The following is a 72,089-nucleotide window of genomic DNA, read 5'->3' as shown; positions in this document are numbered from 1 at the left end:
CCTGACTCCTTCCCAGACTCTCCACCGCTCTACAAAACTTCAAACGTTCTCTCAAGATCCATTTCTTCATCAAAGCTTTCCAGCTCTCATCCTATCCCGCTGCTCCATGCGCGCTGTCTCTGACCCTCTTTTTTCACCAGTGTCTGTTTGCTCCTCCCCTTAGACCGTAAGCTCTCACAAGCAGGGCCCTCTCCCCTTGTGTGCCTTTACATCCCATCATCTCCTCCCCACTGCTTACCTTACGACATTGCCAAACCTTTGGGTCCTGCTGGAGCAGCAATGTTTTGAAACGTAATCCATGCACTGCAGTACTCTGTACTGTCCCTTTTCTCTTGTTTTGTTCATACTGCTGCTGTTTATGTACTTTCTAAGGTGCTGACGTCCCATTGTATCGGATGCAGGGACAGAGCCTGGGAGAAAGGTCTGTCCCTGAGAATTTTCTCCCACGCTTCTCCTCATTTTTGGTGAGATACCCTAAGTTACCCTGTGTCTGTGCATGCAGGGCAGCCGAGAGGGGGGGGGGGAGCAGGTACTAATTACCCGGGCCCAGGCTTGCTGGAGGGGCCCCACAAGGGCTCTAGTCTGACCCCTCCCTTCCCTCTCCATCCCTCCCGGGTAGCAACAGCAGCACACACTTCTACAGCATGTGCTGTGCTGACAGCAGGCTCAGCATGAGTGTCTCACTGACAGCGTGAGAGGTCATGCTGAGCATGCTGTGTGGTGCTGCTGAGATTACAGGTTTTAGATTTTTCTTTCACCCGCTAAACATTTTGGGGGCGTGACAAAAGTGTGGGAGGTGCCCACACCTCCCACACTTAGGCCACGCCCCCAAAATTTTACCGGGGCCCGGCATTCCTCTCGGCTGCCCTGTGTGCATGCACTGTGGCTAAAGGAAAGTGCAGCAGTTTCTCGCACATAGCAGTGGCAGCCATATGTAGCCAATGTAATTGAATTCATCCTTTGCATTCATTAGGAAGTAGTGACATCACAGCAAGACGAGTATTTCAGTGATGTCACTGGCTCAGCTCACAGAATGGCTGCCTTCTCTGGGTGAGGTGATGTGTACTGTACATGATTTATATGTATTATATCTATGTACCGCTGCAGCTAATGATCTGTCTCTGTAGGCTCTCCCGGGAATGGCGATGAGCCAGGAGGAAGCTGAGGCTCAGATCTCTGAGCTAGATCTCCTGTCCAGCATGTTCCCCACTGAGGAGGAGTTTGCAGTGAGCAATGAGCTGGCACTGTCAGAACTGAGGGATTACGCAGAACAGCGCACCTCGCTTACACCAACATTTAACATCCAATATACGCTGAGCGTGACAGTGCATGACCCTGATGCTGCCAACATCCAGGTAAGTGGTCTTCTGTTTGTATCACCAAATTCGTGGTGGGTGCTGACATCATGTGATGGTGAAAGAGTACGCCATTCCTTACATGAACACAGTACCTGCTACAGATCATCAGCCAGATACAGTGACCTCGGGAGAAGCCATGTTCTGCAGGCCTGGGAAGCATGGTATCGTGTGTGTGGAAGGAGCTGGGTCTCTCCGGGTTCTGCATGCCTGGGAAGCCTGGTATTGTGTGCGTGGAAGAAGCTGGGTCTCTACGGGTTCTGCATGCCTGGGAAGCCTGGTATTGTGTGCGTGGAAGGAGCTGGGTCTCTCCGGGTACTGCATGCCTGGGAAGCATGGTATCGTGTGCGTGGAAGGAGCTGGGTCTCTACGGGTTCTGCATGCCTGGGAAGCCTGGTATTTTGTGCGTAGGAGGAGCTGAGTCTCTCCGGGTTCTGCATGCCTGGGAAGCCTGGTATTGTGTGCGTGGAAGGAGCTGGGTCTCTACGGGTTCTGCATGCCTGGGAAGCCTGGTATTGTGTGCGTGGAAGGAGCTGGGTCTCTCCGGGTTCTGCATGCCTGGGAAGCCTGGTATTGTGTGCGTGGAAGGAGCTGGGTCTCTCCGGGTTCTGCATGCCTGGGAAGCCTGGTATTGTGTGCGTGGAAGGAGCTGGGTCTCTCCGGGTTCTAGTAGATAATGGGGGCAAGGGAGGGGGGTTGAGGGTCCGCACACACGTTTTTCTATAATATCCTTTGAGTTTTGTTTAAGGAAATATTATTCTGGTGCCGTTATTTTGTTTATATCGGCGATGGGTGCTATCCGGGCAACAAAATCGTAATGGTAATTTCAAGAAGGAAAGGAGTTGCACTGAGGATGCACACCAGAAAAAGGAGGATCTTTTGCAAGGGAGAAAAAGGAATCCTTATGTTTTAAAACTTATACTTTTATTAGTTTTTGTTAAAAAGAAGAAAGAGCAAGCCTGTGTAGATTTGTTTAGCATATAGAATCACACTAGGTGGTCTTCTTCAGTGCCTTGTGAAAAATTTAAGAGGTTAAGACTTTTACATACATACATATAACATATAGTGTGTTTGTGCCGAATGCACAGGAAAAGATAGGAGTGTGTTTAGGGATTAAAATCGATATCCCTTTGACTGGCTACTTAAATGATGCTGTGATATTTAATTTTTATTTTCAGTCCTCATGGGAAGGAAAGTTTTTGTCATTCAATCACCAACTGATTTGAGTATTTTTAGGTGATTTTATGGTGGGTTATTTCCCACGTGTAAATATATCAATTTTTTATCAATTTTTATCTGGCAGATATTTATTACAGGGCTACGTATATTGTTTTTATTTGGGATACGTATTAAATGTATCCACTTCTCTGGCTTTCTCGTGATTCGAGTACTGGGGTAATTCTTCCAGATAGTTTTTTCTTCAAAACAATTTTCTGGTTCCCTTAGTATTTATTGCCAGTTAGTGGCTAATTTCAAGTAATACACGTAAATAAACCTGTTTCAGATTTACCCTAGGTCTCCGCTGTGTCTCTCTCCCAATTAGTCAGCTCTCTCTCACTGAGCTGCTTGGATTGGGGGGGGGAGGGGGGGCGGGGGAGCTGATAAATTTATTTCACAACTTTATGTTGATACACTGGTACATTTGTGCTCAAAATGTGGTTCAAATTCCACTTTTTCAATTCAATATGTTAGCGCTGTTCAATATATTCAGTTATTATTAATACAGTCAGGAGAGTATTTGGAGCGGTGAGATGTTTTATTTCTGGTTTCAGCAGTTTCTAGGTGGGAGCATCGAATATTAGGGATAATTCCTCCAGGTAGTTATTCACAAACTAATTTTCTGGTTCCCTCTGAAAGCTTTCTTTCAGTAAATATTGCCCTCTGGTGATTATTTTTCGATAGTATATGTGGATATATTGGTTCCCAATTTTCCTAGACTTCTGCTGTATCTCTCTCTCACTGAGCTCTTTTTCTGAGGGAGCAGATAGATTAATTTCACAGTTTTGTATTCTTTTGTACTGGTTTACTGGTATTTTCTAAGGACCGGATTGTGGTTTTAATTCCACTTTCTCTTCCCAGTGTGGGTATTGCTTTCTCACTATCTCCAATATACTCGTTTTTATTCCTTAGATCTGTTTGTAAATATGTTTCACAATTATTCCTGATTCTTGAGCAGTATCAGCTTTATATTTTAATTCAGTGTGTTAAAGCTGTTCAATATATTCAGTTTTTATTAATGCAAACAGGAGAGTATTTAAAGCAATGAGATATTTTAGATCTGGTTTCAGCAGTTTCTAGGTGGCTACTTATGTTGCAAAATATCAATGAAAATGTATAAATAATGATGTAATGATGCTGTGATAGAATTAGTAACAGATACAAGCCTATGAAAGGAAATTTAACGTTTATCTGAGCAAATTCAGTACCTAGAAATAGCTGAAATGAGATAAAAATATATTACTATTTATAAGATTTTCCAAGACTGCGCAGATATAAGCAGAACATTTTGGAAAAGATTGATACACTGGACAGAATAAGTGGAATTTAAACCACAACATAAATATAAAGTTAGGACTGCTCAAAAATCAGAAAATACTTATAACTTGAAACAGTCTAGTGAGAAAGGGCTGAGTCATTAAAATAACAGACCTAAGAAACAACTGAAAACGAGTATATTAAAGACGCTGAGAAAGTAATATTACACTGGGAAGATAAAGTGGAATTAAAACCACAATCTGGTCTCTTTAAAACACCAGTAAACCAGTACAAAAGAACATAAAGGTGTGAAATTAATCTATCTGCTCCCCCAGAAAATTAGCTCAGTGAGAGAGAGCTAATACCTGAGAGAGACATAGCAGAAGCCTAGGGGAACTGGAAACAAATATACCCATATGTACTATCAAAAATAGCCACTAGATGGCAATAGCTACTAAGAGAAAGCTTTAAGAGGGAACCAGACAATCAGTTTATGAATAAACTATCTGGAGGAATTATCCCTAATTTTTGATACTCCCACCTAGAAACTGCTGAAACCAGATATAAAATATCTCATTGCTTTAAATACTCTCCTGTTTGCATTAATAAAAACTGAATATATTGAACAGCTTTAACACACTGAATTAAAATATAAAGCTGATACTGCTCAAGAATCAGGAATAATTGTGAAACATATTTACAAACAGATCTAAGGAATAAAAACGAGTATATTGGAGATAGTGAGAAAGCAATACCCACACTGGGAAGAGAAAGTGGAATTAAAACCACAATCCGGTCCTTAGAAAATACCAGTAAACCAGTACAAAAGAATACAAAACTGTGAAATTAATCTATCTGCTCCCTCAGAAAAAGAGCTCAGTGAGAGAGAGCTAAAAACTGAGAGAGAGATACAGCAGAAGTCTAGGAAAAATTGGGAACCAATATATCCACATATACTATCGAAAAATAATCACCAGAGGGCAATATTTACTGAAAGAAAGCTTTCAGAGGGAACCAGAAAATTAGTTTGTGAATAACTACCTGGAGGAATTATCCCTAATATTCGATGCTCCCACCTAGAAACTGCTGAAACCAGAAATAAAACATCTCACCGCTCCAAATACTCTCCTGACTGTATTAATAATAACTGAATATATTGAACAGCGCTAACATATTGAATTGAAAAAGTGGAATTTGAACCACATTTTGAGCACAAATGTACCAGTGTATCAACATAAAGTTGTGAAATAAATTTATCAGCTCCCCCGCCCCCCCTCCCCCCCCCAATCCAAGCAGCTCAGTGAGAGAGAGCTGACTAATTGGGAGAGAGACACAGCGGAGACCTAGGGTAAATCTGAAACAGGTTTATTTACGTGTATTACTTGAAATTAGCCACTAACTGGCAATAAATACTAAGGGAACCAGAAAATTGTTTTGAAGAAAAAACTATCTGGAAGAATTACCCCAGTACTCGAATCACGAGAAAGCCAGAGAAGTGGATACATTTAATACGTATCCCAAATAAAAACAATATACGTAGCCCTGTAATAAATATCTGCCAGATAAAAATTGATAAAAAATTGATATATTTACACGTGGGAAATAACCCACCATAAAATCACCTAAAAATACTCAAATCAGTTGGTGATTGAATGACAAAAACTTTCCTTCCCATGAGGACTGAAAATAAAAATTAAATATCACAGCATCATTTAAGTAGCCAGTCAAAGGGATATCGATTTTAATCCCTAAACACACTCCTATCTTTTCCTGTGCATTCGGCACAAACACACTATATGTTATATGTATGTATGTAAAAGTCTTAACCTCTTAAATTTTTCACAAGGCACTGAAGAAGACCACCTAGTGTGATTCTATATGCTAAACAAATCTACACAGGCTTGCTCTTTCTTCTTTTTAACAAAAACTAATAAAAGTATAAGTTTTAAAACATAAGGATTCCTTTTTCTCCCTTGCAAAAGATCCTCCTTTTTCTGGTGTGCATCCTCAGTGCAACTCCTTTCCTTCTTGAAATTACCATCTCTCCGGGTTCTGCAGGCCTGGGAAGCCTGGTATTGTGTGCGTGGAAGGAGTTGGGTCTCTCCGGGTTCTGCATGCCTGGGAAGCCTGGTATTGTGTGCGTGGAAGGAGCTGGGTCTCTCCGGGTTCTGCAGGCCTGGGAAGCCTGGTATTGTGTGCGTGGAAGGAGTTGGGTCTCTCCGGGTTCTGCAGGCCTGGGAAGCCTGGTATTGTGTGCGTGGAAGGTGCTGGGTCTCTCCGGGTTCTGCATGCCTGGGAAGCCTAGTATTGTGTGTGTGTGTGGAAGGAGCACAGGAGGCGTGTGAGTAGTTTTGGTCCAGGTGAGCGGTTAGAAGTCCACCCATCTTCTACGTGGAGCAGAGGCAGCCATTCTGTAGGATCACATGACTGCACCCCAGTGATGTCACTGCTTCCTAATAAACGGATAGGCTGCATGCTCCCAATTTTGATTCTGCCCACAGATCAGTCCAGGACCTTTAGTTCCCTCACATGTTAGAAGTCACATTAAGTAGTAATATAAGTTGTTTCTTGACAGCAGAGAACATGCGGGGAAATTATTCAAAAATTGGAGAGTGCTAAAGTCGAGAGAGATAAAGTACCCACCAATCAGTTCACAATTGTCATTATTTAGGCCGCTGGTGACATCAGCGGCCCACCCTCCCAATGGTCGTGCCCGCATGCGACCATAGTCCATCACTGGCTATGGCCGCACGGGAAGCTTCCACACGGTGCTCCAATGATCGCCATGGCTGCAAATTCACAGCCCTGCAATCCGGGCTGAATCAGCCCCTAAATGACATGACTCACTGACACTGACCGTAACCTCCACTTCCCTCTGACTGACTGAGAGACAGGCTGCCCCAACACACCATACGCTGAGTCACTCGAATCATTTAAACTTCTAAATTGTTTGAGTGACTGTGTTGAGACATCCACTCAGTAGCCATCTCTTGCTGTCAGTCCGGTTGTGTACCCAATGACCTAAACGGATTCTTCTTCTAGGTCACTCCAACCCTCAACTATATCCATCAGGTAATGTTTTCTGGATTTCTGTCTGCAGAAACAGGGGGGCTCAATACTGGCTAAGTTGAACTTCCCTGTGCATGATTAAAGAGATCCACAAGACATCACCTGTTGGGGTTACTTGACGTTTAGGGATGAGAACCACTGATCTAAGTGGATGACTAGTTTTCATATCTAGGGAGAAGGAAAGAATGGGGGAGGAATTCCAACTAGGTGCTCACTGATCTTCAAATCGGGCTGGTTGGAACAAAAACCTGGTAATGCATGAGAGCAAATGACAGTTGACCATTTGCTTTGAAATGCTGGAAAATTGTCACTCATCCATTACCAGGTTTTTGTTCCAACCAGTCCAATCTGACAATCGATCTGTAGATGTATGGCCACCTGTAGAAGGGAAATTGCATAAAATGTAATAAATTTATTAGATACAGAATTAATATATCTATAAATTTCATGCCATGTACTAATTTTGACTGATACCATACATGATAGACAAAATAAGTATACAGGAAGACATATATATAATACTAATAAGCCCGCTCGGAGCAAATGCTTTGAAAGCTAGTCTGTTACCTTGTGATTGCCTCTGTGTTTGTGTGATAGAGAAAGATGTAGTTTCACTCGCTGCCAACAGATGGCAGTGTTTCGGAGACACACAAACGGACACTAGACATAAATAGAGAGATGATGGGATAGAGAGTTCTTACAGTGTACTATGTAAAGAACATTAATATTCATACAGAAAGTTGATGTAGGCTTATGGGAGAGTGATGGGTTGCAGAGATCCATTGGACGCACTATAAAGGTACCTATCTTATAGATGATGGGCAGTCTGAAAAAAATACATAAGTAGAGGCCGCTCTGGCACATTATCACAACTCAGCTATGCGTGAGCTTGCATCGCCTGGGCGATATCGCTCATTATATTGCTCAGTGTGTATGCAGGGCTTTAGTCCTGTCATCTCTCGATCACTATTGGCTGACAAAGCTGTAGTCTTGTGATTACATAAATGCTTATAGGGTTATTTTATGTGATTGTGACCATTGGGGAATACTGGGGGGTGGGGGTCACAGCATTTGGAATGTTATATTTACTTCATGTTTCTCTAAAGCCTTAGAGTAAGAAAACTGACTTGGAAGCGCATTTTAATTAGACATAAAGAAGATATCCAGATGTCCTGTCCTGCAGCTGACACGCACACAGCCATAGGGAAGCTGAGGAAGTTTCCTGCGCTGGAGGAGAAGGCGTTTGATGCCCACGGCACCCGGGGAAATCACATGGACCTGGGGCAGCTCTATCAGTTCCTCCAGGAAAAGGGATGTGCGGAGGTTTTCCCTATGTACTTTGGGATTGAAGGACGTTAAGGAGAACGGGGGCTCTGGATGTGGAGAACATTTCCATAGCTAATTCACATTCAGTGGCGTAGCTACGTTTTGGGCGCCCCCCCACCCATACCCACCCCCCGCCGCCCCGTCAAGCACCCCCCCCCCCCCGTCGCCTATGCTAACCCCCTCCCCCGCAGTCTTACCTATCCCGCTGCGCTGGTCCCGGCGGCTCCGTTCTTCTGCTGAGGACCACCACAAAATGGCCGGCCCCATACAGCAGACTGTTTCCGAGAACAGTGTGCTATATGGGGGCGGCCATTTTGTGGTGGTCCTCATCAGAAGAACGGAGCCGCCGGGACCAGCGAGATACGTAAGTCTGCGGGGGATTGGGGGGGGGGTAACTATAGCACCGCAGCCCCCGGCACCCCCACAAGCACAGCGCCCCCCCGCGGTGGCGGGGGCTGCGGTGCTATAGTTACGCCCCTGTTCACATTGTGGACACTTGTACCTCATATATACACACATGGCCGTGTATGGATACATACATACAAATGTATATTATTATTTATATGGTGCCACAAGGGTTCCGCAGCATCTGACAATACATAGAGAGCAACAAAACCCAAGAAAATAGTGAATTACAGTATAAATGCAAGTTAGGACAAGCACATGGTAAATAAAGGACAGTTGCAGCAGCGGACACTGACGCAATTCTAAAACCGTGGCAGAGATGTATTCTTAGAAAAGCACGAGGAGAGGGGGCCCTGCTCGTTAGAGCTTACATTCTAATGCAAAGGGGCAGACAAACTGGGGTGACACAGCAGGGATAGAAGTGAGCAGAAACAGAGGGTTAGGATGAGAAATGGTTGAAAAACCCATGAAAAAGTGGGTCTTGAGAGCCTGTTTAAAGTTTTTAGGGAGGTGGCAAGTCTGATGGGGAGCAACAGAAAATTCAAGATATACGGAGAATGACGGACAAATCTTGGAAGTGGGAATGGGAGGAAGTAACCAGTTGACAGGAAAGGTGACGCGCACTTGTGGAGCGGAGAGGGCGGGTGGGAGTGTGAAGGTCAGATATGTAGGTGGGAGAGGAATGGGTGGTGGCTTTGTAAGTGAGTGTGAGGAGCTTGAAATGTATTCTGAAGGGAAGGGGAGCCATTGTAGAGCTTGTAAGATTGTAAGAGAGGGGAGGTGGACATAGTACGTTTGGAGAAGATGATTAGCCGGGCAGCAGCACGGAGAATAGATTGGAGTGGAGAGAGGTGTTTAACCCCTTCCCGACGCAGCATGTTTTTGCCTTCCTGACAGAGGCCTTTTTTCAAATCTGACAGGTATCACTTAAGTGGGGATAACTTTTTTTTGCTTTTACTTATCCCAGTGATTTTGAGATTGTTTTCCCGTGACACATTGTACTTTAAATTAGTGGTGAATTTTGGTCGATACAATTTTTTATTTTTTTGTGAAAAATACCAAAATGTCGTAAAAAAATGGAACATTTTGCTATTTGCAAAATGTTACATTTTCTGCTTGTGAGACAAATAATCATACCACTCAAAATAGTTAATAACTAACATATACCATATCTATACTTTATTTTTAAATCATAATTACAACCGCCTTTAATTTTTTTGGACACTAGGGGGCAGCAGAGTCTAAATTTTACACAACACGCAGTTTAACGCTGGTTTTGGCTGTTCACTTTTGAACAGCCAATCGCAGCGATCGCCCAAGTCGGGGGGCAACCCTGCCCCCCCTGGGCAATGAGGGAGGATGTCTGCTGTCAGGGACAGCAGACATCGTCCCTCTGTCACCGCGTCTGTAGACGCGGTGGCACTTTTAAGTCATGACGTATATATACGTCATGTGTCGGGAAGTACATCCCGGCCATGACGTATATATACGTCAAATGTCGGGAAGGGGTTAAAAGGGAGGCCAGAAAGTAGGCGATTACAGTAGTCCATACACACATATCTATCTATCTATATCCCACACCTGTCCATGAAATAGCTTTTGAGTCAATTATCCCATTACTTTTGGTGTCTTAAAAAGTGGGACTCACATATAGAAACCGTTGTAATTCCTGCACTGTTCACCTGATTTGGATGTAAATACCCTCAAATTAAAGCTGAAAGTCTGCAGTTAAAGCCCATCTTGTTAGGTTCATTTCAAACCCATTGTGGTGGTGTATAGAGCCCAAAATATGAGAATTGTGTTTATGTCCCAATATTTATGGAGCTGACTGTATATTACATACATACATACATACATACATACATACACTGAACAGTGTGACGTTACTAAGTGGTGGGGCAGTCCGGACAACTCCGCCCCTGTAAGTCCTCATATGTTGTGTATATATGACACATGTTACATGCACCCAATCATTGGGTTTTGTTTAGCAATAAAGCTGACATAATGGAGGGACTGCAGCAGATGCTATCTCTGCATGGTACAGTCAGAATAAGAAATTTTTGCATTTATCCACCAAAAACTACTGTTTACAGGGAACATCCTGCAGTATTATTGGATGAAACAGGCCCCATATTCTGGGAAGCAGCCAGCAATGTGATAAATGTGGTGCATAGTTATCTCACCACCTATGTAAGCACCTCTTTGTCCCCTCCACTGTCTTAGGGACGGATCTATCACCATCAGCATGTGAGGATGGGGATTTCCTGTGATAACATCGGCCCAACTCGCAATGTGATCATGGGGTAAATTGTATCAATTTATCACACGCAGGAACAGAGCTTGCGATAAAGCTCTTTCCCTGTGATGGGTCTCCACGGTACTGAAAAAATAAAAAAAAAGTCACTGATGCCGCACATGCACCGCCAACACCGCCTTGCCCACAACACCCCCCTCCCCATCACATTGACCTGACCACCACTGCTGACTATATTCCCCACAAGGAGATCGGTTATTGCAGCAGTGCCGGTCCTCAGGGCTTCCTTCTTTTGACTCTCAATGCTGTACCGGTGAGTTGCCGTTTTGCAGCGTCATTTTTCAGTAGAAGGCTTCAGGAGACATTGGGGCAGATGTATTAAGCCATGGGTCCTCAAACTGCGGCCCTCCAGATGTGGTGAAACTACAAATCCCAGCATGCTTTGCCACAGTTTTCCTATAAGGGAGTGTTAAAACTGTGGCAATGCATGCTGGGAATTGTAGTTTCACAACATCTGGAGGGCCGCAGTTTGAGGACCCATGTATTAAGCCTTAACAAGAGATAAATGCAAGGGAGATGAGGAGAGATAAACATCCAGGCATCCAGCTCCTTACTGATTTTTTTCAAACACAGCCTGTAACATGGCAGTTAGGTGATTGGCTGGACGTTTTCTCTCCTTATCACCCTTGCATTTATCTCTTGTTAAAGCTTAATACATCTGCCCCATAAAGAGAACCTCAGTTGTTGTCTAGTTGTGAAGGCCACAGAGCAATAGAACAAGGCAGACTACGGGGAGAGGGGAAGACCGCCTGCTGTTACAGGATCCAGTGCCTTTAATATATCTATCCAACTATACCATGTGGCAGTGAAGGCTTCGTCTACAATAGAGAGGTAGGTATTGTCCATTGCCATATAATACTCTAATCTACTGTAGTAACCCATTCCATAAATGGAAGTTAGAGCACCAATGCACTGTAATAAGGTTCTGCTGGCAGTGGTGCTGGGGGAGCCGATCAGAAGAGCTGTACACGCTGGGCATAATGGCTCTCCTTATCGGCTTGGGGGGGTTAATACATCTGCCCATAACGGACGCCCGCTTCTCCACGTTATGCTGGAGAAGCCGGACCCGTTATTTAAAAAACGTTACATGGAGGTTTGATACATCTGCCTCAATAAGAGGACATTCCCACCACAGGTGGTAGAAGGATCCTTCAGTTCCATCTGTCATCCGGTGTAAGGTGATCTTATCATGGTGCAGGACCACATACATACACTGGCCCCATATACAGACTAGTGTAATATGACCACATTTAGTCCAGGAGGACAGCACATACACTGCACAGATGCAACAAAAACACAAAATCAAAACATTTCATATAAAATAGTTGTAGAGTTTATTCCAGCTCACACAAACAACCATCATACATTCTTGTAGCTTTACATCTGGTTTCATATAAAAGTTGGAAGATGAAACGGGGTATTGGTGTTCCAGCACTGGCGGCAGGCACCCAATAAGGCGCTGTACATCCCAGAAAGAGGGCACACGCTTAACTCACATATACAGTATACACCGGTATTAGACCCAGAGGCAGTAAACCATCATGCCAGGTTAGCAGGGCTACAAAGAAAACGAAAACGTCCCTCTTGAATTCTCCAATAGAACCATAATTCAGATGGTTAGATTGTGTCACAATGTCTGAACTCAGTCTGGGAAGCCTAATTGGACCATCCACGTATGCGTAATACATCTGAAGTTAATTGAGCGACTGATAAAACAGAAAGCCGATAATTGCTGTTTTACAAACGCCGTTTTGCAGATGATAAAGGGAAGGCTTTAGTGAGATCACACGGTCACTGTGCAGAACAATTTCTGTCCGCTCTCCGAGCCATACCTGACCCCTTGCGAAGAATGGTTTGGGTACAATCGGGACAAGTAGATTGTCCATGAAGAACGGCATGGATCTGCTAAGAGAAATTAACTCTTTGGCAGAGTGACAGAAAGGTCTCTACAGAGGGACACAATGGCCTCTTGCTCTTCTCTCCTCTTTTTTCGCTTTGGGGTCTTGTCCTCTGACCAGGACGTGTCCACATCTGCGGCTTCGCTGACCATCTTCACGTAAGTTTTAAACATAACTGGCGATTGTGCTCCGAGCCAGATATCTCCGACATAGAGGGACACTAGGAAATTGGCAGCAGCTGGAAAACAATATGGCAAATATTAGTGTACATGACTACAGGTTATCCACCAATCATAGGACTGATCGCTGAGCATTGGGTGTAAAAATGAGCGGCGTGTATTAAAACGAGCGGCGGTGTATTAAGGTTTGCGTGAAAATCCAACATAGGTAAGTCTAGGATTACACAGGCTGTAATCCTGAAACGTACGGCTGTGCTGCGCCTGTCCCTGTACATCTCCCTCCCTTCTCCGTCTAGATGAGTTCCCATTATCTTATGACAGATTAGAATGGACTATTGCTTCTAGACTTGGGGCACACTTATAAAAGAGGGGGAACAGCCCTACTGCCAATCGATGTTTCACCCGATACTCATTAGGCTCTGCCATACACATATGTCTTCATACATCGTTGCTGCAGTCACACCAAACTGGCTCTCACAGCACGCCAGGTCCCGACAGCCTCATCTAGTGGCGGAGTCTCTAAATGTAACAGCAGCAGCTGTTCTGCTCCATATAGAGAGACTCAGTAACACATAATATACAAGTGTCCATCACATTAGTTAGCACAGCCTCCCGATGCTTCTTAGTCGCCTTGTGTTACGACCAAAACATTCTTGGCAGAATCAATGTGCCGGTGGTGGCAGAGTTGCCCAGCACCTTGTGCAAGTGAGCTCGGGACAGGCATCTGGCGCATTAAGCCAAGTAGTCTAGGGTCCAGTAGAAGCATAGTAATAGTGTTCCTCATCCGAGTCCCACTCATGGCATCTCCTGCTTTTACTTACAGAGACTCAATTAAGAGATCAATTCATAAGTTCCACCTACCTTTCTGTGTGTCACTGGCGCAGTCACCCGGCGGCAGGCAGAGCTTCATCACCGCGTTGTGGAAGGCTCCCGTGTTCAGATTCTGAGTCTCTTTCAGTTTCATCATCACCTGGTTAGACAAGTGTAAAAGTTCCAGGCTGGAATCTGGGCTGTCATAGACCCTGTAGTAGAGCTTATAGAGGGTACTCCTCAGCTTATGGTCTCTGGTAAGTTCCTGGACCACAGCTGCGTGCGGTAAGATGCAGGTTTCCAGCCAGTGCAGAGAGCTGTATAGATCACAGGTGCTCAGCGGGAGATCACCCTCTACATTTATTATCCACTTGGCAACCAGACAGGCGGTGGCCCAGGCTAGATTATCTATGGCGCGGTCACTCTTGGCTTCTTTATCCTCTGACGCGGTCTCCTTACTCTGATCCGTGCTTTCATTCCTTTCTTTTGCAGAGGTGATGGGGGACTTCAAGAAAGTGGGTCTCCAATGGATCAATATGGATTTCACATGGGTTTTGGAGGCTTCTAGATTGGAGGCTGGTTGGGGTTCCAGATTGGCCTCCACTTCAGCCTCAAATTTCTTCCTAAGCCTCCATGGACCTGGTTGTCTGAACTTCTCCTTAATGGTGCCTGCAAAGTCAGGATGGAATCAAGAGATGAATGTCATTTATTCTGCAGAGATGCCGCATACGGCTTATGCGTCAGTCAGTGTCTCGCCTACTGCATTTCCTAGTGATTTAAAAGACTGATACACCAAACATTACTCAGGTAAAGCCGCTAATGGACATACATCATAGTCGCTGTGTTATTGAGAGGAATAATTAAAATGCGACTATAGCATTAAGTTATGTTAGGAGGGAGGAGCTTCTCTATATAATAAGCAGATGGTGTATGGCCGTACCAGGAGCCAGAGATATTACAGTATCCAGTGATAGTTAGCAGTGACATGGACTGCTCCCTCCCTGGCTATGCAGAACGGATATCCTCCGTTACAGTCAGGGCTGGGTGGATGAAGCCGTCAATGTTGCACGGGAGAAAGTGACCTAGCCAGGTACTGTAATGCCTACACACGAAGAGATCTGTGCCAGAGATTCATAATGGGAGATTGAGCATGAGATCTCCTATTATGACTCCCCCCCCCCCCCCCCCCCACAAAAACAACACAACAACATATAAGCGTTGGTGATATAGACTCCTCCCCAAACGCAAATGAATTGTGAGCGGCATGTCCTCACACTCCAACCACAGCTTGTGCAGTGAAGGGGGCGCTAGAGAGGCAAGGCGGCTTCAACAACCGCTGATCCGCAATCGCCATACATGCATGACATGTGCAGGGCCTTCTGAGCGAGTGCTCTGAATTTATCCAGCAGGGCCATTCTTCATCGCAGCCAGATTCAGACCCAGGAGGCCATGCATTTGAAACGCTGTGTGGTCTACACACATACAGCAATATTCAACCAACTTTCTGAGCGATTAATTGAAATGATGTAAAATCGCTCATAAAGTGGCTGAATATCGCTCCGTGTGTAGGGCCTATTAGTGGTTACACAGCGTTGCAGCAGCTTTATTGTTTTTGCATAAGTGGGTGTGCTTGGGAAACTTTCATCCAATCAGGTCTGTTATCATTACTATGCAAATTACACCACCGTTTTACAAAAAAATAAAGTAGGGAGAGCAAAGTGACAAACAAAGGAGCTGCAGGAACTGTGTAGATGTCACCTGCAGCGCCAGGAAAACACACATGACCGATCCACGGAGAACAGAACTGGGCCTTTTTATTAGCTCATATTTCATATTCTCCGAGAAAAAAAAAAGAAACAGGAAATTGTGTAAAATCCCTTCTCCTGTTTCCCAGGTTCCTCATCCTGCTTTATATGCAGCTGCTCCTTAAATAGTAGATGCTGTTTGCACCAATGAGCCGTCTCCTCTAACAAGACCAGAGGAGAGCAGAACAATACAGAATCCCGTGCACTTACTTAGAAGTTCTCTCACTTTGTGCTCCTTGGCCACAGCAGTCAGATTGTCCTGCAGGCCCAGGTCCTTCTCAATAACGCTCCACTTCTGCAGCAGTAACAGTGCATGCGTGCTGGAGAACACCTGCTCATTAATAGCAAACCGGCCCATTTCTTTAAATGCGTCCAAAACCCTTGTGCGGTATCTCAGAACCGAGCTGAAGGTGCTGAAATACTGGTTGCAGAGGACACCATCTAAGTTTGCCCTGTAATAAAGCAAGTAATAAAGTACAAAAGTGATTAAGCTAGTAATGGCCTACAAGCATATCACCTGCATGTGATCACAAGTAACTGGAAGAATACAGAAATCATCACATACACAGGTTCTAGGTCGCTGTTGTGTATATAGCGCAGTTGAGTTCTAATCAGAAATGCCACCAGAGCATAGAAAACATTTGTTTCTCTTGACATCTCTATTATTCTCAACGAGCAATCGACCGACCTTCATTCAAGCCTTGTGAGATTGCCCAACGCACATGAGCCCCTGGAATTTGGGGTGTAGTTCTCATTTAACCCCTTGAGTGGTGAGTTTTCATGGGGAAGGCAAACCTACCAAGGCAGCCGCTGCCTTCTGCTCCCCTGGGGCTGTTGATGCTGGCCTCGGCTGTGTGCAGCTGCTCGATGAAGTTTGCGGCCACTGGGGGGGTCCTCAGGAGAGCGCTTGTGTTCGTGTGCTCTGGTACTCAATCATTCATGTATTCGGGCGCCTGAACACACAAACAGCCAAGCACTCCTGAGTGGCCCCGAACGGAAAATAGGAGGATCGTGGTGGGGACCGTCGGCAGAAACCAGTGGTGCCGGGGTAACTGATGGGTGTGTGTGGAGTTTGTTTGTAGCAACGAAGGGGGGAATGATGGAGCTGCCAAAAGGTGGTGTGCCAGTGGTGCACTGCTGGAGACACCACTGGCACACACCTACTTATCAGTGGCATGCCCGGAAATTTTCCTGTAGAGCCCGCTCCTGCAGCGCAATCCAGCCTGGAAAATTTCCGAGCATACCACCAAAGCGGTTCATAGAACAGATTTTGACTTTCATATAAAGTTCGCAGACCTCCATAATGAACCAGACAGAAGCATGGTTAGAACCAGGGAAATGTGGGCAGGGGTCAAGTAAAGCCATTCTAGCCTGACGGGCCACAATCTCTGCGCTGAGCATGTGCTGATCCAAAACATTCTCTGCCAAGTGGAGGCATCCAGGGAAAGCGGGGCCTCGGTTGGCTGATCCACCTGATGTTCCACCACTGCAAATACTAACACTTAGCAAGCTGTACGTAGTCTCTTAGAATCTTTGTGACTACAAGTAAAAGTAGACCCCATCTCACCTGATGTGTCTGAGCAGAGCCATCAATACTCCCAGATACTCATTCACCAAGTGAAGGGGAAGGAACTTTTCTTGGTCTGCGACTCCATCTTGGCTAGGCCCGCCTCTGGATTTGGCCTTCTCTTTCTTTCCAAGGTTAGTAAACCACAAGCTGCTAATTAACGATATTATGCTACCCAGCAATTTATTGTCAATGTACCTGAAAAGACACAAAAGGGTCAACTCAAAATTAAATCATCACTTCCACAAACAGAGCATCAACGTCTGACCGATGACTTCATACGTTCAGGACCTCGTGACGCCACAAAAAGCAAGTTAGAAACCCGGCCACGTCGCATTTTGTGAATTTAGTGGTCCCAAAATAAGACGAATTGTCAGTAATTTGATAAAAGGACGTTGATGTATTTACTGCGGTGGTCAGGACGATTTAATTTTAAAAATAAAAAGGGCTGACCCGTTACTCGGATACCGTGCTTGGTTATTTACTGTATAACCGTCACACACACTTGGGATGAGGACCATACGATAATAAGCATCTGCTTTGCAGAACTACACTTGGTCTAGAACGCCAGCGATGTTGTGCGTGACGTGGCCGGGTTACTCCACACTGCTGGGTCTGGAAGGGCTCTGGGGGGGTGCCACGAATTACTTACCACTTTCCCAGGATACTCAGTAACCAGGTCAGCAGGCTGTGGTCTCTGATCAGTTCATAAGCGGCTTTTGGAACTTTCGATGCTTTCAGAAATATATCCATGATCTGATTCTGGAAAGGTAACAGGCAAAAGTGACACAGTGACCTTAACTGCACCCAGGTCATTTCACGATGCCAATCATTGTCCATGCCCTTTCTAGAAAGACTGATGATTCACAATGAATGGGTCATGATGCAATCGTTGCCAGGGGTTACAATGAAGCATATACAATGTAACGGAGAGGAAAGGAGACAGAGAGAACATAATCGTGTTTATGGAAAGTTCCGATGATGGACATCTAGAACGCTTCCATTGCCAACATACAATCTGCAATCTAATCTTCCCTACACTGTGTAATAATACATTCTCAGATAAATAAGCAGAATCTGATTGGTTGCTATGGGCAACTTCTCCAACCTGCACTTTAATAGAGCATGCAAACGCATCGGGATATACAGTATTTACTAAAAACCTGAAATTCCATCTATCTAGTCACAGGAGAGACTAAGGGGTCTATGTACTAAGCATTGGAGAGAGATAAACTACCAGTCCGCTCCTACAGCATGTGACCTGGCAGTTAGGAGCCGATAGGCGGATACTTTATTTCTCTCTAAGGCTAAGGTACACATTTAGGTCCTCATTCTGGTTTAATCGGACGGGGCCAAATTCGTCCCGTTCCGATGTTTGGGGCTCCATGCAGGTGCATGGTATAGTATTGTGCAGATCACCGTTGTGATCGCGCTCAGACGATCCTTGCAGCTTACAGAGCCGATCATATAGAGTAAATTCTGATATTATTACCTGCAGTGTCTCATCACACAGGGGACTGTTGTAGAACGTCATAATGACCATGAATATCCTCTGGTAATCGTACAGCTCGTAGCAATACTTGTCCCTCATTCCATCGCCCAATAGTGCCAGAATCCACCGGCGCTCTGCCTTGTGCTAGTCATGCGATAGAACAGAGAGGGTGTTACTCAAAAACGCAGACCCATCTTCTACGCGAGTCATCCAGACAGGGGGCCGGGTAACCACCTACCTCTATGTCAGAGCTGAAGAACAGTCTGTAGAAGTCCGGAACTTTGTTCAGGTCCAAGTAGTCGTGAGACAGCAGGAACTTGGTTATCTTAATGTACATATGTTCTTCTGATCAGCCATAGACAAGAAACAACCACATGAAAACGTTACAGTACTTACAGAGTACAAGAGTGATCTCATTCTTATGTTATCCTAGATCAGAGGTGGCCAAACCGCTTCTCGAGATCTACCAACAGTCCACGTTTTCCACACCACCTAGCTGGTGCACAGGTGTAGTCATTACTAACTGTCACATTCCCCAGACCACCTAGTTGGTGCACAGCTGTAGTCATTACTAACTGTCACATGACCCAAATCCCCTAGCTGGTGCACAGGTGTAGTCATTACTAACTGTCACATGGCCCAAATCACCTAGCTGGTGCACAGGTGTAGTCATTACTGTCACATGGCCCAAATCACCTAGCTGGTGCACAGGTGTAGTCATTACTGTCACATGATCCAAATCCCCCAGCTGGTGCACAGGTGTACTCATTACTAACTGTCACATGACCCAAATCCCCTAGCTGGTGCACATCTGTGGTCATTACTAACTGTCACATTTTCAAATCTGCTGCATCATTCCTACTATAGATCCGCAGTTTGCCTGAAACACATGATCTGTTGGTAGATCTTGAAGACAGGTTTGGCCACCCCTGCCCTATAGGATTAGACTGGTGGGACATAGACCTTTCAGTTATTACACCCAGTGGGGGAGATGTACCAAGCTTAAGAGTTGCCCAATCACAGTCTTTGAAATGACAGTTCAGCCAATCAGTGGCAATTATACATCTCCTTGTTTGGTAAGGATAACTTATCGCTATATGGAGAGCTCTGCAGCGCTGTTACAACAAGAATATGGCTACGGGGTATTACCTGGCCTGAGGACCTGCTGGGCAGCTCTGGCACTATACAGAGCCAATGAGAACGTCAGCCGGTAATTCTCCTGCCTGATCCCATTTTTCAGGACGTCTAGAACATACTGCAGCTGGAGGCAGAGAACGTATACACATTATTCCTTCTCATGGGGGCAACAGACAATGTATAATCAGAGGGAAGCAATGAAAATAGAGATTAATTGGGAGAATTTTTTTTAAAAAAAGTGTAGCAAATGAGATATTGGGACATAGCAGAAATGTGGAGGAAAAGAACAAAGACTTGGGGATGAGGACCAGAGAGATAATGTAAAGTGGTCAATGGGATAAGTCTGGTGCTTGGTCCCCACCTCATCCTTGTGCCTGAAACGTGCACCCTCCATGTGAGAGACGAAGGATCCGAGGACGTGATTGGCGGCGGCTCGCATGCTGTAATCATAACTGCTAAGTGCGGCCAATGTTAGTCCCAACGCACTCACTTCCACAAACGTTGTACAGTCCACGGCCAGCTCTATAGAGGATGGAGAGACACGTCACTAACAGACACAACACAGGGAATAGGTATACATGGCCATCAGGTGGCTGGATGATAGGTCTACACCATATGGTCGGCATGCTTAGGTTGACAGGTACAAAAAGGTTGACATGACAATGACTGACCGGAATAACCAACATTTTTGGGTTGCTTTCACATCCCCCCTGCCACGTTTGCTTGATTTACTATCTACTTGGACTACGATCAGGAATGGTAATCTGTGAAGAGCGCTGTGAAACTGCGAGGGTCTACGTTTCTACTATTGGTGGTCACAGAACATTAAACATGCAACATTGACCACTGTCATGCAAGGTGTCCTATCGGTGCTGGGCAGGGGGAAAAGCAGCTCAGTGTGTATGCGCTGTCCATACACCCTGGGCATATTCGCCCAGTGTGTATGGACCTAGTGATATAACATACTGGAACTGCATTTTTATTACCTTATAGTACATTAGTAAATTCACCAATGCACCATTTACCACATCAACACAAAGGTAAAAGCGAAGAAATAATAACCATTCAGCTCCTAATAGTCATCTTTGAAACCCAGCCAGTAGAATGGTTGTTAGAAGCGAATTGGATGGTACTTGCTCTCTCGCCACCTAAGCCTTGCATGTCTGAAACAATTTACAGGTATAAAATGTTCCGCTAATATCCTTATTTTCAATAATAACCAACTGCACAATGAGACTCCTCTTTCCCTGCTCTCCTCCCCATCTATTCCTCGTAAATTGGCTGTCCACGCGCAACAGGGTCTCATCACCTGCGCTGTCCACGCGCAACAGGGTCCCATCACCTGCGCTGTCCACGCGCAACAGGGTCCCATCACCTGCGCTGTCCACGCGCAACAGGGTCCCATCACCTGCGCTGTCCACGCGCAACAGGGTCCCATCACCTGCGCTGTCCACGCGCAACAGGGTCCCATCACCTGCGCTGTCCACGCGCAACAGGGTCCCATCACCTGCGCTGTCCACGCGCAACAGGGTCCCATCACCTGCGCTGTCCACGCGCAACAGGGTCCCATCACCTGCGCTGTCCACGCGCAACAGGGTCCCATCACCTGCGCTGTCCAGGCGCAACAGGGTCCCATCACCTGCGCTGTCCAGGCGCAACAGGGTCCCATCACCTGCGCTGTCCAGGCGCAACAGGGTCCCATCACCTGCGCTGTCCAGGCGCAACAGGGTCCCATCACCTGCGCTGTCCAGGCGCAACAGGGTCCCATCACCTGCGCTGTCCAGGCGCAACAGGGTCCCATCACCTGCGCTGTCCACGCGCAACAGGGTCCCATCACCTGCGCTGTCCAGGCGCAACAGGGTCCCATCACCTGCGCTGTCCAGGCGCAACAGGGTCCCATCACCTGCGCTGTCCAGGCGCAACAGGGTCCCATCACCTGCGCTGTCCACGCGCAACAGGGTCCCATCACCTGCGCTGTCCACGCGCAACAGGGTCCCATCACCTGCGCTGTCCACGCGCAACAGGGTCCCATCACCTGCGCTGTCCACGCGCAACAGGGTCCCATCACCTGCGCTGTCCACGCGCAACAGGGTCCCATCACCTGCGCTGTCCACGCGCAACAGGGTCCCATCACCTGCGCTGTCCACGCGCAACAGGGTCCCATCACCTGCGCTGTCCACGCGCAACAGGGTCCCATCACCTGCGCTGTCCACGCGCAACAGGGTCCCATCACCTGCGCTGTCCACGCGCAACAGGGTCCCATCACCTGCGCTGTCCACGCGCAACAGGGTCCCATCACCTGCGCTGTCCACGCGCAACAGGGTCCCATCACCTGCGCTGTCCACGCGCAACAGGGTCCCATCACCTGCGCTGTCCACGCGCAACAGGGTCCCATCACCTGCGCTGTCCACGCGCAACAGGGTCCCATCACCTGCGCTGTCCACGCGCAACAGGGTCCCATCACCTGCGCTGTCCACGCGCAACAGGGTCCCATCACCTGCGCTGTCCACGCGCAACAGGGTCCCATCACCTGCGCTGTCCACGCGCAACAGGGTCCCATCACCTGCGCTGTCCACGCGCAACAGGGTCCCATCACCTGCGCTGTCCACGCGCAACAGGGTCCCATCACCTGCGCTGTCCACGCGCAACAGGGTCCCATCACCTGCGCTGTCCACGCGCAACAGGGTCCCATCACCTGCGCTGTCCACGCGCAACAGGGTCCCATCACCTGCGCTGTCCACGCGCAACAGGGTCCCATCACCTGCGCTGTCCACGCGCAACAGGGTCCCATCACCTGCGCTGTCCACGCGCAACAGGGTCCCATCACCTGCGCTGTCCACGCGCAACAGGGTCCCATCACCTGCGCTGTCCACGCGCAACAGGGTCCCATCACCTGCGCTGTCCACGCGCAACAGGGTCCCATCACCTGCGCTGTCCACGCGCAACAGGGTCCCATCACCTGCGCTGTCCACGCGCAACAGGGTCCCATCACCTGCGCTGTCCACGCGCAACAGGGTCCCATCACCTGCGCTGTCCACGCGCAACAGGGTCCCATCACCTGCGCTGTCCACGCGCAACAGGGTCCCATCACCTGCGCTGTCCACGCGCAACAGGGTCCCATCACCTGCGCTGTCCACGCGCAACAGGGTCCCATCACCTGCGCTGTCCACGCGCAACAGGGTCCCATCACCTGCGCTGTCCACGCGCAACAGGGTCCCATCACCTGCGCTGTCCACGCGCAACAGGGTCCCATCACCTGCGCTGTCCACGCGCAACAGGGTCCCATCACCTGCGCTGTCCACGCGCAACAGGGTCCCATCACCTGCGCTGTCCACGCGCAACAGGGTCCCATCACCTGCGCTGTCCACGCGCAACAGGGTCCCATCACCTGCGCTGTCCACGCGCAACAGGGTCCCATCACCTGCGCTGTCCACGCGCAACAGGGTCCCATCACCTGCGCTGTCCACGCGCAACAGGGTCCCATCACCTGCGCTGTCCACGCGCAACAGGGTCCCATCACCTGCGCTGTCCACGCGCAACAGGGTCCCATCACCTGCGCTGTCCACGCGCAACAGGGTCCCATCACCTGCGCTGTCCACGCGCAACAGGGTCCCATCACCTGCGCTGTCCACGCGCAACAGGGTCCCATCACCTGCGCTGTCCACGCGCAACAGGGTCCCATCACCTGCGCTGTCCACGCGCAACAGGGTCCCATCACCTGCGCTGTCCACGCGCAACAGGGTCCCATCACCTGCGCTGTCCACGCGCAACAGGGTCCCATCACCTGCGCTGTCCACGCGCAACAGGGTCCCATCACCTGCGCTGTCCACGCGCAACAGGGTCCCATCACCTGCGCTGTCCACGCGCAACAGGGTCCCATCACCTGCGCTGTCCACGCGCAACAGGGTCCCATCACCTGCGCTGTCCACGCGCAACAGGGTCCCATCACCTGCGCTGTCCACGCGCAACAGGGTCCCATCACCTGCGCTGTGCAGGTGCAACAGGGTCCCATCACCTGCGCTGTACAGGTGCAACAGGGTCCCATCACCTGCGCTGTACAAGCGCAACAGGGTCCCATCACCTGCGCTGTATCCGTGTCATAGGGTTATCTGTGGAAGCTAGATGGGCAAGGTCACATCTGTAGTTACACCGAGGTAACCAAGCTCGAACACAAATATTAGATAAAGATCTACACTGCCATATAAATGTTATATATATTATAGCCTGAGACACGTTTCAAGGTTCTTTAAAACATACAGGAAGGATACTCCAAGTTGTGTCCATAACAAATAACTAGTTAGGTTTTCGGGTCTGTGTTTTACCTTCCGCACAATATTTCTCCATAGAAACATCTTTTACAACTAAAGACTAAGGGGGTATTCAATCTTGGGTCACGGCTGTCAAGCTGGCCCAACAGCCGTTACCCTGTCCCGTTCTCGGTCCAGGTGGGATTCAATGGAGAAGGGGGCATGGTCACGAGCTGCGGCCGGGAAGGGGCGAGTTGCAGCCAGGAGCTCGTCAATTCCCGGCAGAATGAGCCCGACTGCTTGTGAAGTCCGGCTTATTATGCCGAGATCCCCTGTTCAATGCTGTCGGGTAGACAGCAATGAATAGGGCCCCGTTGGAGATGGCTGCGGGAGATTGAATACCCAATTCTCCCGACGGGGGAGATGGCTGCGGAGCCTTGTCTTTCCCGACTACACTGAACAGGGGATCTCGGCAGAACGAGCCCGGCTTCACATGTGCAGTCAGGCTCATTCTGCCGGCAGCAGCTCGCTGCCACACCCCCTTCTCATCCCGCTGCAGCAGGACATTGAATCCCGCCTGCAAATTCTCGGTCAGGCAGACCGAGAACGGGACAGGGTCACGGCTCGACAGATGTGACCCAAGATTGAATACCTACATTTTAGTGGTCATAATGGTTATGGGAAAAACTTAATAGCCCTGTGCCTTGGGTTAGAAGATGGACAGACTACAGTGGTTGAAGAACTACATATCCCAGCATAGCCAGGGTAGCCACCAATGGAACATTATTATCACTGTACAGAAAATAAGACAAAAGTAAAAATAAAAATATATGGAATGCAAAAAAAGGCAACATAAGTCAATAAATATTCTGTGCTATAATGGGCCCCCTCATGGATACTGAAATAGGAAATATACCCTACAGATGCTAAGTTATAAAATAGATCATCCCTTCTCAGTGTTATCACATGTAGAGATGGGTATCAACAGAAATGTGACTGCACATGAAGCAATGTCTCTCTAGCTTGTATCCAGCATTGGACTGCAGTATGAAGGACACACCAGGGAATACAGTGGTAGGGGCATAAGCTAAAGTGTGGCCACCCAGAGGGGTGACCATATATTATAGGCGGAGTTATTCATGCCGTTACTGTACCTGGCCTGAGCAGTTCGCTGAAGAGCGGTAACAGAAAGCGCGGGTCGTACACATCGTTCAAATCTTTTATGGCGCCATCTTCATAGAGAACGTCCTTGCCAGCCTAAAATATATAAAGTGTTACAGGTTATGGCGGGGAGAGCGGCAAATGGACGCTTTACATCGTGATATGTGGACGGTTCTCTGAGGGAATCTTCATAGGTGTCTGCTTCTAGCTAAAACACGAAGACAAGCAAAGTCCTCTTCCTTAATGGACTTGGGAGAACATTCCAATACATGCGCTGCGTGGCAATATTCAGCACCCATAGCCACTCTGCCAGTCTGTTAAATGCTTCCCTATACACATTTAGCTTGGAGCAAGGGATGGTGGACCAACTTCCACAGAGCAGGGAGGGGAGTGGAAAATGGAACAACATTAGATCCTGTATATTGCTTTTTAAATTAATCTTTCAGCACTTTAAAATAAATCTAGCACAAAGCCCTGGATAGGCAGATGGGATTCCCTCTAAGGTGGAAGTGCAGATTGCATTGTATATGTATTATCAATTGTGAAGCGATTGCTAAGGATTGTGGCTAATCTTTCGTGGTATGTAAAGTCAGTAAAATCAAGAGTACACACTAGACAATATTTAGCATTTTGTGGTTTCGACCCGTCAGAATCTTCAAACTCTATATTGTCTATATTGTATATTGTCTACTGTATACAGTCCTTTAGTATGAAAGCCTAGCATATTATTAGCTTCACTCCGAAACGGTCATGACACAAATACTACAGTATAGTTCAGTGCACAGGCTTCCCTTACAGGACACTCACAGGTATCATGGCAGGTGGCAGCCATCTTGACACAGTAATAATGTTAGCAAATACTTTTATTCCTTTTGCTTGCTTTTACTTGTAGTTCCATCATTTGGGTGACACAGAAGGAAACGGTAAGAAAGCCGCATCCGGTGCAGAGGTCTACATTCATAGCTAAGACAATAAAAGGTGATACAAACAGGTCATTACCTCAGCGGTCAGCTTGAGGTGCAGGGGGAAGTTTAGAATGGTCTCCATCATCTTTTCTCTGTCTAACAAGCTGAGGATCTCCTCCATGCTTGGCTGTTGCCAAAGGGATTTCCCCAAACTCTTCCGGGTCTTGTGATGCTCCACGGCCGCTGGTCCCCAGAGCAGCAATCTGGATGTACATTAGGAAGACACGGCCAGGTTACTTGAGCTATACAAGGCTTTTTTCTCAAATGGACAAAACCGTGATGCACTGCAGGTGGGGTAGATGTAACATGTGCACAGAGTTAGATTTGGGTGGGGTGTGTTGAAACTGAAATCAAAATTGAAGTGTAAAAATAAAGCAGCCAGTATCTACCTTGCACAAGAACAAAAGTTACGCACCCAAATCTAACTCTCTCTGCACATGTTACATGTGCCCCACCTGCATGGTTTTGCCCATTTAAGAAAAAAGCAGCTTTGCAATTAGGTCTGAATAACCCTCATCATTCTAGAGTTATAACAAAGGCGAATGTCTATTAGCAGGTGCCACATTCCTTCTTATACAGGTTCATGTGCACCTACCTGCCAATGACTCCAAATGCCCATTTAGTGGGGACTAAATGTATGAAGCAGTGATAAGGGAGAAGTGAGCCAGTGGAGAAATGGCCCATGGCAACCAATCAGCACTCACGTAACATCTATAATTTGCATAAAAAAAAAAAAAAATTATGTAGAGCAGCTGATTGGTTGCCATGGGATACTTCTCCTCCTTTATCACGTCCTCCAAATTTTTCATACCCCCACTATCCATGTCGGCGTGGAGTTGATCTTATATAGGATTATATGCGATTTTTATAGGGTGTGCGATGCCATTACATTAGCTATACAGTAATTTTATTGTATGACATACAATAATGTTTTAGGCACCCCCCCCCCCCCACTATCCACGTCACCCACGAGTCCTCCGACTTTTTCATACCCCCACTATCCACGTCGGCGTGGAGTTTATTTTATATAGTGTGGCGAGCCACCGAGCCCGAAGTGTGGCAAGCCCCGCGAGGGGCCACGGAATACATGTAAAGTAATCCGCATCCGCTCGACACGCTTCGGGCTCGCTGTGCTCGCCACACTATATAAAATCAACTCCACGCTGACGTGGATAGTGGGGGTATGAAAAAAGTCGGAGGACTCGTGGGTGACGTGGATAGTGGGGTGGGGGGGGGGGCCTAAAACATCATTGTATGTCATACAATGATATTACTGTATAGCTAATGTAATGGCATCGCACACCCTATAAAAATCGCATGCGATTTTGCAGGAGGTGCGATGCAATGTGATCCCCCCTCGGCAATAAAATGGCCCATGCGATGCGATTTCCTTAGGTTTGCGTACGTAGGAAATCTGGGCGCCGTTCTAGGAAACAAGTACCGGTTTTTTAAACAATGGCTGTGACTAGAGATTTTGGTGTCTTGGTCCCCTGGCTGGACCACTATGCAATAGATAACACCTATCTTTATGTATCGGTGCCTATTTTAGATTGTAAGCCTGCAAGCAGACCCTTTCTACTGCTATGTTTTTCTTTTATCACCCAGGTTTGTCACTTATGGTTTACAATTGTAGAGTTCAACAGAATATGCTGCACTATATAAGAGACTTTTCATAAATAAACACCCATGCTTAGGCACAGGTGACTAATTAGTACAGTTATGCTGTGTACACACGGTGAGATTTGACATTCGATTTTGACTATATAGTCAAAATCGCATGCAGATCGTAAGCAGATTCCATGCAGATCCCACAGGTTTTTTACCTTGCGATCCCGATGTGCACTCCCGTGACAGCACAAATCGAAACCCAGATAGACAGGGCAGCAATGACTATATAGTGCAAATATAATACTAATTGTATGAATTGTATGTTAAAAGTACAGATATAGCAAGATTGCATAGCACTCGAATCTTAAGTCGAATAGCCAGGGAATCTCACAGTGTGTACACACTATTAGTTTGAATATACCATAGTGAACAAAAGTACCCTCAAAATGGCCGCCTCCACTCAACATAAGATCAGTGTTTACCTGAAATCTGCAAGGCTCAGATTGTTCTGCTCATAGGCCTGAAGCAAAAAGAGTATTTTTTGGTCTGAAACAGAAGAATATACCATCGACGGTTAAGTGGACCTAATGCTGTAATATGCTGAAATCACCATTTTGCAAAACATACTTTACGGAGAAAGATACAGGACAGTCACATTTCTCAGAGATTTGCCATTTCAAAAGTGTTCAATGCTCAAATGTTCGCTATACACAAATGATATTGTCCACAGCAAAAAAAACAACAACAATATGGCTGCTCCCATAAAAGCTAAATTATACAACAGCTTCCATTTTGACATTTACCTGTCACACTGAGACTGGCTCCATAGGCCCCGAGTAACGCAACAAAATGGTTTCTGTCACAGACAGATGGACATTTGCTGACTATACATCTGAGGAGATCCACCAACTTTTCTGAAAGAAAAAGCAATGCCACAAAACTTTATTTAATCTTTGCAGTCACATCACATGTCTGGGAAATGTAGCAGTGTCTCGAAAGTAATAAAATAAAAATGTAGACTAATGCTGGATTCAAACATGAATACCAAAATGGCGTATCACCACCATTTGCTGCATACGGAGAACATGTGGGATCGAGCAGATAGGCTGTGCCCATTAGGATGCTCTCTGAATCTAGGTAAACTGTGAATATGCATACCAGGGTTTTAGCATTGTATTTTGTCTGAGCTCAACTAGGAGCGCTATGTGGAAGAAGAGTATCGCGCAAATTATGTACACCGATACCGCTTCTCCCCCATGTATGAAGGGGCGTTAATGAGGCGAAGTAATAAGTGTTATAGATGCACAATAAGCGCCACTATAATGCCCCCTTGTAGTGTATAACGCCAATGCAAATGGTCCGAATGAAAAATACGGTATCAAATTCACTATACAAAGTCAATATACGGAGAACAAAAGTGTGTATGGAGGGTCAGAGATCTCTAACGCCTTAGAGACAGAGGGTTTTTCAAACCTGAAAAACTCATGACCTTGTCCATGTCAATCTTTTGTTGCTTTGACCTTTTGTCACCGAGTGCATGTCAACATTGACAAAAACATGCCTATGTCGACCATTTGGTGAAACGCAAGATGATAAAACAGATTTTCCATAACCTTTTCCATAGAGCATAACACAGTTATTTTCTAGAACTGCTGGTAATATAACACACTGTAAGGGCTGCACCTCTTATGTTACTGCATGCGTTCCCCTCCTCTCTGGATCTCAGGAAACAGGGCAGGAACAGCGAGTGCTGGGAAACCATCATGTGGATGACGGGTAACTGCACCAAGTCCTTCGTGCAGGGACCGTCCGCATCGTACCATTGTTCAACACCGGTAAGCAGGACATCCAAAAATGCACAGTCCTTAAAGCGATACCTTTGTATAATAAAACATAAGTTATTATTATTAATAGAAAATAAAAACACTCCCTAAAGCCTATGTGGGTTTTTTTTGTGTTACATCTCATTTTATTTCCTGCTTCATCATTCAACAGGTTTAAGCACCAGGCTCCTGCATGAGAATATAAAGGCAAGAGAGAAAAAGTCCCAAAAAATGCCATCAGATCACAGTGGCAGACTGAATGCCTTCTTGTAACACAAAAAACTACTTGGGCAGCAAGGACAGTGTTATGGTCATAATTACTGCCTCACGGCACTCCGTGATCACGGTTGCCAAAATAAATTGTGGGTCTCAAGGACCCTACACTTTAAGAAATTGGTGTCATACTCTACTGTTTCAGGGTCCCATCATATATTAAGTTTTTTGAGCTTCCCCATATAGCACCAGAACACCCCAGTGTAGTCCCACTGCACAAAATTGGAAGCAAGGAAGAGGTAAGCAACTACCGACCAGTGAGCCTTAGAAATCTTATTGACGTTTTTGACTGGGTGACTAAAGTAATAGATCAAGGAGGTAGGGCTGTAGATGTAGCTTATCTAGACTTTAGTAAGTGCTTTGACACTGTCCCACATCGCAAACTGTTAAACTTGAAAGTGATGACACAAAAGGTATGCCACAGGGTAGACACACCAGAAGGTGTAAAACAAATCATGGATGATCAGGTAGATTAGAGGAATGGTCAAGAGCATGGCAACTACAATGTAAGCCACCTGCTCCCCAGTATCCACAGCACACAGCAGCGAGGGGACAGCAAACCCAATCCTACCCCAGCCCTCGCCACATGAAGATTCACAAACCAGCTTAGGGCTGCAAGGGCATTGGGCAGCACAGGATACACTGCATCACACTCATCGCAAGCTGTTTTGTTTTCCTTCCTCTTCCATAAGGTCAGTGTGTGTGGGCGTTGTCACATGTCCCTGGGCGGGAAATGCTTCTCATTGGGTGACCAGAACACACTTCTACTTATATCAACCAACCAGAGAGCAGCATGTTATGTGCACAATCTCCCAGTCCTGTCACCTAACGCAATGTACTGCGGAACATGTGCGCACTATATAACATAACTGGTACTAAAGTCTCTGCACCTGAACCAGAATTATTGGTAGACTGGCAGTAAATGCTGGGTACATATGGGCCGATGGATCGTTCATCCAATTGAATGACCGACCTATCGCTGATGAGTCAGCTAGTGTGTAACAGAGATAAGTCCGTGTACAATGTCGCTCACAGACATTTTGTATCAGTTGTGCAACATAGTCGATGGCTGACATGCCAGCATATCCTGCTGTGTGTACGGGAAATGGGTGGTGGGGGGGGATTATTAAATACAATTCTTAGCCTGACAGTCAATAGGTCTACCCCAAAGGGTCGACATACAATAGGTGCACAGGGTCAAAAATGGAAAGGTCGGCATGTTCAAAATGGCGACATGACAAAATGTACACCTGAAACTGCAGACATGATTAGTATCAACTGTCGACGTGGGCCCCCAATTAGTGTAACGCGCGCCCTCGCATGACTCGCTGCGCTCACCATGCTTCAGACTCACAAAAATTTCACGTCTACCTCTTTATGCGACTACCTTATTAAGGTCGGCATTCTGACCCTGTTGAGCTATTGCGTGTCAACCTTTTGGGGTAGACCTTTTGTCTGTGCAGTCACTGTAGATCTATGAAGCGTTGGCACACAATGGTCCCTTGTATAAGGTGTGTAACCCAGCAGAGACCGCCATATCATGATCTGCCCAATCCATGGGGATCACATGACTGAGGCATTACACGCAGTTACACTGTCCATAGGATGCAGCAGTCCAAAATCACACCGACCAATGTGGCCCTCCCACCTGTACTCTGCACTACTCTCTCCAGTAATCACTTGCTCCTAGACAAGCAAATGCTATATTGTGTTTTGGGATTCTTCAGGATGTTGAAATAAAGAGATTCCCATTACACAGAAAATGTGTACATACCAGGGGATCATAGTAGATCTCATACTCGGTCCTCAGGACCCCACACACTGCACAGAATCACGAGTGAAATAATTAGCTTCACCTGTGGATCTTTTAAAATGTGTCAACGAGTAATGAATGCGCCTGTGCACCTGCCGGGTGACCTGGTAAATGTGAACTGTGTGAGGTCCCGAGGACCGAGTTTGAGAACCCCTGGAGTACAGAAATGAGAAGTAACCTGCACAGAACTCACTTCAGTCCAGCTTTCACCAGGCTGTTCCACTCTGCGGGGATGTCGGCTGTGACACAAAGCTGCAGAAAAAACAGATGCACCGGGTAATATGAACAGGGACTCATCTTCCTTACCAGAGACAGATGAAAAACCCAATCATTATCTAGAAATAATTCCCCAGTAGCGCCACACACACCAGGAACAAGCCTCATACAGATCTGTCCTCGTACATCTCGCCTCAATACACTACGCAGCGCAGAATGCCAGTGTGAGCGAGACGCCAGATCCCGTGCAGCTCGGCTAATGCTGAGCGCCCTATTCTGCCGGACGCACAAGGGGACTGCGCGCATTAGTGTGATATACGATACATTTATATTATGTAAGACAGAGTAGAACAGAGAAAAAGCTGCATTTGCTACATCGTAGGTCTTCGTATACAGATCAGAGACTCAGCCGTACGCAGATATAAGTGTCATACAGCACTTCACATTAATCAGCACAGTCTCCTTGAGAGACAAGAGTCTCACACTTCCTGATGATCCAAGAGGGGCTGTTTGGCCAAACTGCCGTAAAGACTAATAAGGACACATCTGTATGAGAATAGCCCAACTTGACTACATTCATGATTTAGTCATCAATACATGTAACACTGCTGCTGTAGAGCGGATAATCACTGAGCTCTGCAGAGCATTTAAAAAGGATCAGGACGTTGTTTTAACGTCAAGTTGCTGTGACAGAATAAAATATATATATTTAGCATTTTTATACAGATACTCTACAAGGAAAGAAAAATATTGCAGTGTCTGATTAAGCAGTAAGACGGTACCCGTCAATTTCCCAGAAATCCAACTAAACAGTAGAAAATATTGCAACTCTGCCACTGAATCAATCAATAGGAAAAGGTATTGGGCACCCTGTATGTTCAAAGCGGTGGTTTGCAGAGATTCATATTATTACCATGAGATCCTTAAGGCGAGAGAGAAGGTTTATCTCTGCTTCCTGTGCCGCTTCCTCCGGTTCCTTGTGGGTGCCGTATGTGGCAGTCAGACACTTCATACAGGCCGCCAGGAGAGCCGGTTGCCAAGAGCCAACATTCACCCCAGCACAGTCTGCAGCTTGTGATACACAGTCAGCCAGGGCCCATCTGGAAGTTAATTGATTGAGATTCACATTTTACAAGATTTACAATTTAACAGCTAAATTAAATCTATCGTATACATCACCTTCCATAAAATATACACACATACATATATACACACACAGGTTGAGTATCCCTTATCCAAATATCAGTGGTATCAGTGATCCCAATTATTACAAAAAACAGTTTCCAAAATGTGCTTTTATTTTTTTGCTAAAAACCTTGCGGGGACATCTGTAATTGGCACTACTGGGGGACGTGATCTGTAACTGGCACTACTTGGGGACGTGATCTGTAACTGGCACTACTTGGGGACGTGATCTGTAACTGGCACTACTTGGGGACGTGATCTGTAACTGGCACTACTTGGGGACGTGATCTGTAACTGGCACTACTTGGGGACGTGATCTGTAACTGGCACTACTTGGGGACGTGATCTGTAACTGGCACTACTTGGGGACGTGATCTGTAACTGGCACTACTTGGGGACGTGATCTGTAACTGGCACTACTTGGGGACGTGATCTGTAACTGGCACTACTTGGGGACGTGATCTGTAACTGGCACTACTTGGGGACGTGATCTGTAACTGGCACTACTGGGGACGTGATCTGTAACTGGCACTACTGGGGACGTGATCTGTAACTGGCACTACTGGGGACGTGATCTGTAACTGGCACTACTGGGGACGTGATCTGTAACTGGCACTACTGGGGACGTGATCTGTAACTGGCACTACTGGGGACATGATCTGTAATGGGCACTAAATATGTGCAAGAAAATGACTGCTTGGCATTCAAATGTAGTGTCTGAGCTAGTACTCAAACTTTGTTTCATGCACAAAAAATAGATTTGTGTGTATTTCATGTGTTTATACAACATAAATGCAAAATACCTCATTTAAATATAAAAAAATTCCAAAATACAGAAAAATCCATTATCCAAAATGCTTCTGGTCCCAAGCATTTTGGATAAGGGATACTCAACAATATACATATACACACACACACACCTCCGCCCAGTCTGGAGGGTTCCTCACTGGCTAATGTGGCCCTAGGCAGATGTTGCCTAGGAACACCTTCTGCAGCTGTAATATGGAAAGCTGGCTCTATGCTGTTCCCAGCCAGATGTACGATGATGAACTTGCCTGGAAATGGGGGCCGACAAACCAGTACAGGCATGGAGATGACATCAGATTGTGTAATGCTCTCCACCCAGCAATCAAAATGCTCAAAAACGGTCAAAATGTCAACATAACTGACAATGTCGGCACTTTCCTTGAAGTGCACCTTCCCCATGAGGGCCCTTTATTCATTTTATTTTAGCACTTGGACTGGGCAGCAGACTGGTCATCGGGAGACATCAATTCTAAATGTATCAGCCTTCCAGTGTCCCAGTCTAGATATCAGTGTTGGGCACAATGACTTCTGTGTGTACCATGAACCTGGTGCAAACAATATGAGGACTATAAACCAATATGGGGAAGTGTATAGTGCTATTCAGTTTAATAGAAGCACATTTTAAAATACCATTCATTAGAAAGCTCTTAAAAAAACTAGCTTAAATTGGGTCAAGTACTGTCGTTAGCCCTCTCATTAATATCAATTTAACACAAGTAACATTTATTTTCATGCAAACTTGCACAATTTTTCATCAAGTTCCACCACTAGCAGCCAACAGTGTCTCCAGCAGATGCTGCAGAAAGCAGAGCCTCTCTCTAGTACGGTAAACTCACACCGAGAAGACAGCTGCGTATTATCTGCTGTGTACAAGGGTTCAACCTGGCAGACTACCATGACGTTATTATGGGTACTTATTGTCAATGATTGCACCAGAAGTTACAGAGCTCTTACTTTTCCTGAGAAGACGACTGTCCGAGTACCTCTGGGAGCCCATCTATCAGTCTCTTTAACTCCGTAATGTTGGACCGGGCAGCGAGTTTGGACAGCAGTTCGGCTTGTTCCGAAGTATCCTCAGAGGTCTCGGTGCTCAGTGCAGTCTTAACCAGCTTGTTCCAGAAACCTTCCTTAAGTGTACAGCAGACAGCTGAGGATACTAGAAGTAGGGTAGGATATTACATTATCATTGCTATAAGGGAGTAAGAGGAACTTGTCATAAAAAATAGACACATATTCCTTTAGTATTCATAACTGTTATTGATGGACTGCCGGGTAGAATGGATGAGCAGGATAAATCCCCGGGGCGAATAAGGACTGATCTTAGAATGGAGGTGCAAATTTTCACCCACTGCAGAGTTTGCAGCAGAACAAACCCATGTGTTACTGCTAGAGGTTTCCTCTGCATGCAGGGAATAGAATTCCTGCTCTTGCAAACTATACATTCCTATTGGCCAGCTGTACAGTGACCCTTATTCAGATCTGATCGCAGTACAAATTTGTTCTCACAATGGGCAAAACCATGTTCACTGCAGGGGGGGCAGATGTAACATGTGCAGAGAGAGTAAGAATTTGGGTGGGGTGTGTTGAAACGGAAATCTAAATTGCAGTGTAAAAATAATGCAGCCAGTATTTATCCTGCAAAGAAACAAAATAACTCACACAAATCTAACTCTCTCTCAGCCCCACCTGCAGTGCACATGGTTTTGCCCATTTTGAGAACAAATGTGTACTGCGATCAGATCTGAATAAGGACTATTTTCTTGTATATAATATTCGGTATAGACCGCGCATAGATCTTTCTCGCAACAATATAGCATGACATTCTGGAGGTGAGGTCTAAGGGCCAAGTACAGGGGAACCTAATGATACAATGGCGCATCCCTGCTGCACAATAATTTTGTATGCATCTTTGGGCAGCTATGGGCTAGGCCAGTGCGGAGCGTGTTAAAGCCGTCAGCACGTCCGTTGGCATTAGAAAAGAGAAACTTGGAGATGCCGTGAAATAATATCTACTGGACATTCAAGGAGCAGACAAGTATATGCTTTGCCAATTACTCCCCGGAAAGTGCTGCAGAAAATGTGTGCGCTATATAAATAACTGGTAATATATAATCAATACACTTGTGGGAATTACAAAGAAGCATAGTTCCTGACATGCCTGACCAGCCTGTTGTAGGCACAAGAAAAACAAGAGTTATGGTAGACCTACCTTAGGTTAACGCTCTTTCTTCAAAGTTCATGGGACCCACAGAGTGACATCGGGGTCCTCTGGATCTGCCTACAACCCCCGATGTCGCCCTGTGGGGACCATGAAACCCGAAGAAGAAGAAAAACCAGGAGAAGGCACTATAAACCAAATTCTGTCAGTTGCTTCAATTTACTAAAGGTTGCTGGACAAACCTGATAGGTTGGTATAGTGTACAGTACCATGTTACCTAGCAACAGCTTACATTAATAACTAGTATTGGTACTACCTTACATCAAGTCTTGGTGTTTGCCCAGGGTGCGAAGAATTATCGGGTCACAAAAAATATACCAAACTCGGTACTTGTGTATTATCACAGCGCCCATCGTGTCACATCGTATACCACTAATTAAGGTATACGATGGGACCCGATTTCAGGCTTTTAAGAGCCGACTAAACAATTTTTTAAGCTTGTCGCATCGTATGCCATTACAATGGCATATGATGCGATGCCCCATAGAGTCCTATGTTAAAGGCACCCCCCAAACCAGATTTTTAATTGTACACCCACCCCAATGTTAACGCCACCCCAGTATCAACGCCAACCCAAAGCGTGGCGAGCGCAGCGAGCCCACGAGGGGCGGCGGTGCGCGTCCTCCGACCTTTTCATACCCCCACTATCCACGTCAGCGTGGAGTTGATTCTAGATAGTGTGGCGAGCGCAGCGAGCCGCCGAGCCCGAAGCGTGGCGAGCGCAGCGTGCCCCGCGAGGGGACGCGGAATACATGTGAAGTAATACGCGTGCACTCGCCACGCTTCGGGCTTGGTGGCTCGATGCGCTCGCCACACTACGCCGACGTGGATAGTGGGGGTATGAAAAGGTCGGAGGACGCGTACCGCTGCGCTCGCCACGCTTCGGGCTGGCGTTGATACTGGGGTGGTGTTAACAATTGGGGGGGCATTTAACATAGTAATCACCCATCAGGGTGGTTGTACAATTAAAAATCGGGTCTGGGGGGCATTTAACATAAAGATCAGCCATCAGGGTGGCTGTACAATTAAAAATCAGGTCCAATCAGTCGTATCGCATCGCATGCGATGCAAATGATTTTTTGGTCGTACAATGCCCTACGATGGAAATCGTGGGCGCCGTGATAATACACAAGTACCCCAAACTCATCTACTGTGACAGACCTAAAAGAGACCATATATGCTCTTCTGTTTGCTTTCCAATGGAAGAACACTCAGCTGAGAGTGTGGAGTGCAAGGTGACATAAGTGACTTCTCAACTCCCTATGTTATTATGAAGTACTATTGGGAAGGGAGACACACACCAGATTTCCATAGCACTGATATTTGCAATAATTTACCTTTAGACATCTGTGTATATGGGAAATGCTTGCTGGTCTCCAAGTAGCCATTGATCAGTGGCAAACAAGTCTCCATTTTCTTTCTCAGAAGCTTTTCTGATCCAGGATTCAAACACCACAGCTCGAACTGCAGTCGGTGAATCCGGCTGTGCTGAATCAACAGAGCCACAACGGCCAGAGAGGTCTTGGTCATCTTACTGAGACAATGCGTAAGTACATTAACTCCCACCACATGGGCAAAGGCGGGCTCTTTCTGCAGAGCATTGGAGAGGACCGGTTCTAGGTCGGGACCAGCCGATGTCGACAACAGATGTCCTACTCCCCTTACGTGTTCCACTGAGAAGGCCAAATCCTCCTGGCATTGCTTTCTTTGATGACGATCATTTAGCAAGAGCACCAACACTTTACCATAGCCGCTTAAACGCTGATCTTCAGAATACTCATTGTCCTCCAGGAGATATTCTTCAGGAAGCCTCAGGAGGCTTAGCGTAAGGTCATTTAGCTGGGCGGCGTCCATGTTTGAATGTAAGCTCTCCAAAGCTTCCATCGGTAGGGATATCTTCTTTGAGGTCTTTTTGGGCAATTCCAGCTCCTTCAAGACACTGGCCGAAATGGCATCAAAATATTTGGCCACCAGGTGAATATTGTTGGTTTGGAATAGCAGTGGACTGCTGGACTTGAGCAACTGCAACAAGCCCTGGTTCAGATGAGATGACAGCAGTCTTACACAGGCCGGTTTTAAATTGTGTGTGGGGACGGACTGACGCTCTAAGGCCAGGAACCAACTTTCCAACGTGGGGTGTTTGAAGACTCCCGAGAGCATGGTGTCCAAGATCTAGACAGGAACCATTAGATGGAGAAACAATTAAAAGGTTTTAATAACCACTTAAAAAACAAAAGCTCATATGAAATAAAGACCTTAATCCTAGGCCCCCCTATTCCCCAGAGTCTGCAGTGTCCCCCAGATGAGAAGAAAGAGGAATATAAAAGGTGCAGCTTAAATATAGAAAAGGTCCTTCACCTGCAATTGAATACAATTTATGGTGTGCCAGAGTTTCTACACTAGTTAGAAGTAGACCAATTACATTAAAGGGTGGCCATCGAAAGTTATGTCGTTAGAGAGGGCCCTCAATTAACAAATAACATCCTGTGTGTTATTCACAAGATAGGAACAATTCTAGGCAAGTTCGGTTTATTGACCACACAAATTCACTTGGCATTCAATTGGTTAGCTTGCGGCCTAAAAAACGTTCCATTCTGTAGTGGGTTTAATAATTAATTATTAAATAGTAAAAGTACATATAATATAAAATTTGCAAAAGAGGACATTTCGGCGCAAAACCCCAAAACACATTTCAGCAGCAAATTGAAAGAACCGTCTTATATTTCAATACCGTATTATCTGTAGAAGCCAGAGCACTCGTGTAGTCTTCTGTAAATAGCTCGGACTCTTCGCTCAGTTTCTCTTCTACTTCTTTCTGACTGGTAAGCGCCTGCTGGTGGTGGCACAGGAGACCACCTAGAAGGTCCAGGAAGAGACCAACCAAACTTGCTCCTGTGTTTTTTTTATACTAGGGAGAAGAGTAAAAAATAAACCAAGTAAACAGAGGACATGATTCGATTGTGCCACAAAAATTCTCAGAAATTGTATTTTTTAATTAGAAAATTGCAAAAGGCATATTTAAACATTTTTAAATATTTTATTTCAATACAAATATATTCAGGTATTTATCACACTCCCCCTCATGTCCATAGGTCCCCATTATAAAATAACATACCAGTTACTTCAGTTACTTATTTCACTATTGGCCTAACCTGCACTACTGGGGACGCAGATCATACTCACCCCCTTCTCCGGTGCAGCCCAGTTGGCGCATGGGGGGGGGGGGGGTGGTACACAGATGGGCTCTTCATGGTGACATGTTCAAATCACCGCTTCGCAGTGCCTAGAAAACCAGACAATAGAGGGGGGGGGGGGGGGGCTACGATGACGAGATTCAGCATGAATCACGTCATCGGGTACCCCCTTGGCCTGCCACTTGTGCTACATTATGAGTGGCAGAGGTTCACTGGGGATATATAGGAGAAAATATGAATCAGATATAGCTCAAACTGCAGATGGCTGTCTGCAGAGATTGAGAGTTCAGGTACCAAGAATGAGGTTTCTCTACGACTCCTATTGGTTAGTGCTTAGATCAGGCATGTCCAACGTTGGCCCTCCAGATGTTTTGAAACTACACATCCCAGCATGCTTTGCATTAGTTTTAGCATTCTCTAATAGCAAAACTGTGGCAAAGCATGCTGGGATGTGTAGTTTCACAACATCTGGAGGGCCAACGTTGGACATGCCTGGCTTAGATGATCAAAGCAATTGATATAGTTGGCTAAACTGGTCAGTCTGCCAACCCTTCTGAGGCAGTTACCTTAGCAGTACAGTTCTGAAAGGCGTCTTGATGGATACAATCTACGTTCAGTTATGGATGTTTACCTTTGCAGCTTATGTCTTATAAGGTAGAAGGACAGTCCAAAACAACCCTTGAAGGCTGTTTCCTTTGGAGTTTGTTTGAAACCAAGCAGACAGAGTATATCCCCCATCTCTACTCCACAACTAAAATCTCCCAGTTTTCTTCAGGGTAGAAGAAACTTCACTACTTTTGAGGTAAATTACCCCTTTTATGTAAAAAGGTGGACTTCTGGGGCCATGACATCCCTGGGACCCACCGTCCTAGCCCTCAGGTTCTGCTTCTCCACCCTTCTTCTTTTTGCCTTGTTCTAGTCTTTAGGTTACTGTCTACGCCCAATTAGCAGCTGCTTTAGTGAAATCAAACCAGCCGAGCGCCACTATTACCCCCTAGGGGGCATCGTTTGTCTTCAGAGTTTAGAGCCAACAGGCAATGAGGGAGGTGTCCTACATCCACCTTTTGCCGGAACTTTGGATATTTTCATTCCAGGAATGGACAACTGGGAGGTGGAAATCCTTAGTCATCACATAATTCATTGAGGAGCATGGGAATGGTTTCTGGAATTCGTGGTCAGGTGGGGGAAGAACGAAATAGCTCTCCTGGCCTCCTACTTGCACAGGAAACCTTCTCTGGACATAGAAACTTAAAATATAGAATTTGACGGCAGATAAGAACCACTTGGCCCATCTAGTCTGCCCTAGTAAATACACAGTTACACACTAGGGTTCATTTTTGGATTGGTGAAGAGATTGGAGTACCTCCAGATAAGGGGAGAATATACAAACTCTGCACCGTTGGGGTGGTGTTGAGAATTGAAACTATGACATCAGAGGCAGTAATGCTAACCTATGACATCAGAGGTAGCACTGCTAACCATTACACCACCCGTACAGCCTTTATAGACACCATTATGGCTCCTTAGTGCTTTAGTCCCTTAGCAGATTTGGTAAGAGGCTCTTCCAGTCATTCCGATTGGTCAAGACTTACCTCATCTAAAGTGGTATACTCTTCCGGGAGATTTTAATCCCTTGTTAACTTGCTTTGGGAAGTCCCACATGTAAGGACTAACACAGTGTTCCTCAGATAGACGATATGGGCAACATCCAATTTATAATAACTCCCATCTTAGTAAATTTACCCCCAAGATTCTCAGCAGTTCAGTCTAATTGTGGGAACAACGTAACCCGCTGCTCATTTGCCACCAACCTTAACATAAGATTATGAAGATTTTCTGGACCAGAAAGAAAAATCGGTACTTATGTATTATCTGGGCTCCCATGTTAAATGCACCCCATTTTTTCATACCCCTACTATCCAACTACGCATGGAGTTGACTTTATATAGTGTGGCGAGCGCAGCGAGCCACCTTGCCCGAAGCGTGGCGAGCGCAGCGAGCCCCGCGAAGGGATGCGGTCTCATAAGAAAAACGGGAGCCCAGATATTACGAGTAAAGAAAAATCAACGTTTTTTTAGAAGGATGAAAGGGAAATTGGACAAATAAGCACCTTTTGGAAGTTATCGACTGTAGTCTTCAGGGACAGCAGAGTGTGTCTAACTGCCAGCAGTAGCTCTTCTTGTGGGATCCGTGAAATAGAGTCTTTCAACATCGCTTCACAATCATCTGTGCAACAGTCGCTCACAAACACATTCCGCAGCAGACGGTCATAAGTGGAGTCTTCATCCTGCCCCGAAACGGGTGTCTCCTGGCTAACTGGCGCTGTGAACTGGAAACATAGGCAGCAGATAAGAACCACTTGGACCATCTAGTCTACCCCTTTTTTTAACCACATTGTTACGGCTAGGGTGGCCAATCCCGGGATCGGCGGGATCCTGGAATTTGGCCCCCAAAACGCCAGGATTCCAATCCCGGGATTAGACTGTGCATGCGTGCAGTCTAATGCCGGGCAGCGGCTGAGCATCGCTCAGACGCTGTCCGACTTCTCCCGGCAGCACTGCGCAGCGTAACCTCTCAGCGTGAGATCAGAGGTCACGCTGCACAGGCAGAGGTCGCGCCCGGCATTGTGATGCCGTGCCGCCCGCCCACCCAGCGGCATGGACGACCCATCCCCCTACCCTGCAACCGGGCTCCTGGCTCCCGACAGTATGAAACTGACCGGCAACCCTCAAATGTAAGTAATTGTGGGGCAGTCTTTTTATTAGGAAAGCCAGTCCTGGGATCGAGCATTTTTCAATACCGAATCCCAGGATTGAAAAAATGCCCCGGGATTGGCTTCCCTAGTCACGGCAAACACTATTTGAGCCTTATTTCTTTGTAAGGATACCCTTTGTCTATGCCCCATGCATGTTTAAAATTGCTCTGTCTTGGCTTCTACCACCTCTGATGGAACACTATTCCATGTGTGCAATACCCTATCTGTGAAGTCATTTTTCCTCAGATTTGCCCGAGTGTCAGTGCATGTCCTCATGTTCTAATACTGCCCTTCATTTGAATAAGGTTTTCCTCCTGGACCTTGTTTTAACATTTCGCTCACTTACTAGGTTCTCCTGAGCAGATGGTGGCAACCACAAGCTGTAGTAGTTATAAAAGCACCGAAGGGGAACGTATGCAGCAGGAATGATATCCGCGGACTGTATCTCTTTATCGTGAGACTGGAGCGCCAGGCAAAGGGCTAAAGGGTCCCGTTGGGAATGCAGTATGTCGGTCAGGACAGACACTAGATAATGTATCACGCATTCTGTTACACAGAGAAAGAAAAAGTAGTCAGGGAACATACAGTACACACATCCCTATAATATCTTTTCAAAGGCATAATAGAACCAAGGTCACCCGCGGTCAGGTCCAGGACTCCGACCAAAGAGACGCTGGACTGTGTCACCCCAAAGAGAGAAGAAGTGTAGTAAATGCAGCAGCTGATTTAATTATCGCATCTCCTGACCAATCTGATTTGGACTTCATGACACACCTCCAGTAAGAATTAGTTGACTTTGCTTCCCCAGCGTGGAAAGCTAAACAGAGGTGTTGACCTCTTACGCACAAATATAAAGACCTCCACCAAACGACTTCTCATAGAGGCAGCAAAGGAAGAAGTGTCTCGTGTTTGACGACGACATTAATATATTAGCAGTGAACAAGAAATCTCTATTGAAAGCTCAAACAAAAATAGTTCTACTTGCCTTTAGGTAAGAAACACCCAGAGCTAGCTGAAACCCAGAAGGTTATGGGTCATTAGGTCAACCAAATTAAGGTCAACCACTGAAGTTCGACAGGCCTTAATACAACACATAAAAAAGGTTGACATGCCTAAGGTCACATGGGTCAAAAGGTCGACAGAAGCCTTAGGTTGACTTGGGAAGGTCAACAGTTCAAAGTTCTCCATGGGTTTTTCACCTTTTTTTGTTTTGTCCCGAATGTCGACATGGACACAGAAAAAGTGCACCGCTGCACTCGTCATGCTTCGAGCTCGTTGCCTCACTATGCTCGGCACACTATACTACTCTCCCTCCACGCCCCAGTGGATGGTGGGGCATGAAATACCGCCTGTCGGCGTTTTGGCCCAAAAAAGCCCATAAAAACCCTTGTTGACCTTTTGACTGTTGAACTTCCCAATGCCGACATTAGGCATGTCAACCTTTTATATGTGTTGACCTAAGGCCTGTCAACCTTCAGTAGTCGTCATTAATAGTGTTGGCCAACGACAGCCTACCCCCCCCCCCCCAGAAATCGTCCAGCGCGGCTATATTCTGAGAGGCACTATAGCAGCACTAAACAATTCGAGCCGTCAGTGGACACAACGGGCTATAATAGTCCGTAGTGTGATTTACTCAAAGACTGTTTTACTTGACCCTACTGAAACGTATAGTTTAGAAAATCTATACAAATACAACCTAAAGAAAAAATAATGCAAATGGAAAAGTGCCTCAAGTTTGCTAAAAAAAACATAAATGTGTGATCTAATAAGAAGTATAAAGCTGAAAAACCTACCCATCTACAACCTTCTCAGATGACAATACCTACCATCAACATCCTTCCCAGATGTCAAGAAGACCTACCATCTACAACCTTCTCAGATGACAATACCTACCATCAACATCCTTCCCAGATGTCAAGAAGACCTACCTTCTACAACCTTCCCAGATGTCAAGAAGACCTACCTTCTACAACCTTCCCAGATGACAAGACCTACCATCAACATCCTTCCCAGATGTCAAGAAGAACTACCATCTACAACCTTCCCAGATGACAAGACCTACCATCAACATCCTTCCCAGATGTCAAGAGTCTGTTTCTGGTTTCAAGAGCCACTGGGACCATTGCACTGAAGGGAAAGGTATGGAGTATCATCTCCTCATCAAGAGCATGACCGACTTCCTCGTCTAGGCCTTCACTGCCCTCAACAATGACATCCACCATATCCATGACATCTGCAGGACACAAAACAATATAGACAATGGTAGATGTATCGAACCTACACAGGAGAAGTGGCCCAAATAGTAACAATGGGCAAGTTCTCGGATTGTCCTCTATAGAAACTTTGATACAGCTCCTCAATATCCAAATGAAGATAGCTGTGGTGGAACCACCACTCCCAGCATGCACTGGATGAATTCATTAATACTGTAGAAGCAGCTTGCAGAGTAAAAAAAAAAAAAAAAACCACGAACCATCAATGTGTGAGACAGGGATGCTGACTGCATCTGACTCCTGCTTCCCCAGGTCGGTCTGCAGCACCCAGGCCTCTTGCACATAATCCGTCGCTTTGTCAGTGTATGGGTATGGGTTGCAGACTACCTTCACCAGGGTCTACGGGGAAAGGCAAGTGCACTTTGAGGCAAGCAAATGATCACAAGCAGATACCGAATAAACACAAGAAAGAAAATATACTGTATGCACTGGGAGGTCAGTATAAGCAAGTGATGTGCAGAAAATATCATTCTGTTTCTTGAAATTATGTTTCGTTTTACCTGTTCCAAAAAATGGATCACAGCCTCCTGCGAGTTCTCCTCGACTTTGTCCAGACACCTCAGCCACAGTCCCAGTTCACTCCAAGTGTATTCGAACACACCGCTGTCACGCAGAATCTAGGCAGAGGTTATAAAAGTATAATATTTGATGGCTGTGTGAGTAGCGCCATCTACTGGTAAACCTCCCTTTGGAGATTGGGCATGGAGTAAAAGTAAGAGGTAAGAGGGGGACAATCGCATATGAAGCAATTCCATTTTTGACCCATAAAGAGGTTTGAATCACACTGTTCCGGCATTGCCCAACGCTACACATGGGAAAATGCAGTTTCCAAATACAGAATGAGTAGCCCTGATCCATATATACAAAAAAAGAAAATGTGTCCCTTTTATTTTATTTTTACCCCCTGAACTTTTTTTCAAACTCACCTGGCGTCCATCCTCAGAGGCATTCCCAGTCGCAATTGGCATTGCGCAGGTGTACCCTCATCCGCATAATGCATCTCTCAGGTTGGATGCCTGGGGGACTCCGGGGTAATGCATGGGGACCAGGTGAGTACAAAAAAAAAAAAAAAAAAAAATATTCCCAAATCCAAATATATCCTTTATCCAAAATACTCCTGGTCCCTCGCATTTCGAATACAGAATACTCAACCCGTACTCTTACTGTGAGTACAAAAATATATATAGATCAGGGGTGGCCAAACCTGTCCTCAAGATCTACCAACAGTTCATGTTTATCAGGCAACCTTTGGATCTATAGTAGGAATGAATGCAGCAGGTTTGAAAATGTGACAGTTATGACTGCACATGTGCCCCAGCTAGGTGATTTGGGTCATGTGACAGTTATGACTGCACATTTGCACCAGCTAGGTGATTTGGGTCATGTGACAGTTATGACTGCACATTTGCACCAGCTAGGTGATTTGGGTCATGTGACAGTTATGACTGCACATTTGCACCAGCTAGGTGATTTGGGTCATGTGACAGTTAGTAGAATTATCACTAAGGGCAGTGGCGTAGCTATAGCTCCGCAGCCCCCGCAGTGGCGGGGAGGCACAGAGAAAATGTGGGCGCCGGGGGTCTGCGGGGCTATAGTTACCACTTACCCGCTGCTGTCTGGTGCCCTGCCGTCACGGTCCCGTATCTCCCGGTGCCGGCTCCTGCTGCTATAATGAAAACGGACTCTTAGAAAATGGCTGCCCCCATACTGCAGACGGTTTTCTGTCTGCAGTATGGGGGCAGCCATTTTCTAAGAGTCCGTTTTCATTATAGCAGCAGAAGCTGGCGCCGGCAGAGACGGGACCGTGACAGGCAGATGCGGCCGGGCAGGTACGCCGAGGGGAGCTGAGGGGAGGGGGGCGCCGAAAATATGCGGCGGGGGGGGGGCGACAATTAGGTAATTACGCCACTAAGGGCCTTATTCTAGTTCACTCTTAGAGGCAAATTCCTTCTCAAATGGACAAAACCATGTGCACTGCAGATGGGGCAGATGTAACATGTGCAGATATAATTAGATTTGGGTGAGTTATTTTGTTTCTGTTCAGGGAAAATACTGACTGCTTTATTTTTACATTGCAATATAGATCTCACTTTGAAGAAAAACCCCACCCAAATTCTCTCTGCACATGTTACATCTGCCCCACCTGCAGTGCACATGGCTTTGTCCATTTGAGAAGGAATTTGACTCTAAGAGTGAACTAGAATAAGGCCCTAAGAGACATATTAAAGGGCAAAATTTGGCCCAACAAAGAACTAACCCGTTAATTCCAATAATATTAGCAGCTCAGTGCACAAAGCCATAATAAAGAGCAGGTGTCAGATTGGGTCAATTAAATTCTTCACGAAAACTAATGAATGGAATTTTTACTCCTATATATTCGCTTAGGACTTATATATGCGCCTCATTACACAATTGTGGGCCAAAACATCATAAGCAGAATACGCGGCGATGAGATACATTGTAGATAACACCTCTACCAAGTACCAAGCACTGGTGAGCAACAATAATTACCTTAATGATCAACTGTCTGGTTGACATCTTCAGCTGCATTTTCTTACAGGTGACAAACATTTTCAGAAGGAGATAGAACACAGACTTCTCCCCTCCAACATCTCGCGGCTCCTGGGAACAAAATGGCAATGCTGTAACTATTATTCCTCCTGGTATCACTGTAATCTGTGCAGGATGTGGTCTTATGAGGTCTTTGTTTAATATCTTGTCGGTAACAAAAGTAAAAGGATCGGAGACAAACCTGCACTTTGAACCATGAAAACTTGTTCGCTGGCAACTCAAGAGCCACCTGAAGGATCTGATGCTGGAGGACGGGTGGGACCTCCTCGCAGACACCGCTCTCACTCACGATACCTAAGGCGGAATAAGACATACAGACGTTCATGGCTGATATGTGAAAGCGGTTCCCTCAACTAGGTCAGAGGAGCACGCAACCTCTGTGTGCTTAACGTCCTGCTCACCCAGCTGCCTAATTTTAGATGCACAGTTACAAGATTTCTCCATGGTTCAGTGGTCACCTCCAAGAAGCGCCAAGAAAACAGCATGAGAGACAGTGTAACAGCGGCCCTGCAAACAACCTGTAGGGCGACCCCAGCAGGTGCCATCCGTAACCCCATGCCTGAAGGGAAATTCAGGACTGGGGATGGTGGCAGTATATCAAGGGAGGGGGTGGTGCATCCGGGATATAGAACAACATGTCTTGTACCCTTTGAGTGCCAACATCTGTCAGAGGTGCCAAATATTTGCTAAAAATGCCAGCGTCACTCACATTTGTTATATAAAATCAAATTAAAAAAATGTTGTGTAATAAAAGATGATATTTCCCGTATAAAAACGTAAACATTGCAGGCCATTATGATGAATAAAAATGTTTGCCTGGCAATTTTCACACCTATATTGACCAATTCACTTGGCACTCAAAGGGTTAAACGTGCTTTGGGATTAATGGAATTATCCAACGATAGTGATGGGTGACAGGGGGCCTGAGCCAACACATCTACAAGGCACCCAACAAGCATGGCCACCATGACACCAATACGTTGAAATGGGCACCAGATAAAATCTTGGCAAGAGTGCCTATTCGCTGGAGATTATAATGAGCTATTATCTTTTTGAGGGTAAACAAAACCGTTTAAATAAATATCCCTGCAATAGAAAAGCTAAGCATTTTATGCATTCATCAACACGTCACATGGGATGTAGAAAAAGTTTGTGAATGTGCAATGCACAGGTAGAGAGGACCCGATCTGACTATTGGTTGTTAACTGTAGTCTGACTATAAAAATCTTGTGAAGTAAGGCACAGAACCGTATACAAGCAGCACTGCACACAGAAGTAGTCATAATGGTCACTTCCTATACAAACTCGTTATGAAGCCCAGCCTATGCCACTGGAGACATCAACTTCTACGTCTACTAGAGTGGTCTATGACAGCAGGAGAGTTTTGACCAAATGCGAGCTGCATTTAGGGAGGAAGCACCATCACAAAAACTGATTGGGTAACAGAATTTGGGTGCGGGATAAGGTCACTGAAAGACCAGGAGAACTGCAGCCAACTTGTGCCTACCATCAAAGACAACAGCCCATAATGGAGGTGGTCACCATATTGACCATGACCCAGTTAGTGAAGGAGATCGGTACCTCAACAAGATCCATCCGCCTGATACTCCACAAAAAAACTAGACCGGAACAAGGTTTCTGCACTTAAGTGCAGGAGGTTTGGGAGATTTGGTGCCACAACATGCTGGCCAGGTTTGATGGCAGTTGCTCAAACTCTGTTGATTCCGATGATTCCAGGAGCTACAGTTTAGATCCCAAGAACAGTCCATAGACCGAGAGTTGGTCTTTGAGATTCTATTGAGTTCAACTTTCCTAAGCGATTGTTGCGTCGCTGAAGATGGTTGCATGCTCTTTACTCACCTTTAAGTAGTTTGCTGAAATCAAAATTGCTCTGAGACACCAGATGGGGAACCACCCGCTGATACAGGCACAGAACTTGGAGGAGGGAGGCCTTCACCAGGGTGCTATGGACAGTATCTGAGAATAATGAGAACATTGCAACATCAGAAACTGTAATAGAGGGTATATAATTCCTGTTGGGGAGGGAATGTATCAAAAACTGGAGAGATATAAAGAACCAATAAGCTCCTGGCGTTTTACAAAGACATCCTGCAAATTGGCAGTTAGCTGATTGATACGTTCTCCAAACTTTAATAAATCTCCTCCCATGGTGATCCTACTCGGTACCAGTATCATTCACAAGTGTATAAACATTTACAATTGCATCTAGGAACCGAACATATGTTCCTATGAATACATGGTACCCAGAAGGTAGACCGTCAATGTATTGACCAACAGTTATCAGGTTAAGTGATACAAAAGGCCGTCAGATGAAGGTGGCTTTGCATTCACACGTGTTTTCTCAACGTCTGCCTGATTTACGATCCATGAGAACATTTGGAAAGTAAATCAAGTCCACCAAGGGTCCAGTTTGTAATGACATATGAAACACAAGATTTAACAACCCCCAAAAAAATATGTTGACCATTTTTCATGTTGACCTTTGGCACCTGTTGACATCTTGCACCTGGCGACCTTATGCAAGTTGACCATTTGGTGTCGACCTTATGACCGTCCCCCATAACACATCAATCCATTGACCCACACCAAAATACTTAAGAGTAAGTTATGAAAATGAAGAATCTTCTCACAAATGCGAACGTGACTCCATGATCTTATTTTTGCGCAAATGTACCATTTGCACATGAAGGGTATCTGCCATATTTGAGACTTTACTATATGGCTTCTCAACTAGCATATCTGGATCCAGAGCAAGACTACCGTTCCGTTGGATCTTGGCGAGGTTCCGTGTCGAGTGGAAGGTGTTCCCTGATCTCCTTTGCCAGTCTTGCTCTCTAAATGCCTGGCAGATCCTGAAGCTCCATGAGTCCTCGTAAGCAGGCACTATGGTGTTCATGATTTATTTGGGGGAGAGGGCATGCTCAGCTTGGAGACCTTTGGACTTTTTAAGTATACTTTTGAGAAATTCAGGTCAGAGTTTGGTCTTCCTAGTTCTGCCGTCTATAGGTATCTCCTTTTCCACTATGCTTTGGTACTGGCCTTTCTCCTGGTTTCCCCTCTCCCTCTACTCCACTTCTTAGGCTGCCCCTTAGGAAATGTCTTCTTACTGTAACCTACTCTTCTGCAATATCTAGGATGCTTCACATAAGTGTAAATGGGAGATCGATTTGATTCCTTTCCAGGATGACCGCTTTGCTCAGATCCTGGGAGCTCTCCAGCATACATCACTATCAATGTGTGTCTGATTTAAACAGATTCATTATTATATTCTTCATAGATCGTATAGCACTCGTGTTACTCGTCAGGAGAGCTGCTCGTAAGTCCACTAACTGTACTGACTACCAGCCTCTGGGGTGTAAAGCAACCATTTAAGGACTATACAACTCAGTCCTCCTACTTGGTGTACTTCTGCCATAGCAGAGTCATTTAAGCATTCATGTTTGGAAAACTTAAAAAAAAAATTCTTGCCTATAAGATTGTTCTAGATGTGCCACCAGCATCTGGAACCAAAGCCCTATACATCCAGGTCGACTTTGAGCTGAAAGCAGTTCGGTTTTGCAGTTTGAGTTGCTTTCAGCTCAAAAGCCATCCAGGGTGTACGGTCGGCAATGAGCAGTGAGCGCTAATGCACGCTCCCACATCATCACCAGCGGCGGCCATTCATCTCTTGGTATTATCAGCAGATGAGCGATGGGGTGGACGGCTTTCCATAGCGTCCTCCTATGGAAAAAGTCATCCACCCCTGAAAAAAATTGCTTGGATGGAAAATAAATAAATAAATCGCTGTGTGTAATGAGCGATTTTCAACTCACCGATTATTCCCATCATCGGTCTGCATATATGCTGGCCAAAAACGCCCAATGTGAATGCACCTTAACTCTCACCTAGTCAGACTCTCTACCAGTATATCCAGCTTTAAACACACCTTAATTCTACCATCTATTAAAGTACCAGCTCTCCTGTACATGTGATACTTTCCTATTGTTCCCATCATGAAAAAGGTAAAACAATTAGTGTAACATGCACTCTCGCCATGCTTCACGCTCCGTGCCACACTATGGCCCTTATTCTGATCGGTGCGGCCGGATCCGAATATGCGGCCAGGACCGTGCGTGCAAAACCCCGCCTTCCATACGGATCGCCAACTCCGTCCGTACGCGGTAAGAAGCTGGCCGAACGGACCGCACGTGTATTTTTCACGGAATACGCCTCCTCCATCTCAGGGAACCTCCCCCAACATTCGATGGTCGCAGACCATCGAATGCAGGACCGAGTGCTCCACCAGCTCCCGCAACCTCAGACCACACGGACATTTCTCCGTGCAAAAGCAGGGATCTGGGCGGGCAGCTGACATCCGGCGATGTCATATGTCCGCCCCCTACACGTGCGTCACGGCCACATTACCATGCGTACGCCCAGCGTTTGCATGGGAACGCCCATGAAACGCGGGGCGTATGCATATGGTAATGAGCCCAAATAGCCCTTCACGCCCCTCTCCACCCCGTTCGGAGTGTTCACATTTCATGCGGGATTTGGCCGTACGCCCCGCTCGCACATGCGCAGAGACGCCTCTGCACATGCGCAGACACAAAACATCGGCAGGACGAACGCACGCGGATATTACCGCACCAACCAGAATAAGGGCCCATGATTGGCACACTATTATATTATCCCTCTATATCGACATGGATGGTGAAGTAAGAGCAAGCCGGGATGAAGAGCAACGGCGTCGCTGGGCTTCCCCGGTCACACTGGCGGCGGCAGGATTTTTCAGCGGGACAGGGCGCATTTTGACCTTTAAAAATCAGGCAGGGTGCAGCGCCCCGCTAAAACAGCCTAGCGGGAACACTATATCTAGACAACGTAGTTCTATCAACCAGAACCAGGTTTTAAAAGGGCAAAGGTTTGCTGCTCGGAACATTTGACCACTTAGGAGTCGTATTTTGAAGAATTCCTGCTTAGTGGTGAGCTGCAAATAACGAAATGAGGGGTAGATGTATGAAGCAGTGATAAGGGAGGAGAAGTGAGACAGAGGAGAAGTGGCCCATGGCAACCAATCAGCACTGAAGTAACATCTATCATTTGCATAATATAAAATTATACTGAGCAGCTGATTGGCAGAGTTCACACTTTCCCGAGCACAATGCTAATGCATCATAAACGGTAGAGTGACGTTCGGCCACATTACTTCTAAGCAAAGTAACCAGGTATTTAGTTTGATGTATATGGCGTTCCCTGCTCACACTACAGCGTCATAGAATAGGTCATTGCTTTGTTCTAGCTGGTGGATCCTCTTTCTTATATATAACCTGATGCTGCCCAAATAATAAAACAAAAGATCATTAAATGGTTTCTCCAAACTATTCTGCATTTCATACTCTACAAGTTGTGTTGGCTGCTGGAATATTTCCCATGTTACAGGAGCATACGTACATTAATATACAGATCTTACCCTCTTTCTCCTCCATCACTCCTGCCAGTTCTCTGGATTCGGAGGTCTTGATTTTAATGTCTGTAGTCTGCAGCTGTTTCCCCTTCTCGATGTCGGCCTCTTCCTGCTTTAGGAGTGACTGCCAGGTTGATACTATGGTATTAAGGTCCGGCAAGAGCTATGCGGATGATAGGACAGTTCCAATGGTTAATGCGCCGTAATATAATATTCAGTTAAAATAATAAGGACTCACACTCGATAGAATAGACTTCCGCATCATCGCTGCCCCGGCCGCTCACCTGCTGGTATTATTACCCTGCTACACAGCCGCCACGCCACCCCTCTTCCAGCACCCGATGTCCATCGCAGATGGCATGCGACATTGGGTGCTGCACTGGGCACCACTTGATGCGATCAGATGCGATGGGCATCGCATAAGTGTAAGGGCACCATAACAATGAGAACTAGGAACGGGGGTCCCCTTGGATCATACCATCATTGGCTGGTGGTGTGAGCAAACATTCAGGTAGCTAAAGTCTGCACTGTGCATTGCCAAAGAGAAACTAGATTTTGAGCATGCCATCTAATAGACCCGTAGGAGAAGAGTGTCCTCACCTTACTCAGAGATTCTCTATATTTCTGGCCAAATTCTGCCATGGTGGCCGGCGTGTAGAGGTCCGACTGCTGCCAGACGTCTTCCTTCAGGCAGTGATCGATGTTCTGCTCGGCCCGTTTCAGGATGGAGCACATGAGGGACAGGGTGGTATGTCTCACAATTTTGTTTTGTACCTACAAAAAAAAAAATTAATTTAAATCCGATGCTACACATACACATTTTTGCCAATTAAGAGAATGTCGCGATTTCTAGGTTGCTAGAAAATATGGTCTCTTCTGCTAATCATTAAACAATTTCTCAAAACAACAATCAGTCTATCCCCTGGGCAAACTGGGAAAATAAATGATCCCTCTAGAACAGGCGTGGGCAAACCTGTCCTTGAGCGCTTCGTGTTTTTCAGGCAACCTGTGGATCTATAGTAGGAATGAATGCAGCATGTTTGAAAATGTGACAGTTGGTAACAACTACAGCTGTGCACCAGCTAGGTGATCTGGGTCATGTGACCGTTAGTAATGACTACAGCTGTGCATCGGCTAGGTCAGTGGTGGCCAACCTGTGGCTCTTGAGCCTCATGCGGCTCTCCCCCTTGTAAAGTGCGGCTCCTGCTCCCACTGCTGCCCACCGCCCATCGTCTGTCCCAGTCCCCCCTGCTGCCGGTTCCCTGAATCCCTTCTCCTTCTGAGGGGAGGAGAGCGCGCATCACGCATCTCTCCTACCCCTTACTGTGCATCCTTGTGACTGGGCCGTCCGCCAATCAGAGCTCGTGGGCCAGCAGCCAATCAGGAGCCGGCCAGTGAGCTTTGATTGGTGGGCGGCCCAGTCACAGGGAAGGAGACGCGCGGTGTGCTGTGCTCTCCTCCCATCGGTGACATGACAGGAGGACTGCAGGGGGACACCAGACTGTCCTCTCCCCGCCTGGCAGCAGCAGCAACAACGGTGAGTGCTGCTGCTGGGAAATTTGCACTGTGGGGGCATAGCAGTTGTGGCACTGTGGGGGCATAGCAGTTTGTGGCACTGTGGGGGCATACCAGCTTTTTGGCACTGTGGGGGCATACCAGCTTTTTGGCACTGTGGGGGCATACCAACCACCGTGTGGTGCATACCTGGCACCGTGGGGGGCATATGTGTATCTGGCACTATTGGAGGCATATTTGTATTACACCCACCCAAGGGGTCAAAATAGACTACACCCCTTTTTTTGGCGCATGCGCCTTCGGCGCGCGCATGATGTTGGCTCTTTAGCTTGACTACTGATATTTTTTGGCTCTTTACCTCTGACCGGTTGGCCACCCCTGGGCTAGGTGATCTGGGGAATGTGACAGTTAGTAATGACTACAGCTGCGCATCGGCTAGGTGATCTGGGGAATGTGACAGTTAGTAATGACTACAGCTGCGCATCGGCTAGGTGATCTGGGGAATGTGACAGTTAGTAATGACTACAGCTGTGCATCGGCTAGGTGATCTAGAAAACGGGGACCGTTGGTAGATCTCGAGGACTGGTTTGGACAGCCCTGGTCTAGGATTTTCTGTAGTAGACAAAGAGCCCTGGAGAGCTCCAGCTAGTGTGCGTCCCATGTCTTGTACACAGTAATGGATTTTTCCTGGACACGGAGGAACCCCAGAAACCCCAATGCATCACAGCTACTATTGCTGGGCACCATCTTCACAAAACAAATCACATGGAAGAAAACTATGCCTCGGGGGAAGTCTGGGGCTTTTGGATACCAAAGGGAAACCACCACTGCCTGCTTGGCTCATGATGCTGAAGAGTTCCAAAGCACTGACTGACCTCTCCTTAACTTAAGCCTCATGCACACAAGATGATCCACAAGACGTTAACGATAATCTCAGTCCCACGGGTGGACGATAATGTCGATATACACTGTTAACAAGTTAACTGTTAATATACATATAGTTAACGAGATATTTCAGTGATGTCACCTGGACCTCGCCCTACATGCACTACATTCAGCTGACGGGGGGGGGGGGGGATATGGGATGGTGTAAACAACTCACATGAGCATGCACACTACCCATTTTTTTTTATTTAAAGAAGATATCGCTCAGAAAGTCCCTTCTGAGCAATACCTTTAAAAAAAAAAAAAAAAACAGTTTAGGCAGCCTTTCAACCTACAGCTATGGTTTCACCATCTGCGCCATCTGACGGGTACATTGGCCTGAACAGAGTGGCATGTTAAACATACTTTTCTAGATATAAATTGGAGGGGATTCTGTGTGGCCACCCTTCCACAATATAAGGTATCTAGTGCTGAGCCTGGCAGCCCAGTTAGGAGTAAGGAAGGGGGGTCACAAACATATTAGAGCAATTGTGGGGATACAGTCATTAGGTCAACACCACTAGGTTGACAGACAGCAAGGTCGACATGGGTCTAGGTCGACACAAGCATTAGGTCGACATTGGGTTTTTCACTGTTTTAAGCCGACAGGCGGTATTTCATGCCCTACCATCCACTAGGGCATGGAGGGAGAATAATATAGTGTGCCCGAAGCTTTGCGAACACAGCGAACAATGTGAGGGGATGCGGTGCACATTAAACTGTGTATATGTCGACAGTGACGAGATTCAGGTAAAAAAACTGTGAAAAACCCCATGTCGACCTAGTTGTTGTAGACCAAACGATCCCAACCCATGAAGAGGTCATAGTCATAATGTAAAAAAGCTATAGTCTGCCTCATACATAGTGCAGCATATTTAATACATATGACAGGGCCAGCAATCAGCAGTAGCACCAGTGGTCTAAGCATGGTTTTTAGTTTAGTTTTTTAGCAAATGTGGCACCATCCTACACCGAGTCTGCAGCGCTTTATACGGGATGCAGTTATAATCCCGGCGGTCGGAATCCCAACACTTTCTCCCTCTATGGGTGTCCACGACACCCATAGAGGGAGAATAAATTAGTGTGCCGAGCCCGCAAGGGCCATCCACGGATTTCGGGGGTCGGGATTTCGTATCAAACCCCTTTATACACTACTGTGACTTCCCGCAAGAGTGTATGGCCATCTGATAAACAGCCAGCCAATCAGCTCCTACCTGCCATGTCACAGACTGTGCTTGAAAAATGTCAGAAAGGAGCTGATTGGCTGGCTGTTTTTCCCTCTCCATTTGATCACTTTTGAAGCTTAGAGAATCTGGCCCAGAATCTCTGAGGACATGCAATTTATGTAAGAGAATACACCGGCTACAGTATAGGATTAGCCCAAGCAAAGCTTGTTCGCATCGGAAAAAGGTGACACAGAAATGTTAATGTCATTCTGTAGCCTGAGAATTGACCAAGCTTCAAAACATGATAAAGTGGAGAGTGATAAACAACCAGCCAATTAGCTCCTACCTGTCAGGTTACAGGTTGTGTTGTAAAAATGACAGTTAGGGGCCGTTCGGCTGGCTGTTTATCACTCTCCACTTGATCACTTTTTGAAGCTTGGCGCATCTGGCCCAATGTAGGTCCTGTACATTTCCTGTGTTCACAACAGATGACCTGAGGACGTCACTGCAGCCAGAGAATGAAACTCACATTAAGTCCCTGAGTGAACATGGTCTTCGTACACACTGGAGCTATGGTAGTTATCATCACCATGTTGATCAGCCGTGGCAGCGGGACAAACTCTGTGGTCTTAAAAGCCACAGATATCGGGGACTGCGCCTCATAGATCTGTAACAAGTAAAAACAATGATCAGTACTGTGCGTTCCAAGGTTCTCCCTTACTGGCAAGGGGCGGTATTCAATGTGGCCGGCGAGGGGGGTTTGTACGTCGATGATGGCTTTTCCTCGGCGAAAACAAGCCATCCTTGCTGTCAAACCCCCCCTCGCTGTCTTCAATGTTTGGCCAGAATCCCCTTAAACGGCGAGGTTTGCCACAAATGTAGCGAGTCCGCTGCATTCTGTGACGGGCCACCTCGCGCCTGGGAAAAAGGCAAGGTGGAAACAGCAAGTGAAGGGGGGGGGGGGGGGGGTTGTTGAATACTGAGGGGGGGGGGGGGGGAGGGGGTTGTTGAATACTGAGGGCGAGCTATCGGTGCTTCTCGCATCAGAATCAGAATCAGAATCATCTTTATTGGCCAGGTATACTTGCGTATGCTTGGAATTTTTTGTGGTAACAGTGCAGCATCAATCAGGGAACACAAAGGGGGTGGGAAGAGAGGCATAAACATATATCACATACATTTCACATGTATCTAGAAAAGTTCGAGTTAGTATTTGGTATGTTCAATACGGTTTAGTTGGTGGACAGCTATTGGGAAGAAGCCTTTTGTAGTTCTCGTCGTCTTTGCTGGGATGGACCTAAAACGTCTGCCTGACGGAAGGGGTTCAAACAGGTTGTGGCCAGGGTGTAGCTTGTCCGCCAAGATCTTTCCTGCACACTTATTGACCCTGGCTAGGTATAGTTCTTGGACAGTGGGGAGCTCCGCCCCAATGATCTTTTCTGCCATCCTCACCACTCTTTGCAACTTTCGTCTGTCATTCTCGTTTGCTCCTCCGAACCAGATTGTGATCGAGGAGCAAAGGACAGACTCTACTATGGCAGTGTAAAAGATGAGCAGCAGCTCCTGCGGGATGTTGAATTTCTTGAGTTGCCTCAGGAAGAACAACCGCTGCTGAGCCTTCTTGACAGTTGTAATGATGTTGGGACCCCATTTGAGGTCGCAGGAAATCTTTGTTCCTAGGAATTTGAAGGAGTCGACCCTCGACACTACTCTGTCAGATATTATGAGTGGGTGCATGGCATTTGGTTTCCTTCTGAAGTCCACCACCATCTCCACCGTTTTGAGGGGGTTGAGGTCAAGATTGTTTCCGCTACACCATTTAGTTAGCCGATCCACCTCCCGTCTGTATGCCGACTCGTTTCCATCCATGATTAGGCCGATAACCGTTGTGTCGTCTGCAAATTTTATAATTTTTACTGACTGTTCTGCTGAGGTGCAGTCGTTTGTGTAGAGGGAGAAGAGCAGGGGGGAGAGGACACATCCTTGAGGGGCACCGGTGCTAATTGTGCATGTGTTTGAAATGAATGTGCCTGCTTTCACCGCCTGTTTCCTTTCAGTCAGGAAGTCAGTGATCCAGGAGCATGTAGGTTCTGGGACTCCTAGTGAACAGAGTTTTGGCTCCAGGATGTGAGGGATGATAGTGTTGAATGCCGAGCTGAAATCAACAAATAGTATCCTTGCATAGGTGCCTGGACTGTCCAGGTGCTGTAGAATGTGGTGCAGCCCTAGGTTGACTGCATCCTCGACACTTCTGTTTGCTCGGTAGGCAAACTGCAGGGGGTCGAGGTGAGCATTTGTAACAACTCTCAGGTGGTTCAGCACCATACGTTCAAGCACTTTCATGACCACTGATGTTAGTGCAATCGGCCTGTAGTCATTGAGGTCTTTCGCAGTTGAGCTCTTGGGAACCGGGACGATAATTGAGGCTTTGAAGCAGGTGGGGACCTTGCACATTTCTAGTGAAGTGTTGAAAATCCTGGTAAAGATAGGGGCTAGCTGTGTTGCACAGGTCTTGAGGGCAGATGGAGACACTCCGTCTGGGCCTCCAGCTTTCCTAGGGTTGACCCTCTTGAACATTCCTTCTACCTCTGTTTGGTCCACCTGGAGAGTCTGGGGGTGGCAGTTTTGGAAGGAGGGTGGGCAAGCCATTTTGCCCCGGTCAGGGGTAGGACTGATGCAGGTAGCTTCCTTCTCGAACCTGCAGTAGAAATCGTTCAGCTCGTTCACTAGTTTCTGGTGCATGGTGGAGGGGGTTTGAGAGATCTTGTAGTTGGTTATAGCTTGCATGCCTCTCCAAGCTGACGCGGGGTCATTGGTTGACAGGTTGTTCGCCAGCTTGTCTGAGAATCTTTTTTTTGCCAGCTTGATTTCCCGTGTTAGGGAGTTCCTGGCCTGTTTGTACAGGACAATATCACCACTGCGATAGGCTTCTTCCTTTGCCCGACGGAGCTTCCTGAGTTGACCGCTGAACCATGGCTTGTTGTTGTTGAAGGTGCGTGCTGTTTTGATTGGCACGCACAGGTCCTCACAGAAGCTGATGTAGGCTGTCACTGTGTCGGTCAGATTGTCTAGGTTTGTAGCGGAGGATTCAAAGACTCCCCAGTCTGTGCATTCGAGACAGGCCTGAAGCTTCATTTTTGCCTCGTTTGTCCAGCTTTTGACTGATCTGACCACTGGTTTAGCTGACCTTAGCTTCTGGGTGTAAGTTGGTAGAAGGTGGACTATGCAATGGTCAGAGAGGCCCAGAGCTGCCCGGGGGATAGCCCAGTAAGTAGACTTGATAGTGGTGTAGCAGTGGTCTAAGGTACGTCCTTCCCTGGTGTGGCATCTGACTTGCTGTCTGTACTTCGGTAGCTCTTGGGACAGGTTGGCACTGTTGAAGTCGCCCATCACTATAAGCAGTGCTTCCGGATGTTTGAGTTCTGTGTCTGTTATCCTGGTGGCCAGTTGGAGTTGGGCTTCTTTCGCATTTCCTTGGGGAGGTATATACACCCCCACCAGGACTATTGAGGCAAATTCCCGGGGGGAGTAGAATGGGTTGCATTTAATGATGAGTGTCTCTAGTTGAGGGCTGCTTGATTTACTCAGAGTTTTTACGTCGGTGCACCACCCTTCATTTATGAAGAAGCAGATACCTCCTCCCTTGGTTTTTCCGGTGAGCTCCTTGTCGCGGTCAGCCCTGAGGAGACTGTAGCCCGGCAGCATCACCGAGGAGTCGGCAATGAGTTCATCTAGCCATGTCTCAGTAAAGCATAGGATAGATGAGCCAGCAGTGCCTGATCTTGCATCATTTATGAGCAGGGACAGCTCATCCATCTTGTTTACAAGGGATCACAGTAGTAACGTAAGGATACAGTACATGTGGGTGACTAAGGTGTATTTATACTAAAGTGCGGATTTTATGACATATAAGGAAATGTTGCTCATAGCAACCAATGAGTTTTTACATATTATTTAGCACCTTCTAGAAGACAATCGCTAGAATTGGTTGCTATAGACAACATCTCCATTTAAAAGAATCTGCACTTTAGTAACTATCCCCCTACGAGTAGGAAGCACACGATGCGAGGACTGGAATGGATCAGATAGAAAAATAAACTAATTTAAGACCTTTAAAACAGTGCAAAATACCGTACGTTTATAGATAAAAAGATTAACTGCATTTTAATAAATATATGGCAATAATTGGATTTATTAATAAAAAAAATCTGGTCCTGACCTTTTTTAGCAGTTTTACGTTATCCAGCCATGCCGACTTCAGCCGGGGAACAAAGGAGTACGGGATTTCCTTAAAGTACCGGATTAGCAGGTCAGGGCAAACCTTCAGTATGCTCACCACCAGCTCCGCCACCAACTCATCTTCAGTCGCAGACTTCAGTCCAACCAGGAATTGCAGAAGCACCACATTGCCCGCCCTGGTCACACGCAACACATGGAAGAGGCCAGTTATATTTCAGGTAACACTGTATGGCTCTGAACTGGTTACAGACTCCAAACTTTCTACAGGGATAATTACAGAGACATGAACAGATTTTGTGCCCAACATTACGGGATTTACGAAATCTTCTAAAATGAAGAGAGGTGATGCTGCCTATAGCAACCAATAATATTCTGTCTACCATTTCTTTATTGCAGCCTAAAAAAAATAACAATTCTGATTGGTTGTCATGGGCAACATCATCTCATCATTTTTTAGAAGCTTTAGCAAAATTTACCTCATGTACAATCCAGGGTAGGAAAAAAAAAAAAGCCCTATGCAAAAAAGAAAAACTTTAATAAAACGCGGACGCTAAATATGGGCTGAATGAGAGTAAAGCAGTGCGTATTCTGGGCCAGCAGTAACCATAACGGGGCTTTTACCTATTCCATATTTGACCTTGATAGCATTTGGTGGAAGTGCACTAGGTAAAGCGCTGGTTATGTGATCTGGATCAAGTACCGGTTACACCAGTTAGCCTTGACAAAACCATCAGCGTGGAGACTACGGAGACTGAAGGTATCACCAGTCTTTTCCTGGGTGAATTTAGACCAAACAGGTTTAAAAGACTTTTGCGATATGCCCACATTCATCATGGTGGTAGGGAATATTCAACAATCAGTGCAGATTTTTCCAACAGTTGTGGAAATCAGCAATTTTCTGTCAAAAATAAACTGAAACATTTTTTCACGATCGGTACACAAATGGATCGGCGAATTACTCGATGGTCCATATGTTTTAGTCATCAATGATGGGTGGAAAGGGGGCGGGCATTGGGCGGAAGCAGGGGGAACACCCTTCGTTTTATGACACATTGACACAATTTTAAAAAATCCACAGGTGGTGATAATTATTTCACCTGTGAGTCTGTAAGGAGACCTGCAAAACATGCACTGGGGGTCCTGAGGACCGAGTTTGAGAACCTGCATCCTAGAAAATGATCAATCTGATTAGTTGCTATGGGCAACATCATTTTTAACACCTGTGTCTGCAGTCACTGCCAATGCCGCAGAGACAAGTGCCGCTGGTCTCAACATCCCCTGTTATATGTGCCCGCAAGCAGGGGCTATTACTCCTTCCATGTAAACCGTTATTATACCACACTATCAACATAACGATGCTTAATTAAGCAAAATAGAATAGATTTCACCTGGCAGCCGTGCCAAGACTGGGGTCGTGGAAAGTGATACCGTGCTTTAACGAGCAGCACAGATCCATAAGGAAGTTGTGTACCAACTCCCTGATCATTATCTTCCCCGCTTCCTTAGGATCAGTGGTGACCTAAATGAAAAACAAAAAGAACGACAAATATTAAACTGGCTGCACGTGCCAGACATCTCCAACCAGAACAGAAAGGAGCATATTCTTTACTGCACATACCAGTCCTTCTGGACAAAACAGGGCCACAGCCTTAAGGAGGACTGTTGGATAAGCTCCGCCTTAAGGAGGCAAGACCATTTAGATACACTACCGTACAAACATTTGGGGTCGCAGACAATTTGGTGTTTTACATAAAAACTGACTTATTTATCAAATGATTTGCAAAATGAATAGAACATAATTGTCAAGGTTAGAAATACTGATTTTTATTTTAAATAATTTTGTCCCTCATCAAAGAATGCTCCTTTTGCAGCAATTAGAGTATTGCAGACCTCTGGCATTCAAGCTGTTAATTTGTTGAGATAATCTAAAGGAATTTCACGCCAAGCTTCCTGAAGCTCCTCCCACAAGTTGGATTGGCTTCTTGGGCCCATCTGGCATACCATACAGTCAAGCTGCTCCCACAACAGCTCAATGGGTTAGAGATCTGGTGACTGCGCTGGCCACTACATTACATTACAGGTAGAATACCAGCTGCCAGCTTCTTCCCTAAATAATTCTTGCATAATTTGGAGGTGTGCTTTGGGTCATTTTCCTGTTGGAGGAGGAAATTGGCTCCAGTCAAGCACTGTACACAGGGTATGAGTGATAGCCTTCCTTATTCAAAATCCATTTTACCTTGTACAAATCTTCCACTTCACAAACACTAAGGCAGCCCCAGACCACCACATTTCCTCCACTGTGCTTGACAGATGGCGTCAGGCCCTTTTCAAGCATGTTTTCACTTGTTCTGTATCTCGCAAATGTTCTTCTGTGGGATCCAAACACCTCAAACTTCCATTCATCCGTCCATTATTATCCGATATCTGTGTACTTTTGCATATTAATCTTTTCATTTTATTAGCCAGTCTCAGATACAGCTTTTTCTTTGCTGCCCTGCCTAGAACGCGAGCATCCCAAAATCACCTCTTCACTGTAGCCATTGACACTGGCATATGGTGGGTACCATTGAATGAAGCTGCTACCTGTGGACCTGTGAGGTATCTATTTCTCAATCATAGAGGTCTATCCATTCCTCATGGCACTCCAATCTCAGGCTGGCAACATTCAGAGAGAGCCCCGGCCTTTCTCATCAAACAACTGGGGCTATCGAAACGTAGGTTACACAGGAGAAGACGAGGCAGACCTTGTAGTACTGAATCTATCCTGCTACTAATGGGATTGGCTTCTACATCAACAGTAAAGTTGTTAACTCACGGGGCTATCCGCCGGCCGCCAATATCGGGATCCGGTGGGGTGCCGCCATCAGCTGGTGAGGGTAGATGGAAAGCGCAGGTGCCAGGCTGATAGATAGTAAAAATAGACTGTGCTGCAGTCTTTTTCAACATTTGACTCGGATGCCATGGGGCCGCGCATCGGGATTGGGTGCTGCATAGCTCTATGTCCGATATACACTCTGGGCTATGCGATTTTGATTATCGTTCAATCGATGGTGCAATTCGCACCGTGTGTACAGTTTCAGCCCCCCCCCACCCCCATGCAGCCAAAAGAGAAATCAGCTGTTAAACAACAATAACCATCATTATACGGGACCACCCTCTTGCTTACCTGGACGTCCTTGGTGCTCACATCTACAATACCGCTCCAGCGGTACAGGGACGCAATATGATTTAAAATTATGGAAGTAAAAAAGCGCAATTTCTGGGTCTTCGTGATGGCTTTATTATGAATAACCTGCAAAAAAAATAAAAACAACCTATGAAGGGACATTTGCACATTTAGAGCACCTCAAATACTAAAGGAATACTTATTTATGCTATGTATATTATTTATTGTTAAAGAAAATACATTCTAAAAGACATTGTAAAAACTCAAATGTTGCAAATCAGATGAAAGTAAAACGAATTTCCCGCTGGGCTGTTCCTGCGCCCTCTGCCAGATTTTAAAATGACAAAACACAATTTTGCCCTTATTGAGGCTCCCCCGCTAAAACATGTAACCCTCTGCTGTGACAGCGTCTATTCACAATGGGGCGAAGGATTGGCCGCAGCCCAGCATCTGTTAAGCTCTGGGCACACCCCCAAGAGTGATGAACTGGGGCATGTAACAAGGTCACACCACCTCACAGGTGTGGGCACGGCACCCTACCCACTGTTCACCCGAAAGTGAACGCTAGAGAGAGATTAGGGAAGCAACATATATTTCCCATATCCAAAGGGTCCATTTATTTTTACGTTACTCTTTTGTCCTTCAAAAGTATATTTGAGAATAATCTGATTTATTGTCCCATCCAGTGCCAGCTGCACTAAGCTTCAAGTGGAGAGTGATAAACAGACAGCCAATCAGCTCCTACCTGCCATGTTACAGACTGAGTTTGAAATATGACAGTTAGAAGCTGATTGGCTGGTTGTTTTCTACATTTTATCCCTTTTTGAAGCTTAGTGCATCAGGCCCATAGTGGTGTTGGAAATGGCTGTCGGTTGATGAAATGCAGTCTTGGCATCACCTTGGTTTGCAGCAGTGACAGCAGGAGGTTTATAGTAGAGATTCGGTCTTCTTTCAATCCAGTGCTGAATATCACCCCAAAAAAATCTGCAAAGACATCACCACGTATTAGGGATCTTCTAATGGTACAGAGAAAATGATGAAGCAGCAGACGCAGAAGCCAATGCCCATTACACTTCCTCTCCGTATGATTGGCGGATGGATCTCTGTATAATCTAGTTCCAATCTCTTACGTAAAGTACAGATTTTAGCCGCTAACATTAGGATAAATTACAGCTGTCAAAGTTGGCTCTGTGCGTAGGTAATTGCCTGGGGGAACATATATCGGATTCAGTATTAAATCCCGGCGTTCAGAATCCCGATCGTCGAAATCCCGACAAGGGGGGTTGGACGTGGATCGCCCCCCTTGCGGGCTCGCTGCGCTCGGCACACTAATTTATTCTCCCTCAGGGGTGTCGTGGACACCCCCGGAGGGAGAAAGTGTCGGGATTTCGGCCGTCGGGATTCTGAACGCCGGGATCCCGACCGCCAGGATTTACACTGCATCCCCATATATCTAATGGGGTAATTTCAGCCCATTTTCTAAGCGATCTGACTTGTTTTGAATAGATTGCTTAAAAAATGACCCTACTCTGCTACCTGTAGAAGACACAGCGATAGCGATGCACGGCCCTTGGCGTCCATATCGCCCAGCTATTAATATCCTGCATGCATCTATTAAGGTACAGTGTTCTCATTGAAGAACACTGACCCTGACAGATCGCTGGGTGCTGAGAGATCTCGCATCGCTCAGCCTGTAGGCCTCATAAAATCCACTGCAAGTCCTGGCTTACAGTGGCTGTCCTCCGATGGGATGTATATTATATGACTGGCGGCAGCAGAAAGCCTGTCGAGTCTAGCGCTGATCATATATATCTTGCATCTTCCATCAGTGTGACTGGCGTGACTGATGAAGTTTGTCAGTGTAATTCACAGCAGAGAGCGATGCGGAGGAGAGAATCTGAGTACAGCAAAAGGTAAGTAAAGTATACGATCTTGTTAAAGAAGTTGGGGATTGAGTTACTGGAGACACACAAGAGGGAGGGATTTCATGGCTGGAAACAGACAAGGGGGGAGAATAGCCTCCGAATAGCCAGTTATCCACTTGTATTAGGCCACAGCCCCTTTAAATGTCAACTCATTCAGCACTCACATATTGGGTGGCTTGGGCACCAGCACCAGGCAGAGCCTCAATTTTGCCAGAGCAGGCCCGGACAGCAAGCAGTAACAACATTTCTTGAGCTGTTAAAAATATTACAAAACTATAACTTTCATGTGTAATAATAAATACCTTTAAGCTCCAACACCTGAGTGATGGTGGTATTATCACCACAAATCAGGAAGGAAAGTGCAAACTGGATACATGCCATACGGACATCTGGTCTACCCTGTAAAGAAAGAAGTAATAAAGCGTTAGCTGAATTGTAGCTTTGTTCTGCCAGGTACCACAGACTGGGGTGGTGCGGAGGATAATCTACCAGATGCGCCATCACCTGTGTCAGACACTGCCCAAGCTAAAAACTGAAGGGTGAAAGGCAAAGTGAAGCTCACACTGTTATTGTGAGTGGTTGTGTGGCTGCCCACACTCCTCCCTGCCCCCCCACACGCCAACCTGTCTTAGGTGCCCCAAAGCCCTTGACGGCTCGACCCAGTCCCGTTCACACCTCCAGGTTCTCAGCCAATCCATCATAAGAAGGTTTCTCACAGAGGGCCAGATGCACTAAGCTTCAAAACTGATCAAATGGAGAGTGATAAACAGCCAGCCAATCAGCTCCTGCCGGACATGTCACAGACTGTGTTTTAAAAATGTCAGGCAGGAGCTGATTGGCTGGCTGTTGATCACGTTCTATTTTATCACTTTTGAAGCTTAGTGCATCTGGCCCTTCATCCTTTGCATAAATAACGGTTTCTCACATTTAACTTTTCTGTCCCCTCCTACCTGTTTATCTCTCTTTTTCAACAGCCCCGGTAGGTACTTGTTATTGAAGTCAAAATGGCTAAACACACTTCTAGCGCAGTCTGGCCCTTGCGTCACCATCGCGGACAGTAAATTGAAGCAGATTCTGGACACCCTGATAAAGAAAAAAATCCGAAACATTCAAAAAAGTCATTATTTCTCATCTCCACAAAGGGACAGAAAACATCATGGGGGCAGTCATGTCAGACTGAAATTAAATAATGTTTCTATATTGCTATGACCGAGAAGGTGATTCTCCAACTACTGTAGAACAACAAGTATCAGCAGGCCTCACCAGCCCCCAAACGGACCTTTCAATACATGGAAAGCCACCAACACTGTACATACCGATGAGTTTCGGAATAGACGGAAGCATAGATCAACTTCATGTGTGTGTCCAGCATTTTCTTCACTATGTTGACCCCAGCTACACTGAGATGTGACAGGTCACTGGCGGTCCTCAGCAAAATGGCTTCCAGAGCTTGGAAAATGAGGATGGTCTAACAAGGAAAAAAACCTATTTAAAAAATTGCATCATGTCATCAGAAGTGAAAGTAAGAAAACAATACACAAAACAGTAAGTTAATATATGTGTAGCGAGGGGTCTGAAGGGATTATTGTACATGAAAGTTTTCTTTTGACCATATCATTTCCTCACCTCACTGTCAGGACGTCTCTCTCCATCAAGAAGTTTCAGAATTTCTATGCACTCCACAGAAATTTTAAGATAACCCTCAACCACATCGTAGAGGTGAGGGCTGGGAAGTTTTCTAGATAAACTGACAAACTGCTCCAAACCTTGGGGGAAACAAAAAAACAATAACGAGAATTATCACAAACGTTTCATTACAATTGACAATGGCTAAATCTATATCTAAACAAACAAGGGCACAATAGCGCCTATCACTCCGCGATATGAGAATGAGATGAGGGCAATAACCTTATCAGCCACACACATAACTGCATATACTGTAAGGGCACTGGAGAATTATTGGCAACATGGAGGCAGCTACCAATCGTGTTGTCACACACAGAACACTCTGGAATGAAGGTCTACGCCAATATGGGTGATGCAGACATTAATTATTGGTTGCTCTCCGCTTGCAACTGGAGGGGCGTAACCAGGCTGTAATGGAGTTTTATAGTAAGCAGTGGTCATAGTGGGTGTGTAGACGGAATTGTGGGCTACGCGGAGTTGCCTGGAAGTATTTTTAGCAGTGAGGACAGGGCTGCTGCCCACTGATGACAACCGGTAACCACCTAGATCAGTGGTCAGGGAACTCGGTCCTCATTACCCCACACAGTGCATGTTTTGCTGGTAACCCAGCAGGTGCACAGGTGTACTAATTACTCACAGACACATTTTATAAGGTCCGCAGGTGGAGTTAATTATTTCACTTGTGATTCTGTGAGGAGACCTACAAAACATGTACTGCGTGGAGTAATTAAGACCGAGTTCCCTGACCAATGACCTAGACTCACATCCAACTGGGCTATCCCTCTCCTGCGCTGTCACTGACTACACAATACAGACTGATCCCCTCAGCATCCATAACTGCAGATGATGCATAACACAGACACATTGTATCGTCAACACTTTGCATTCACACTCTGTATCTTATTGTATGTCTAGAATGGGTGTGGAATAGCAGGTCGGTCGACATTGGAATCCTGACTGCCGGTACGCCGACAACGGAGAAAGCACAAAGAGGCACCTTACAGGCTCAGTGGCTCATCACAGGTTCTGTTCTCCATCTATGGGGGTTGTGGATCCCCACGAGGGAGAATAGCTCCTGTCAGTCGGGTTTCATGACTGTCAGACATAGAACAGTCGGGATTCCGATGTCGGACTACGGACTGCTGGAATCCCGTCTGTCGGCTGTTTTACACCAGCAAGCCAGGTCGCACCCAGGATGTCTGACTCGGCTCCAAGCCGGTTGTGACCCATTTTAGACCAGTATCCCGATCCAGCATAATGTCATGCGGGTGACGTCACCAGAGCCGAGGCCTGTGCCACTGCTGCTGGAATATGAGAGAGCATCTCCTAGTGCCGGCTTTTCCATTGCAGTGAACGGATCCAGGGTTGCTTGCCAGGTTGAAATCCCAGGTATCATGACCTGGGTCACACCGTTTACACCGCCTGCAAACCTGTATTTTGCGCGCTCCTGTGCAAAAAGCGAGGTTTGCAGGGCTGGTGTAAAAGGGGTATTACTACACTTTATCGATAGAACACATGACCCTGACATACAGAAACACTGCATCTTTATCACACTGCCAGCCACCGGCTGGCACACAGCGCCACTGGAACGACGGCCACCGGCTGGCACACAGCACCACTGGAACAACGGCCAACGGCTGGCACACAGCACCACTGGAACGACAGCCACCGGTTGGCACACAGCGCCATTGGAATGACAGCGCCACTGGAGCGACAGCCACTGGCTGGCACACAGCACCACTTGGACGGCTAGCCACCGGCTGGCACACAGCGCCACTTAGACGGCTAGCCACCAGCTGGCACACAACGCTACTGGAATGACAGCCAACGGCTGGCACACAGCAACACTTGAATGCCGGCCACAGAATGGCACACCAGGTTCTGCAACAATGACACTATCTTTATCACACTACTGGGCACTGACTGTCACACTGCGCCTGGCACACCAGGCATGGCACGCTGTATCTCCAGAACACAGGGAACTGTCACCCCGTGTGCATGTGTATGTGTATTATTGGAAAACAAGGAGTTGTCATAATCAATATACAGAACTGCATATATACAGTATATACGTCTCTCACCTGCCAGCGCAGACTGCGGGTCTGATAACAGAGACTTGATGCGGGTCCCTGTCACCTCCGGGGTTCCTGGCTGCACTTCAGCCCCTCCTTCCCTTGTGCTTTTCCGCTTGTTCCCCATCCCTGCTGCTGCACTGCCGCCGCACACGGTGGGACGATTAGACCTAAGCAACTACCCACGTGGCCCGGTAAAAGCTGTTTCCAATTCCTAGTAGGCGAAAGGACCCCCTGATTACGTCACACCCATGTGACCCGCTGTCCTCCTCAGGTGGGAGGAGTCGGAGACTAGTATATGAATGGAGCATGTTGTGGGCTGGAGGCCGACTCCTAAGCAAGTTCACACACCCGGCAGCTACACCCGCGGCAGAACCCCCGTACTCCCCAGTGCTGTTATGTATAAGGAAGAAGGGGAGGAGGTATTGATAACATTTAGCGCTGGGATCAGTGATTAGAGAAGGCCATCGGTATGACCACTATCGATGGTCGCCAGGGCTAGTTTGAAAGTTCGTGACCATCGATGTTTGCTAAACGTACAGCAGGAGATCAACTATCTGTAAGGGGTGGCCAAACGTGTCCTCAAGATCTACCAACGGTGCATGTTTCACAGGCCACCTGTGGATCTATAGTAGGAATGAATGCAGCATGTTTTAAAATGTGACAGTTAGTAATGACTACAGCAGGGTTGCCGACCCTCCCGGAATTTCCGGGAGTCTCCCGAAAATCGGGTCCCCCTCCCGGCCCCCCGGAAGGGTGGGCAACCCTCCCGGATTCAGGGGGGACCCCCGCTGACCCTCGGATCGCGGCATTAAAATGCCGCAATCCTCGGGTCTCAGAGGAGGGGGCGGAGCTAAAACGACAAAATCGCGTCATTTTAGCCCCGCCCCCTCCACGGAGATCCGTGAATTAGCTGCTTTACCAGCATGGGGGCGGGGCTTAGTGATGTCACTCGCAAGCCCCGCCCCCTGAGTGTCTGCTGAATCTCTCCTCTCCGGGCTTCTCCCGGAGAGGAGAATCTCAAAGTCGGCAACCCTGGACTACAGCTGTGCACCAGCTAAGTAACCTGGAAAACGTGGACCGTTGGTAGATCTCGAAGACCGGTTTGGCCACCCCTGATCTATGTGAATGAACCCCGGGCTAATAACAGCTTCTCGGATGTCTGGGCACCGACAGATGGAAAGCATCTGGTTCTCTCCATCGATGGCAAAACCATTCTTCATCGGTTGTAAACCTTCGATGATTGTTAAATATCGGAGTGATAGATCTACAATAAAAAAAAGACAATAAATAAACCAGAAATATCAACACGGCAATGGTCGACATGGTGTTTCTTTTTTTACCTCCGTGGGGTGCACATCGGCATCGCAAACTGTATACACATGGTGCAATATGGGTACTTGCCACGCTTCGCTTCGGGTTGGCGTTAATCGTGGGGTGGCGTTGACTATGGGGGGGCCATTTAACATTGTAAGGACCCATCAAGGTGGTTGTACAATAAAAAATGATATACCATCGCATCACATGCATCGTATGCAGCTATATGGCATGCGATGCGATCGCATAAGATGCCATAAGATGAAAATATTGGGCGCCGTGCTAGGAAACAAGTACCGCAATATGTAATATGTTTTCTGCTGATATGGACTAGTAGTAGTAGTAGTACCTTTATTTATAAGGCGCCGCAAAGTGACCGCAGCGCCGTACATAGCAAACAAAAAACAAATGACAAGGTAACGTACAGGGTGTGTTGAAAAATACAGTATAAATAGGCGTATAGCTGGTAGAACTAAAATCAGCATCAGTTCAGAAGTAGGTGTCAAAATTGTCGAGGAGACTGAAGATGAAGTAGAGGAAGGGAAGAACAGGACAGGAGCACAGGTGAGGTAAAGAGGTAGGGTGAGTACGTGAGGAAGGAGAACCCTACTCATAAGAGTTAACATACTAAAAATAGTTGGGTGGACGAACGAAAAACAATAGGATAAGTAGGAAAGGAGGGGAACGGAGGCAGGATAGGAGGATCAAAAAGAGGTTAGGAGGAGGGATAGGCTAGTCGGAAAAAAGTGGGTTTTGAGGGAGCGCTTGAAGGAGGTAAGGGAATCAGAAAGCCTGATGGGTGGCGGGAGGTTGTTCCAGTGCAGGGGGCAGCGCGAGAGAAGTCTTGGACACGGGAGTGGGAGGAGGTGATTAGGTGAGAGGTCAGTCGGCGGTCAGCGATGGAGCGAAGAGGATGTATAGAGATCAGTGAAGAGAGGTAAGGAGCGGTGGAGGAGGAGAGAGCCTTGTAGGTGGTGGTGAGGAGTTTAAAGAGAACTCAGAAAGGAATGGGGAGCCAGTGAAGAGATAGACAGAGGGGGGAGGCGGAGGTAGAGCGGCGGGAGAGGAAGATGAGCCTGGCAGCAGCGTTAAGAATGGATTGGAGAGGTGCGAGGCGGGTGAGAGGTAGTCCAGAGAGAAGGATGTTGCAGTAGTCAAGGCGGGAGATGACAAGAGAGTGAATGAGAATTTTGGTCGCGTCAGTGGAGAGGAATGGTCTGATGCGTGAGATGTTACGTAGGTGAAAGCGGCAAGACTGTGAGAGAGCGCGAATGTGGGGGGTGAAAGAGAGGGAGGAGTCAATGATGACACCGAGGCAGCGCGTTTGGTCGGTGGAGGTGATCTCGGTTTCACCAATGCTGCTGGAGATAGTGGGAGAAGAGGGGATGTTCGGGGGATGGAAGATTAGAAGTTCAGTTTTAGCCATGTTTAGTTTCAGGAAGCGTTGGGTCATCCAGGCTGAGATGGCCGTGAGGCATTCGGAGACCTTGGACAGGAGTGATGGGGATAGGTCGGGGGAGGAGAGATAGATTAGGGTATCATCAGCATAAAGGTGGTAATGAAAACCATAGGAGCTGATGAGGGTGCCCAGAGAGGTGGTGTAGAGGGAGAAGAGGAGAGGGCCAAGGACTGATATATAGTCCATATCGCACCGTATATATGTCACATAAG

At 46.6% G+C, this 72,089-nt stretch overlaps 2 protein-coding genes across 2 annotated transcripts; one reads left to right on the top strand and one right to left on the bottom strand.

Moving 5' to 3' along the window:
• Positions 1–1,127: 1,127 nt before the first annotated feature.
• Positions 1,128–8,301, top strand: LOC146058387 (RWD domain-containing protein 2B-like). The gene is made up of 3 exons (XM_083170672.1): positions 1,128–1,355; positions 3,435–3,439; positions 8,006–8,301. Exons 1-3 carry the CDS (start codon positions 1,140–1,142, stop codon positions 8,256–8,258), a joined length of 474 nt encoding a protein of 157 aa, XP_083026798.1. The 5' UTR covers positions 1,128–1,139; the 3' UTR covers positions 8,259–8,301.
• Positions 8,302–12,254: 3,953 nt separating this feature from the next.
• URB1 (URB1 ribosome biogenesis factor) lies at positions 12,255–69,389 on the bottom strand. Its single transcript, XM_083171886.1, has 39 exons — positions 69,111–69,389; positions 66,970–67,109; positions 66,660–66,811; positions 66,294–66,426; positions 65,646–65,742; positions 64,317–64,402; positions 63,419–63,544; positions 61,641–61,771; positions 60,233–60,428; positions 56,543–56,680; positions 53,009–53,182; positions 52,415–52,571; positions 48,802–48,918; positions 47,123–47,235; positions 46,882–46,992; positions 44,871–44,987; positions 44,571–44,709; positions 44,160–44,330; positions 42,444–42,643; positions 41,453–41,671; positions 38,880–39,056; positions 37,486–38,320; positions 34,885–35,086; positions 32,852–33,038; positions 31,916–31,974; positions 29,497–29,690; positions 28,617–28,727; positions 28,296–28,359; positions 26,240–26,408; positions 25,234–25,336; positions 20,194–20,354; positions 19,845–19,956; positions 18,934–19,040; positions 18,696–18,839; positions 17,856–17,965; positions 17,204–17,401; positions 15,847–16,088; positions 13,883–14,500; positions 12,255–13,080 (listed from the first exon to the last, which is right to left on the bottom strand). The coding sequence occupies exons 1-39, from the start codon at positions 69,226–69,228 to the stop codon at positions 12,860–12,862; spliced, it is 6,849 nt and encodes a 2,282-aa protein (XP_083028012.1). The 5' UTR covers positions 69,229–69,389; the 3' UTR covers positions 12,255–12,859.
• Positions 69,390–72,089: the final 2,700 nt, after the last annotated feature.

The sequence above is a fragment of the Crinia signifera genome, chromosome 2, assembly GCF_055691185.1.
Source record: "Crinia signifera chromosome 2, ASM5569118v1, whole genome shotgun sequence".
NCBI classification, from domain to species: Eukaryota; Metazoa; Chordata; class Amphibia; order Anura; family Myobatrachidae; genus Crinia; species Crinia signifera.
The sequence above is the reverse complement of the archived record's forward strand: the minus strand, read 5'-3'. Positions and strand labels throughout refer to the sequence as shown.

Excerpts from the sequence above, each read along its gene's own strand:
- LOC146058387 (XM_083170672.1), top strand. The coding sequence starts at position 1,140 with ATGGCGATGAGCCAGGAGGAAGCTGAGGCTCAGATCTCTGAGCTAGAT.
- URB1 (XM_083171886.1), bottom strand. The coding sequence starts at position 69,228 with ATGGGGAACAAGCGGAAAAGCACAAGGGAAGGAGGGGCTGAAGTGCAG. Across the intron at positions 56,681-60,232 it reads ACGTAAAACTGCTAAAAAAG|ATCTATGAGGCGCAGTCCCC; the intron begins GTCAGGACCAGA and ends TACTTGTTACAG. Across the intron at positions 35,087-37,485 it reads ATATACACAGATGTCTAAAG|TATCCTCAGCTGTCTGCTGT; the intron begins GTAAATTATTGC and ends CCCTACTTCTAG.